A 72,089-nucleotide genomic window follows, 5' to 3' on the forward strand; every position below is an offset into this window, starting at 1 on the left:
GATGATGTGATGATGCCCAGTGATATGGCTTCCTAGTTCCTGGCTGACACCTAGATTTGTAAGGATGTGAGCTATGATTTAGTTAGTGTCAGCTGTAGCTGATAATAGTGAAATAGAGTAAATGCTAGCAGTTCTGAGCAAGATATGGTGCCTTGCCTTAAAAGCTGGTGCCTTGGTATACATTTAAAGTTACGTGGAGCTATCACCAAACTAAAACTTAGTGCTCCTTTCCCTTGCCTGCTGTGCTGTTCTCTTCATCCATGTGATGGACCAGTCTCACCTCACTCTAATGCCTTCTTGTGCTAACAAAAACACCGAGTAAACAAGAATATTTTGATGTCTGAAACTCAAATTCAGAGGCTCAGAGTCTGGTGCAATCAAATCCTCACTCCAGAAGAAGAGCTTCACCTTGCCCTGGGGTTGTGCAGGATGGCATAAGAAGAACTTTCTTTGTCTATAAAACAGTTTAATTGTTCTGAAATATTTGTTGTTGCATTGTTAAATATTTCATTATTGTAGCAAAACGAGGTATTTTGTTGAAATTTTAATGAATTTCTTATTTTGCATGCTCTGGCCAGAAATTCAGAGTTTTTTAAATCCACCATTCATGACATGAAAATGGCTGTTAAAATTTTTATCCAGAATGCTGAATTTTGCCGCTAACAAAATCAAAGATTTTTCAATTTTTCTTTTTTTCAGTCTGTGGTGCAATAATATATTCTAACATTATGAAGACTAAAGGACTCATTAAGTATTATAACCAGGCTTATGTATACAATGTTATACAAATACTTAATTCACTGAATTAGTCCCAGACTTATCCAACATTTCAGCTTCAAGATTCCATGTATGGTACACAAGACATTGCAACTTGAACCCACCTCACATTGTTGTTACTTTGGATTTGTATCCTCCTCCTTATATGCTGCAGAAATTTAATGCAAGATTTCTCAGTTGTGAACAACAGTCTAAACATGAGTCTTTTGAGGTAAAGAATCTACATTTTACTCTCTAGGAGAATTTAGTTGCAAGGATTCACTAATGTTACAGAATGAGACCAAGAGCAGAATTTGTCTTTTTGTCTGAGAACTCTTATAAGCTGAAACTTTTTGCGATTTTAATCAAAGAGTAAAAGTATTAATGAAGATCTTACTCATTTTATTTTTGTAAGGAACTTGGGCTTTAAGTGTCTTAAAGTACAAAAGCTTAATGGAAAATAATGTTAAAAAAACATGATGAAAAGAGCTTTCTTTGGGGTTTGGATGGGTTTTTTCCCTTTTTTCCCCTTGTCCCAAAAAAATGTCTACTGATTAAGAGCCTTCTGAATATTTAACAGCTTAATCTTGGCTTATAAGGGGAAAATTGGTATTAGACTCCAAGAGTAATCTTCCACATTCGGTTGTATCTGTTCGCCCCAATTTAAGTCAGAGATTGTTCATAACCCATCTAAAACTAAAAAGAAGTTAGACTTATATAGGGGGATTCAAAGAATGGGTATAACACACAAAGGACAGAGGACAAGATTTAGGAAACAATGAAAAAAATTTAAAATAATAAACAGCTAAGTGGACTTAATCATTAAGTGAATAAAACTCTATACTGGGAGATGCAAATGTGAATGCTGATGTCACATCATTACATCCTCCTATCTTCTGCACTCAAAATCAGGAATTATCCAGAAACACCTACTCATTCCTTTTTTAAAGGGCTGCATTATTGCAATTATGATAAAATAAAACCACAGATTTAAATCCATCAGGAAAAGTTCATAATTAATTGCTTCCTACAGCGCAGGACCAACAGGGTGATTTTGGGAAGGGATGGGAAGTGAAGAAAAAGAGAAATGGAGGAATTATGTTGGTTTGCCCAATTCGTTAATTCTGTTCCCAAAGCCACTTTGCTACTTTTTAATTGCAATTACAGACACACCTATGCTGGTATGTCCTACAATCATTACTTCCAATGTTTCCAAACGTCCCTTGTCTGTAAATTTCTACTTTTTATGAAGACAGGATGACATAGGAGTTTCAAGCTTGATTGTTCCATAGAGACAAGGGTTTAGACTTCAGACAGAAACCTTGCTTTAATCTTAACTGATGGATACTGTACGGCTTCTTTTGTGAAGAATTACTGTTTAAAACCCAACGGCATCAAATCCTTATTCTCAATAAAATGGCAATGGGCAACTGAGAAGATCTCACAGAGTAGCACCTACATATTTTTCAACATATTTATACTAAATTCATTGTGGTGAAAACCATATCCATACACCAAATAGCAACTTCAGAGGTTTAGAAATATCCTACAATTCCTATTGCTGTAGCCATTAACAAAAAGCCTTGGGGGATGATTGTGAAAAGAAATATTTATACTAGTAAGGACTGATGTCTACATTAGTAGGTAGAAAAGACAAAAAAGATAAAATTCATTTTTTTAAGATTTTTTTTATTGTACCCCCTATCTTTTACCTGATGTTTCCAATGACAACTAACCATTCTGGCCTACCCTGGATAAACTCCATATCATGAAACTGAGAACAACGTCAGAACAAAATGACTTGGTTTGTGAAAACTGACAGTGTTTTAATGTAAAACACAAGTGTGTTACTGTTAGTAGCAAAATATCTTTGCAAATACATCTAACAGTTAATTTGTTTTAAAAATGCCATTGATGAGTAAATTGTTTTATGTCTCTTGTTTCAAAAGTAACCAGTGTCATAGATGCAAAAGGTTCTATTTTTTCTCTCTCATCCTTTCACTTTCGTATTCACTACAATAATGACAGATACACATAGGGATGATTTGTAATTAAATTAAAATCAGCAATAAAAGGTGTGCAAAATGCATTTACTCCAAAACAATAAACAAGCGCATGATTAATTGCTTGCAATATGCCTACCTTTGATGTGTGAAAATAAAGATGATGCAGCACCTGATCACCTTTGAATCAATTCAACATCCACCTGGTAGAAAAGCACATCATTTACTGCCAATTTAGACAGGTCCCATGGAAGAATTTCCAAGACTTCTGGTGGAAAGACACCAGAACAGAAAAAAAATTATATCCATTTAGTTCTTCCCCCTTTACCACAATGACTTAGACCAATTTCCATGGAAGGAAAATATCCCCCAAATGTCTATAATTCAAACAATGTGGTAGAGCAAAATGTAGATTACATAACTACTCATTTTTAGACCCTGATAACAGAGAAATATAATCACCATTGGCACAGTATATGTTTTTTGTCATGATTTGCCATAATTTCCTATGTATTCACAGAATTACTCGCACAAACCACAAAGAAATAAAATATAGAAGAGCCCCTTAGCAGTGGCATCTAATTTCATTGGCATTGTGTTTTGAATCGCTGAGCACTCTCTTGAACTGCACTGCAGCACAGTAAGACTTCTCAAATACACCAAGTATACAATTATGTGCACAATGAAAATAAAAAGGAAAAGATGTGGTAATAACAAATGCCATTCCTCCTGTTTTAAAAATTCTATTACTCTGCTTCTAAGTTCAAAAGTGTAAGAGGGCTCACCCTACTTACTTTCTTTGGGTATCTGTAATATTTACAGAGGAAATTTGGATTACTGTTGATTTTACTTGTTTTATTGCAGAAGCATTTCCATTTCAATGGTGAGTGATGATAATACAGATCATTAGAAAGCTTGTTTAGGTTTAATTGTTTACTGTATTAATCTAAAATATGTTGTCAAAGCAATAGTTTATACTGGACTTCAGCAAGGTGGAAGTCAAAATCTATATTCAATAGATTTGGGAAATTACTTTTTTCCCCACACAAACTTTGAAGTTATGTCTGGAATGCCAGAAACTTGAGATTTTGAGATGTGAACAACTGAATGTGAAGCAATGTAACAGTGCAATTCACAGTAAATTGAAAAAAACTAGATTTTCTAGCAGTGCTAAAATATTTACACCCCATCCCCACACACATCTATACTCTCTCTTTACATCTCCCACACAGATGTCATACTTTTTTATTTAATTGGTTGTAGAGAATAAAAAAGAAAGGGGAAGTCATGTCACTGGCTTCTAATTTTGTTTTCTTCTAGTAGCTGTGGGACATTAGGAGTTTAACAGCGAAAAGATCAGCATGCAAACATTCATAAAATAGTATTTCACCTTCAAGCCTGTCACATGATTCAGGAATTGTCTGTATTTGTAACCTTTCATAAATTCAAGAAAAAAGTACATTTGTGTATAAAGAGATCTAATATTAAAAAAAAACAAACCAAGTAACTAACAACAATAACTATTAAAAAAAAAAAAAGAAACAAACCACATTTTGCTAAATGTGAAAATACTTAAGATATGAAGAGTAGCAAGAGTAGCAATCCTTTCATTCCTAAGCAGAACATGAAAGCTCAGTGAAATGCAGGGAGATAACTTACATTATGACTACAGGCAACTGGTGATGCTGAAATCTGCTTAGCTCCTTGGAGATTGGCTGCATTCTTTTCCTATCAGATGACCACTCGAGTTTCACAGACTGCTCTACAGCTCTTTTTGACAATAGGGAGCATTCTGCCCAAACCCTGGCAAGTTGTCATTGATTGTTTCAAATGTTCTGTATTCAGCTATTCACGGAATGATTCACTGGCTTTTCGAACTGTAAGCCAGCCTAGTGTGTCAAATATGCTTCTGAAGATAAAGGCATTTGTAAATGTAAAGGCATCTGTAAACTCAAAAGGTGTTTAACTATGTATGCAGCCTTTACAAAGCACAGGCAGCAAGCGTGAGACTGCTCCTGGTGAGAAAGAAAATAATTCAGCATCACTTCTTCTCTTTCTGAATTCAGATTGCAAAATAAAGATTTAGTAGTCTCCCACATAATGAAGTTATGAATTTTAACAATACATCAGCACTGGCCTACCACTATTTCTCTATTTTCTGCACCACAGAAATGTTAGCAATGTGTTTCCCAAGGAGCTATGATCCCTTTACAGTGTGAAAAGTGTATAAATACAGAGGCTGGGAGGCCTCATTGGGCAAACCTACTGGCAACAAAACAATAAACAACACTCTGGCATATAGTTACAGACACAAAATCCTGGCTTGCATTTGAATTAATTTACTCAAAAAAAAAAAAAAAAAAAAAAGAACCGAAGGTTCAAGCAGAGGAAAAGAGCAGAGAGATTCTAACATTTCAATACTTAATTACTCCCTAAAATTTCTCTTAAATCATGATTCCATTTTCTTTGCACTTCTTTCTTGTATTTCCAGACTTCTTACCCACAGCTCTATTCCTTTTAGAAAAGGAAGTAGAAAGGGAGAAGAAAAAGCATAAAATTGTGAAGATTGCAAAAGATCTCTAAGGTTTGAGACCAACAGTTAACCCAGAACCATCATGTTCACCAGCAAACCAAGAGCCACATCCAACATTTCCAGGAATGGTGATTCCTCCTCTTACCTGGGCAGCTGTTTCCAATGCCTGACCACTCTTTCAGTGAGGAAGTTTTTTAATATCCAATCTAAGCCTTCCCTGGTGGAACTTGAGGCCATTTCCTCTCTCCTGTCACTTGTTACCCAGAAGACTGATCCCCACCTCACTATAATTACAGAATTATTTAGATTAGAAAATACTTTTAAGACCATGGAGTCCAACCATCAACCCAGCACTGCCAAGTCCACCACTAAACCATGTTCCTCAGTTCCACATCTCCTGCCTTTTAAATACATCCAGATTTGGTGACTCCAACACTGCCCTGGGCAGCCTGTTCTAATGCTTCACAATCCTTTGGTAAAGAATGCTTTTCTTCTAACATCCAATCTAAACCTCTCCTAGGCATAACTTGAGGCTGTTTCTGCTTGTCCTATTGCTGATTACCTGGAAAAAGAGACCAGCCTCCATATGCCTAAATCCTCCTTTCAGAGAGCTGCAAAGAATGATAAGGTCTCCACTGAGCTTCCTTTTCTCCAGTTAAGCCTTCCCAGCTCCCTCAGCCTAATAAAGCTTGTGCTCCAGACCCTTCACCAGCTCTATTCCCCTCTCTGGACTCAGTCCAGCACCTCAGTGTCTTTCCTGCAGTGAGGAGCCCAAAAACTAACACACAGTTTGAGGTGTGGCCTCACCAGTGATGGTCACAAATCCGAGCTGGCTGGGCCTGATGCCCTGACTGTCCTGTACAATCAAGATGTGATGGCACTAGACATGATCTACTCCATGACCTTCCCTGGCACCAGCTGAAGCTGAAAGACCTGTAGTTCTCCATATTCCCCATCCAGCCATTCTTTGGGATGTGCATTACTTTTGCTAACCTCCACTCAACTGGGACACCTCCCACCCAGCCCCCCCATTTGAATGGTTAGAATTTGTTTGGTGACCTGTTCTGGCAATTTCCTTGGCACTCTTGCACCATAGACTCCTGTGTTTTTCAGTGGTGTAGCAGACCTCAGCAGAAAAAGATAACTTCTTTCCACCCAGCTAGTTCAACTGAGAAAAATTAGTTCCTCTTCCTTTAGGATTAATGAAGACAAAGTGAGTGTGCAGTGTGGGAACTCTCCTAGTAAAGAAGGAGAATGAATATGCCCAAACTCTAAGTTTAAATAAAACACGCTGTTAGCATGCTAACTCTTTTTCTCACTGACTTGTGAAGCTGTGTGTTGCATTGCAACTCAGAACACTCCACAGTGATCTTTCACAGTTTTGAGTCTCCCCAAATCTTCTAAGCTATGTGTGAAAAAGCAGATCACATGGAGTTGAGAAAAATGACTGCAACAGGTGAGGGACCAATAGGTATAAAATGCATATTTAAGTTTGGTGATATCTCTTGTTTAAAAAAAAATGTGGTGCTGGGAGGACATAGGAAAAAAAAAAAAATATATATATATATTTGTTTAAGTGCACCCAAAATAGAACACTTACAAAGTAGAAGAACAAGTTAACAAGTTGTGGAATTGTTGCACGCTCCAAGAAAAGACAGAAACACCTTTAAAATAGGAAATCATTAAACTGAAACATCAAGAAATAGCACAAGCACAAAATGCTGCATAGAGGGAACTAGAGGCAAGTAATAGTCAATGTGTACAAATGATGTGGCACAATGGATTCTGCCTACAGTGAAGAACTTTGTTATACCCACACCTACTTTCCAACTTCCCTGGAAAAATCAATGCCTTTCTTCAGCATGTGAATGGATTGAATAGAGATGGCAAGTTCTTGCTGAGCCAAATTGGGAATGCCAATGAGACTCCAGTTTGTTTTGACACATCACCCAGTTACACCCCTGAAGAAACAGGCACAGAATTTGTCATCATAAAAAAACTTTGGGGGATAAAAAAAATGCACTTTACAGTCCTGTTGGCAGTGCTAGCAGATGGCATGAAATTGCCACCATATGTGATTCCGAAGCGTAAAACAATGCCGAAGGAACAGCTGCCTACTGGAATAATTGCTAGGTGTCAAAACCAGGATGGATGTCTAAAGACTTAATGAAGGATTGGCTGAACATTGTTTGCAATAGGTGACCAGGTGTGCTATTAACAGAAAGGAGAAATGCTTGTCCTAGACACATTCAAAGGGAGTTTACCACAAAGAGTAATATCAGAGAAGTTAATTTTATTCTCTGGTCATAATGGGAGGAGAACATTCACAGCTGCAGGTGGCTCTGTGTATTAGCAAACAAACCCCTTGAAGACCATTTGAAATCTATTCAAAATGGCTCTTGAGATGTGACCACGTGATTACTCCTAGAGAAAATAATGTAGTTGAGCACAACAACAGTCAGACAGAATGATACCAGATAAACACAGAAGCTGCAGTTGAAAGTTTTAAGAAACTACATATTTCATTTTCCATGTTGGAATCAAAGGCAATTTTCTTGAGTTCAAAGAATTTGAGAGCAGGGACAGCTCCGAAAATGGAGAAGAAAGTGTATATGAGCAGGAGAGAGAATTGAGGGATGCAGAGGGATGAGACATGTAATAAATATTGTTTTGTTTATAACCTCTTATTTTGGATGGAAGGAGATGCCTTCTATTCGAAGCTGTCATCTTTCCTGGCTGACACAGTAGGTGACTCTGACACTCAGCCTCAGCATCTCAACTGCAACTGCACCAAGAGGGAGGTCAGAGCTGCCCTGCAGAACCCCTGTGCACCACGAACTAGGACCAGCCACATGTCTGGGGAAGGGACAGCAGTGCATCTTCTCCACTTGCTCTAATTTCATTTCAACTAGTGAAATTCAGTTGGAAACAACTGCATTATTGGAACGCTTCTGCCTTTCAGATTAAAGCAATTGCACAGGCCTACCTCTCACACAACAGCTCATATTTTCATGTCCTCAATTATTCCTAAAAACACAAGCCCACACAACCAAAAAACAACAAACCTCAAAACAAAAACCAACCCTGCCCCCTAAAACCCCACACATATCTGCAACCAACCAAACAACAAATTCCAGCCATATAAAGTATCTCTCCACACGAAGAAAAAAATTCAGTCAGAAAATATTTTTATGAATTTGCCATGTATCCGCCTGCATTGTGGTCTATCATTCACATCCTTTTTTTTTTTTCTTTTTCCCTCCCTGAATGTAGGATTGCACTAGGGTGACTTTGAAACGTCTTGGGTTTTAAATCAACAATGCACATAAGAATAAATTTTGTGCTACTTCCGTGTAAATATATCTAGACAGGTAGTTATAAACTCACAGGAATCCTTACAAAACTTCAAAGCTTACCCACACTATTGAGTTGCTTTTTCCTCTTGCAACATTCAGAGGCATATCAGTTTAAACATTCTGTTGTGATAGTAGGCATTTCTGGATGAAAAGTCTTCAGCATGAAGAAGTGTCTAACAAGAATATAATCGAGGCTGCATAAAGAGATCAACTGCTCCCTGCCATGCTTAATGTAGTCTACATTTTGTTAATGACAGTTTCTCCCAGAAGTATCTAAAATTTCTGAATTTAAACACAATTGCATTGGAAATTTTAAGACCTGAGGAGATTGACACAGTTCTTGCTCAGTTCTATATGAGCAGCACTGGGAGCTAGTTCCTCCTTGCTGCTTATAGAGCATCCATTTTTAAGAGTGTGTTTTAAAAGAAGAGCTTTAAATAGATTAAATGGATATTTGCATCTTTACTACTTCAAGCAGCTATACTAATTTAGGACTAAATCTTTCTTGGGCTGATTTACTTCATCCTCAGCTGCATCCTTTGTCAGCACTGAAACTTTTCTTCTTGATAATTAAAGGAGCAGAATCAGCCACCAGACAACCATTTGAGTAGGATGATACAAAAACACCTTAGTGTCACCTTTGTTCACACATGATTTTGGTGTGATTCTTACTTCGTGACAGTGCATCCCAAACTCAGTCTGCATTATTTTAAAATTAGATCTTAGATCTAAAATTTAAAATGAAATTAAATGGCACAATCATTTAGCCTTGTGGCAAATAAATTCAGCATTTGCACATGTTTAAAAATATGGCATTGCTATATTAAAGTTAATTTAAATCTATCTTCAATATGGCTCATATTTATCACTTTTTAAGACAAATCTATGTGAAAGAAGTGTACCTTGGCTTCTTAAATATTGCAAAGGAAAGATGTTTAAATTTATAGCTCCCACAGAAGCTTTAACTCTATTCTCCTATGCACATACTTTTTAACAAGACCTTTTGGTACATGATCACATGCAGCACTTATGGGGGAAACAAGCTGCTAGCTACTGTTAGATTTATTGGGAGTGGGCTGGGAATAAGTGTTGCTTAGGAGGTGGTAAGGACCAGGTTTTTTAACAGGTAAAGCAATAACCCACTTCTGGCTTCCTGAGAAAATATCTCCCCTTTAGGATCAATTTTCTATTAAAATATATAATTCTACTGAAATCAAATTTCAGGCAAGATAAATAGATTCTTGGCTTGCCTGCTCTATCTGTATGGAATATATGGAGAATATAAAATTTATCTCTTCTAAACAAAAGACTCTTCAGCACACTAGCAAGACAAAAAGCAGGGAACTCCAATGTCTAAAGGTTACTTCTGTAAATATTATTAGCCCTAGATCTAGCTCTGTAGCTTTGTTGGCCCAAAAGAGATAATTTATTAATTATAAAGAGTTTAATATTTCCCTGACAGAACTGACAGCACAAATACTTAATAGAAAGATTCCTTAAGTGCAATATGAGATCACTGTGAGATAGAGTGTGATGTGTGAAGAATGAACTTAGTAACTACTGACAGTGGGATATTAATATTTCTCATTTATTTCTTCACACTTCTATGTGCAGCTTGTGTTCTAGGGCCAAAGTTTCATTTTCCTTGTGTTAAAATTACTTAGAGGTGAGAAAAACTTTCATCCCTCCAAAACTGTATTCACCACTAGACTTCCACTTCCCTTGCAGTGGTCTATGCAAAAGGAAATGTGGGTCTCAGTCTTGTTTCCAGTCTATGTAAAATCTATTGCAACTGAATCTCAATGGGCCAGTTAAATAGTCTAAAGTGAATTAGCATGGAAACAAAGGATATCTCTGAACACGAAGTTAGTAACAGATTTTTTCGGAATAAATAAGCATATGGTAGATCAGAATAACAGAGGCTTCAGCATTGTATCACAGCAGACATATGCAACTCAAGGAGATTCCTAACAGACTTAGCAATGAATGAAGACTTATCCTCAGAGAAAATACTATAGCCAAGATCTCAGTGTTCTTGCACAAAGAAATCATTTGTGCCAATTATAAACATGAATCGGAAGATACATGTCTTTGTTGTTTCAAAACTAAACATCAAAACATTTCATCTGAGAATGATGAAACAAAATGCTCCAATTCCTAAAGAAAAAAAATCCATAAATCAGTTTGTAAGACTGAACATTTAAACAGATTCAAGACAAATTATTTTCCTTAATCCATTTTTTTTTGTTAGCAATCATTTACCTCCAAATACTCTTAATTTTAGCCATAAGCACTACAGACACTACTGATCATTCCAGCTTGGTTGGTGAGGAGTATCAAAAACAGGAGCTGTAACTACGGGGGTTTGTCCCGTTTATTCTGAAGCACAGGAACAAAGCCACAAAGCCAGGGTAAAACTCTTCACATGGTGGTTCCTGTCCTACCACTATGGGAACCTAGACTTCACAATTTCCTCCATAACCCAGCTGGGCTGCAGGATCCAGTCCCAGGTGTTGGGAAATAAAAAGTGTGTCCACGTGGAGATGAAGACACTGCTGCAAGTCACAGTGTTGTAGCCCAGATTTGCAGGAATAGGAATGTGTGGATTGAAAGCAGGGAAAATAAATGCTTTGTGATCCCAACTTGTGACTGTGCAGCAGAAGAGAGGAAAAGCTTGAAGGTAAACTGCAGAAGATAGAAACTGTGCAGACTCCATAGCAGCATTGGGAAAGTAGCAGATCCCAAATGAGGCAAGTGGCTGTAGCCTGCAGGGATGGACTGTGGAGCAGTCCAAGCGTTCAGGAGCCAGGCATTGCCCTTGGGAAAGGGAAAGGATTGAAGCAAGCTACCTCCTCTGTGTGACAGGCCTGACACAGACCTGAAGGCTGCTATCAAGAGCAGAAGCCATAAATCTAAATTTGGAAAGCATTGTTCAAACAGGACTGTACCTTGGGTATTTTGCAGAGCTCTAAACTCTGGGAGTCAGTTCTGTATTTTTCAAAATAGAGCTTGGACTTTATGACCTTGAAATCAAGCTATAAGGCTCCCAGAAACATCAGAAGTAGATAAATATATTACTTCTCAGTATTGCAGATGTTTTTCTATCAATTGTCAGTGAGCTGTTTTCTCAGAAAACACTGAAGTGTCAGTGTGGTCTGCAAACCCCAGTGAAAACATCAGTCATTCTAATTAAAGAGCATTCAGAATTTTTTTTTCCTTATATACTGTTGACAGTCAAAGAATATATTGGGAAAGACCATGGCCTGTTGCTTGGATTATGTTAAAAACCTGGAAACTGGCAAATACGGATATCTTATGCTTTTGGCAGAAGTCATTGTTCCAAATTCATCCACATATTAAATATTTATCCATAAAGCTAAAGAAGAAACAAGAATCTTAGGACAGTATCAGCAAGATAACAGGAAGTAAGAGACCAGTTAAAGGCAGCTACTCTTATAGAGAATTTGTTCCAGAGGACATGTTGCCCAAACACCCACAGTAAAAAGAGACAATATTTGCAATACAGTTTAATACTCACCATTCTATGCTTTGCTAGCAATCTCCATCTCCAGATTTTTGATACCTGGTGACAGTGGCACTTGGGCTTTCTCTTCATCACTTACATTGTTGAGGATGCTTCCTCCTTTCCTCCATCTGCTGAGCATGTGTTATCTAACAAAAGTGAGGTGAATATCTGGGAATGACAGCATTGAAATGATATTTATAAGGAAAAGAAAATTTCCAGGTCTTGCATCAAGACAATATAATAATAACAATGACCTTCAATGGCTAATGGCCCAAGCTAAAGTGTCAGGAATTTGAGGAAAGCATGGATATAACATTATCTCATTTGACTGAAGTTTGCAAGTATCAAAATAAAAGCAATGCCATTCCTGTCATAGCAAATCTAAATCCAACTCAGCAAGCTAAATGCCTTTCAAATACCCAAATCCAAATACCAAAATATATGAATGGGATCATTAGATGCTGTTAGCTTTTCTTGATCCACTTGTTTGAAGGATGATTTCTCTAAAATGCTTACATCAGCCTTACATTTACCTTCTCTTTTTCACATATGTCCAGCTAGGTAAATTATGTGATGTAGAACACACACTCAAATAAAAAGTATGAGAGAGGTAAAAGGCCTTGTTTTCCTGAAGCACACAAACAAATTAGTGACAGATTCAACACTGGCAACAGAAGTCATTCCTTACAGTCACCCATAAACTATTGTTTACAGAGTGAAGAGGGGAGATGATGAAAAGAGACATGAATAGGTTAGATCCCAATATTTTAAGAATTCCTAACCTCTCAGTTTGGATTTCAGCCTTAGTTGCCAGTACTACCTCTGGATCAAAAAGTCAAATGGTTTAGATATTGATTCCAAAAAATTTTGCCTGCTTACCCAGAATTGCAAGGAATAATATATAGGTACCTCTACATACCAGTTAATTCTGTAGCTAATAATTTTTTATGTTCATTATGTTTAAAAAAAAATCAGGCTCCAGAATGAGTTACAGTCCTCTACCAGAGAGCAAAACAAAAATGTAATACTTAATGATGCCAAATCATTTCTTCGTTATCCTTTTTTCTTGAGTCATACAGAATCTTGTGCTAGAATCTCTCAGTAGGATTCCATCAAAATTTTTCTGATTAAATTTGCTTATCCTTTCTTTTGCTAGAAATGTTCAGGTAGACAGGAGTATTCACACTACCTTTTAAGCTAAAAGCAGAGAGAAAAAGATACAACTTCTTCAGTATCTGTTCTTTGAATTATTTGAAGCTCCATTGGCTTTTGCTCCTCAAACCTTGACTTTATACACCTTTATAAAAAGGTTCCTCTGGGCATAACTTTAACATTTAAGTCATCTTAAGTGTCATCTTTCAGACAAGACATACAATCAGGTCTACTTTTGCAATTTACCTCCACCACATCCTAGTAAAGAGGGAGACAGACTTGGAATGTCATCATCACATTTATGGGATGGCCATGCTTTTTAATTATGTTCCCTAGCTTCTAGTCATGTTGGAGTTAATCCTAGTGGATCATACTGTGTTATCTCCATTGATTACAATGGGCTTTGGATCCAGCTGACTGAGAAAAAGAAATACTGGTGTTTGTCCAGCATGCGGAATTGTTATGTTTTAGAACATTCCATGCAGGAAAAAATATCCACAAATAAAAAAATCATTGTTTTTGCAACCTGACAGAATAGAGAAGCAGGGGAACCAAAAAAATAGACTAAAAGCAAGAACAAGAGGGGAACAGTAGCAGTGTGAGAGAGAAAACAAACAAAGTGACAGAAGAATTTAAACTCTGCACTGTTTCAGAGTGAAGGGACACAACAGGAAGGTGAATTTGTCTCATTTTTTCATGCAGTTTCCAATTGATGTTCTTGGTGGGGAAGGGAGGCCATTTCTTACTAAATTAATGAGGAAAGATATAAGGCAAAAATAAGCAATAAATACACCTCTTAGGAACTTAAAGAGTCAGTGAAGATGATCTTGACAAAAGACTTAAATTATTAAAACCAGGCAAATTTTCTTAACTTATATACATGTATATATATATATTGGTAAGGATCAGTCCAAATTTAAACTTGAGGAATTTTTTCCATGAACTATTTTTTTTAAATACTAAACTGCTTCAACAAGAGCAATATTTAGAAAACGTTAACATTATCAAGAGATGCAAAATAAAGATTAAAATTAAGCTGGCCTTCCTACTTTGGAATTTACACTATTTTGGAGTTGTATTTCAAGACTTTGCATGTCTATGAGAATCTCAAATACAGCAATGGTTGCATATTCTCCTTCTCCTGAGAATCAGAAATGTTGCAGCAAGCTTAAGAAACTATAACAAGTGTTCAGTGAAATTACCTTGTGTGTACAAAACAATGAATAACTTGTATCTCAAAATGCTGATGGAACTTGGAATGATTACAGCTTTCTCTTTCTATAAATCTAAAGGAGCTGAGTCTGTTCCCATCTTACTGATAATAGTCGAATGGGGGTTTTTCCACTGGGATGAGGAAGGGCAAAGAATGCTAATAAAAATATGCATGATAAAAGAACTACTGAAATACTCTACCTCTGTGCCCTGGTTTAAACCCAACCAATAACCAGACCCCCCTGAGCCACTCATTGGTGGTCTCTACTAGAAGCAGAAAAGGCCTTGGCTCTGTGTAAGCCCTGTTCAGCAATAACAGAAAACATCTCTGTGTGGTCCACCCTGTTTCCAGAAGAAATCCAAAACACAGCCAAACCCTTACCAGCCACTGTGAAGAAAATTAACTCCACCCCAATGAAATCCAGCAAACCACACTAAGAAAATGGTGGCATCTATAATGAGAAGTCGTGGGATCTCCCATTCATGAGATAAATTGACCATGGACTGGATCCACTGAGGAATTTCCAGTGCTTGACAAGAGGGCTGAAAGAAAATGCGTTTTCCACCACAGCGCAAAGGGGTGACCTGCCTTGTCTCCCTGATCACTGCATTGCTGATTTGTATGGCTAATGGCCATCTCTCTCCAACATCAGGGCTGAAGGAACACTGAAAGCTTATTAATTACATACAGCATAAAGTGCCAGCTCATTTGCTGCAGAAGCAGCTCCTTTTGAAGGTCATCACCTTGATTTCTAAGGCTTTGACCTATGACCAGAATTTGCTTTTACTGTTCACAAAGAATGCTTATATTCCACCCTCGCAAAAGAATTCCTCTGAAGCATGGCTATCCAGTCCTATGTACTCTACAGAAATACAGAGTCCAGAAATAATCTCTCAGTACCCAAACTTGACAGCAATCTGCTGAATATTATGTCAGATCTGTCTACACAAACTGTTATCAGGTTACGGGTACATATATTCTTAACTTTTCTTCCTTGTCATGTAAAGTTATCTTTTTGGAGATGTAAGGAAATGCTGACATTCTTTTTTCAAAATTCATTTCCAATAACACAACACTATGAGGTAATCTAATAAAAGACAAACTTCTCTGCCTAGATATGTATACCACACACATAAAAAAACCCCCAAACATTCTGAGTTCAGTGCCTAGACTAATCTGGCTGTTCTGGGCCAAGACACAAGTAAGATTTCAAGCACTCTCCTTAGTACAGCATTGCTTCTTGACAAGAGTTAGCCATCAGTGTGATGGCTATTGTGGCTCAGCCACAGGCATCTAATTTCCCTTGTTCACTGTATCTGCATATGAGCTGCCTGTTCAGGCTTGGTAGCTTTATAATTCTGGGTCCTTGCATTGCTGTGCTTAGTCTAACAATGACCAAGTTTCTTGTTAGTCTGGACGTAAATAATTTCTTTCCCAACACATAAATTGGAATACATTTAGAAGCCATCCACCTTGAATAATGATTTAGTTAAGCAGAGAAGAAAGTATCACTATGTAATTGAGTCAGTGAGGTGAATGAAGGTCCCTCTACAGGAGCAGAGAATAATGAAACTGTATACAAAATGAAAGAAAATTAAACTTTCTGTCCATACACAATAATACCAATGCATATTAGAAATCTATATGATAACTCATGAAAGGATTCTTTGCAGCAGTAAGCAGATTTCCCTAAGTGATGTTGCTTGTGTGTCATTTCAAGCACACAAGTCTGAAGTGCTGGACCTTGAGCTCATCCACCCTGAGCCCCACCCTACTTCCAGGTGCCTAACAGTGGATGTCCCAGAGGTAGAACATGGGAGAATGTAAGAGGAAAAGACAGTAGCATGTGGACATATGGACAAGCACATATCAGTATTTCCTCAGAGTTCTTCAGCCTTCAACAACCCACAAATCTGATACTTAAAGCCCAGTTGTTTAAATCACAGTACCAACCAAATTTAAAAAAACTGCAGTTAGGAATAGTTGTAGCAGACACAGACTTGTAGAAAAAAATGGAGAGTTCCCCCAAGAGGTCCCCATATATACTTTTCTAACAACATCAACTTGACATTCACCTGTGGTCAGGTAGGATGTTAGGAATACTAGGAACATGCAAAAACAGTGGATGTAACTATAATGTTTTATAAACACAGTGTGTATTCACTCTTTTGAGTGTTAAATACTAGTTTAGTCAGCCCACCTCCAAAAGGATACAGCAAAATAAAATGTATAAATAATTTAACAGGTATAAATCTCAAGATATTATAAGTACTTAATGACCTCTTAATAATGACAGTAAACATAAATGGACTTTAGCCCTTCAAGGAGACAACAAATGGAAATAAGACAGAGTTAAAATAGTCAGAGAAAAACCTGCATACCGAAGCATGATCACTGTTCTTCTATTGTTTCTTAAATTTTTGTATAACTTATCTTCATTCCAAAGCATCCAATACTGGTCACAGGCAGAAGGTATAATGTCAGGTGGATTTTATGTATAAATGGCATGGATTTACATTAAAATAAATAAATAAACTGAGGTGAATTTCTGGTTTTCTTCAAAGTAATTTATAAGGGAGGTAGAAATTTCACAGCAGGTTGTAAACTAAATAGGGCAACACTGATACGGCTGTGGAGTTTTTCCCTAATACATTTGTTTCCTTCACATAACAACTTTGGCGGGGGGGGAAAAAAGACAAAAAAGTGAGTTGAGTTTTCCTGCTGAACTCCAGCCTTCCCTTTCCCATCTTGCAAAAACCTGTAACACTATTCAATCAGTCCAAAGCCCAGGATTGCAGAGACCTTCGACCGATGAAGTAGAGGACTGCTGGAGAAAAATTATTTCGATCCACTTTTAGGATAAAAGATGAAATACAGACAAAAAGTACTCAGTAGCATTTTGTGCTTCACAGCCCTTGCAGAAACGTGATCTTCTGAATGACCTGTATTGCTGGGGATTCAATCAAAAGAGGTTTAATGGTTGGGCATGGGAGCAATGGAGTCGTGGTGGAAGGCAGTTGGGTAGGTGGTATTTGGAAGCTCATTACAAGGCAGGTGATGGCCCAGAACATCTGCCTTGCTTAAATAGCAAAAGGAAAGGTATTAAACTGGAGCACCTCTCCTATGAAGACAGGCTGAGAGCTGTGTTGTGCAACCTCAAGAAGTCTCCAGATTTTGCTGCAGTTTTTCAGTATAAATTTCTTAGAAATAAGTAAATTTTCTACAAGTGTCTGTAGTGACAAAACAAAGAGCAACAATTTTATACCCAAAGAAGGCAGGTGTAGGCAGGGCATAAAAATGAATTCGTTTATGATAAGGGTGGCAAGACACCAAAACAGGTTACACAGAGAAGCTGAAGATAGTCCATCATAGGACATGTTCAAGATTAGGTTGGATGAGGCTTTGAGCAACTCAGCTTAGTTGCCCCTACCTATGGGAGGAGGTTAAAATAGATGATCTCTATATGATCTTTATGGCCCCTTCTGACCCAAACCATTCTGTTGTTCTGTGATTCTAAAGGAATATTAGCACACATAAATATACAGTTATTCACAATTGTGAATTGTGGCCACCTGTACAAAATTGTCACTGAAATGAAAGAAAAACCCCAAACCAGCCAACCCTGAAAGACAATAATTATTTTCACTAGTAGTTGCATACTAGGAGACCTCATTTCCTAAGCAGCATTTGGGCATGGGCAAACCTAATGATTCATTGCTTGAAAACAACTAGCCAGCAAAATACCAGCTTTGTTGAGCTTTGTGTATCAGGATATGAATATCAAAGTTCTTAATTTAAACATTGTTTCTCTTTTGATTACAGAAACAACAGCGAAATGAAAAGTAATGTGTGTTTTATCCTGTGGAACGACAAACAAGGGGGGGAAATAACATCTTAGTTTCCAACATAATCTAGTGTGGGGAAGTACAAAGGAAATCTAACAGATGCCTTCCTTCTACTGTAGGTTCTTTTTCAAACACCTATTTCTATAATTTGGTAAGAGGAACATGACAATCTAGCTTACTGAATTAAAAATAAAAAACAGGTTTGCTTGAGAGATTAGTCACTGGGTACTTCTTATTTGTGACACCAGCTTCAAGATGCTGCATTGCAAACAAGTATCATGCAGCAATTAGTTTGAATCCCTCAAGAATTTTAATGAAATCTGACAAAATCCCACAGTAAAAGCATTTTATCCAAAGGAAGACAATGGGGTTGTCAAAGGATATTGTTATGACACTTCAGAGACAGAGGGGTACATGATTCCTCTCAGTATCAATTTTAGCAGCATACATAACCAGGTACATAATGCAGACCACCATCATGGACTCAGAAATAAAAAGACAGATTTAAAAGACTAACATTAGATGGGCAAGATTTCCATTCAGACTTGAGACTTTTCAAACCAAGAAACCAAGATTTCATTAGCTTATTTTAGCCAAATTTCCAATCCTTAAGAAAGAAAATGCACTTTGAGTGCCCAAGTCCATCTGGTTTTAGGTTCTAACACACAAATTTAAGCCTCTCTCCTCCTGTACAGTCAGTGGAGAAAATTTCAGAAGGTATTTAGTACGAGTGGTTGAATATGGCTGTTTCTCTCTCCACTCACTGTAGAAGTGACAGCAGAGAGGTACAAACGATCAGGGGAGTTCATTGAGCTCAGTCTCTCATGGCTGAGGACAGCAGTGCAATGCAATACCTATTTTAAAAACCCCATGAACCTGCACCACCGTACCCAATTCAATGTAACTTATGATTAGCATGATTATGAGCAACTTAACAGCTTGACACACACTTTAAAATTTTAATAAAGGTCACAAGTTCACAACTATAATTTGTCATAAAAGGGCAGCAAAAGTCAACTGCACTGCCAGAGAACACGCTCCTTTCACTAATTGGGGATTTTTTGCATAAAACTTCCAGAAGACCCCGAGCACCCATGCTGCTGAGGAGCACAGCCTTTCCTTGCCTCCATCCCCACCAACCTGATGCAACAGATAAACCCCTACTCCTGAATTAGGCAACTGTGCTCAGGTAATATGAATTTGACCACTGTTCTAGATGTGTCATAGCATTTATAAACAGGACAGCAATTAAAAAAAAAAGGAAAAAAAAAGCCTATTGCAGTACAGTAAAATATGCTTTGAAATAAAGCAGCATCCAGGTTACAGCCTCCAAAAAATTTCTAATAGTTGTCCAGAAAATTGCCCTGTCAAAATCTACTCCCTCTGTGCCTCTTGAACAGCAGGAAGACCTGGATACCTAACAGAAATATTTCTGGCATGGAAAGCCTAGCACCAGCTGACAGAAAGGACATACACATACATAACACCAACACACAGGCTTTGCCAAGGGACAAACAGGGCCTAATCAGAGCACACTGCTCTCCAATAACTCTTGGCTTCAGAGCGTCCCCCTTGCTTCCACCACAGCTTAGCACAATTTAGAGATATGATTGAGCTGTTAGAACTTATCCAGGAACCTTCATCCAGGGATTACCACAGTAAAAAAAAAAAAAAAAAAAAAAAAAAAAAAAAAAAAAAAAAAACCAAAAAAAAGCAACTGTCCTGGAGTCACTCTTCCCATATTTTCCCATCTTTCCTATCTTTCTGGAAATGAGACAGTGCAAGCATGATGTAAAAAACACTGATTTCAAACACAGCCAGTGGAAGGAATTGGTAGGTTAAAGGATTTTGCCTCTGAAAAATTTTTGCACCTTCCAAAGTCACACAATAAGAATGGATTATACTGGAAAGGTAAAAAAAAAAAATTGCAGAAATCATGAGGTGTGTCACATACGTGAATTTAGCTGAGTCACCTTTAATTAAAACTACAATGATTTATTTTAAAAAATAGAATGTTTTTCACTCACACATCCCAGAGCACAGGAATTTACTTGTTTCTCAAGTTACACATGAAAATTCCCTCACCTCACAGTGATAATGTTCCCCATGAATTCAAATAGATTATTACCCTCAGCTGATACATCAGAACAAGCGTTTCAAACCATATCAGACAAGTGTAAAAATTCACAGAGATTAATGAACTTAAGATTCAAAACAAGCAATGTACCTCTGAATAATATATATTTGCAGGTTTTTTTTCTATAAAGACGAGTTAATTTATTAGGCATATGTATGAGCTGATACAGTTCTTGAAAAATTTATTGCCATTTCTAACTAGCAGAACCTTTCCTTTTTAATTAGTTCTTCCCCACTAATATTGAATCAAGGTTGGAAAGAAAACAGCTCCTTAGCAAGGGTGTTTTACCTAATGTCATAGCATACTAGTCCATGAATGTGCTTTGTTCTGGTTAGGCTTGCTGGATGCATATTTCAAATTATTTTCTAATTTTATAGAAGCAGGTGGTTACTGTTAGATTAACACAATATTCTCTTTCTCTGAAGCTTGCTACCTGGCCATAAATATACAGGAGCCAGCAGTAAGCATTTCCATACTCAAACTTTATCACAACTTTTTGGGTTTGACACGGTGTTTTATCCTAATGGGCTTTTATCCCCTGAATAAGTTTTTCATTCAATTATAAATAACCATTAGCTGAACATAGATAATTACTGTAGATACATTAGAAATGAAAACCTCCTGTTATAACTGTCTCCAAGTCAAAGAACATTTGTTATTGAAGTGTAACTTATTGGAGATTTCAATTGTTCACAAATACTTTTAACCAGTGGCAATATAACAATTATTAATGGAACCTCTATGTGTAAGAAATTTACGTCACAAAGACAATTTAGAGACTTTTGGGTACATGAAAATTTACTCTTTTTTTTTAAAATATAAAATCTTCTGGGCTTCTTATTTTGAAACTGTCGTTTCAGAGAGAATGTTTGTGCTTCAAATCCATTTGCCACTGCTGAAGGTAAACCTATCCAATATTCTTTTTACAACACAGCAGAATCATAGGAGCAAAACATCCTCCACCTCCAGGTTCTTCAGAGTCAGAATAGTGTATCCATTTTGCAATTTGTGGACTATTTACTCAACAACACCAAATTTTTTTTTAGTTCTGTTTGGGACTAAACACAGAGGTTGGCACACAGCTGATATTAACCAATGTTTTCTTCCCTCTATAGATATCCTTGGCATTTGACCCTGCCAACCCAGCTCTCCCTGGATCCTCACAGGAAGTGTCCTAAGGCAACTCTTCAGCATGTTGCTCATTTTTTGGAGGGCAGCACTTTGCCATGCTGTCTGAGAAGGCATTTTTTGATGCCATGGAAATGTGGGTCAGAGTTCTTCACTGCTTAGGAAATGTTTCCAACCTAGTTCATTCCACAGAGAGGGGAAAAAATACATATGAGCCACATAGGCAACAAGAAATTCCTAGTCTGTGTGAGCTGTTCTACTGGAAACAGATCTGGTCTTCAAAAAGGTAATGAACATGAACATCACAGTCAATGTCAAAGGTTTTTAAATTCAGCTTTATGTAAAGATCCCAAAATCCCACTAACACTTCCCTAGTAGCAACAGATGGGACACTTCCCTGTCAGAGTTTTTCAAGCATTTTCAGACTAGGTGAGTAACACAACTATGTCTAATGCAGCCCTAAAATCTTGTGTGTTTTGAAAGGCTTTTATTTTGAGAAATTGATTCTCAGTATGGATGTAGAATAATGCATCTTTTTCTGACACCGGTAGAAATTATTTCAAAGGAAAAACAACTATGTAAGAGTTCCAGGAAACACATGACACTTGAGAAAAAAAAAGTTATATAGTCAGAGCTCCAAATTTTCTCTGAATAATAGACTCAAAAGAAAAATTTCAAAGAAATTAAAACACAGGATGCAAAATTTTCTAAAGAATGTCTCATTTATTCCTCTCTGCATAATCCTTTTCCCTTCAGTGCAATATTTTCACCACAAATAGAAGTAACTGCATCTTAGCTCACCTTCATCTATTAAATTCGACTTTTACAGTCCCGGGCATCTCTCCATTCTGTTGAAGTCACTGCACAAATCTTAGGCTAAAGTGGCTAAAAACTCTTTCTTTAAATATTTCTTTTGGTTCTATTCCTTTCAACAACCTCAGCGAGACATAGAATAGAAATGGTGAAACTATATTTCATGTAGTGGAAATTAGGCAATGCATTAAGAACATCACTCTGAGTAGGTGATAATGGATTCCCATCATAGCTCTCAAAATTAGTCATCAAGTCACAATCTGAGGTCAAATAAAGAGCTTTTCAAAGAAAATGAGCATGAACTGGCAGTTAATACATTTAGACTGGAAATCTGAGAGCTTCTAATTATAAGAATGGCGAGAATTTCCTGAGCAATAACAATGAAGTCAACAATCCACTTATTGCTGAGGTAAAATTTGATTTTTGTAATCAGTTTGTCTATAATAAATTTCCTGAATTTGATGATCCAGAGGATCACTCTCTATGTTTATTTTGCTAAAAGATGATTTATTTATTATGATTCTATGTATCCTCCCACAATATATCAGCAAGGGTAATGGGAAGGCAGCTGAATCCCACTTTAAAATATAGAGAAAAAGAAATGAATAAGAAGTCATTTTAAACCTCTTGATAATTGACATTTTTGAGTGCTGCATAAAACTTTATATGAAAAGAGAATGAACCCATGATTTTCCAAAACCAGAAAGCACTGCTCGATATTTTTATGAAAGACTAGATTACCAAATTCTTATGCAGAATTAATTATATCCTCTTATTATTTATAGAATATAATTTCTAAAATAAACATGAGCCTAATGTTGAACACCAAATGGTATTTTTGAAAAGTAGTCCAACTATGCTGCCAGTAACCAGTTGCATGTCTTTTAATTAGTTCTCATGATCAATTTTAATTAAAATGAATAATTCAAATATTATGCATTACGATCTCAAACATTAATCTTCCCAAGAAATGTAAAGAAACTTAAAAGGCTATAATTTAAAATGTAGTCTCCAAATTTGAGTTTATAAACTTGTGTGCAAGACAAAGGATCCACAATTTGGATTGCCCTCTTATTTGACCTTTTCCTGTGCAGAAATTCCTTGGACAAGCAAAAGTCCCAGTAGGGATGAGAAAAAACTCAGAAATTCATCTTTGTATTTCCATAATCATAGTGCAAGACACAAAAAAAAAGTAAAAGATTAGACAAAAAACACTTTGAAAATTTGGTTTAAGCAAATATTTTACATTGTTGTAACCTTCAGGAGTCCTGGAGCTGCTGTGTGCTACAGAAAAAAATCCTCAAATTAGAGATCCATTAGCAAGAATTAGATTACTGTAATTTAGAAAATCCTAAAAAGGGAAAGAAAAAATCACCTAAACCCACTTTATCCAGGAAACTGATAGAAAGCAGCTCACCTAAAACTGATATAAGTTCAGTGTGAAGTTATAGTCATAATGCATAACAACCTTGCATATTAGAAGACTATTGTATTTATTCCCTAAAAATAAAATATGGGGAGTGACTTAAGAATTTTCTTATGGTGTTGGGTTTTTTTCAAAAAAAGGAAGATGTCATATTTTGGGTTTAAAATATACTGTGGCTGTATTCAACAATACAGTATACTTAAATCTACTAAAAACAGTTCAACATATATTTTGCCCTTAGCTTTTCTTCTATTTTCCATTACAATGATTCCTGTCACTTGGGACATTGGCACACAAGAGGTGCAAGGGTAAACACAGATAAACTTAGAAAAATGAATGTATCAGATTGATCTCCAACATCTCTAAACTGGTGAACTTGTATTGACTCAGTGAGATGACTATCAGCCCTGCTCTATAGAAGCTGCTCACAGCAATCTCCCCCAGATTCAGAGATGAAGATGATGTGTTTCAGAGACTTAAGTAGTCATATTCCCTCTGACCCCAAATGCATTCACCTCGTGGCAATCTCCAGCCTGATGTAATAGCTACAGCACTTTCTGCAAGCAGGAATGTACATTATTGGCATACTAGTTTTGCCTCAAGTTATGAAGTCAGTCCTTTCTAGCCTTGCACCACTGAAAAGTGAAAAACTTATTTTACAGAAGGAGAACAATAGGGCTTGAAGTATTTACCTGAACAAAATAAAGAGCCAGAAGACATGCAACTTCTATCCCTAAATATGAAGGAAGAAAATGAGCTATTTCACCCTGGCTGTGTTATTATCAACACTGACATTGAAACAAATGCATGTGAACTGGCCGAGAATAAATCCAGGCTGGATAGTGAAAAAAGGCTTCACACCATCAGGGAAGCAAGAGTCTAAAACTCCTTTCTATTAGAAAACAGTAAAAAGCAAAGGAAATAAAAGATCATTCTTAAGTTTTGGCAGACATGATTAAAATGTGACATGATAGATCTGGGACTGACAGCCCAAGACATCCTTGGCTTATATCCTGCATTCTTATGAAGGAAAAAAAAATTAATGACTCCTACTTTCCAACTGGAATCAATTCTACCTTGGGCAGAAAATTACAAATAACGCTTTTAAGTGTGAGTAATACTTGGTTCATTCTACTCCAGCTGTTTACCACATACGATGCCCTTATCTGCAAGTCAGGAAAAATTTCTGTTGTTTCTTTTTATTACGATGTTAATGAAAACATTTGTTTCCACAAACCAGAGTTTTAGATCAACACACTCAGTCCAGAGCAGTAGTGCATGTGTGTGCATGCATGCACCAGTCAGTAAAAACTCAATGGAGGAAATTATCCAGCGTGTTCTCTGCCAGATCCACAGTGCTGCAGGCACGACAAACTATGGGAATTTAACCTCAGTTTGCCTGGCTTGAGGCTGCTGAAAGCTGCCTTTGCACCAGGTTGGCAAATCATTGTGGCACATACCTTACACACACTCAGAGGATCAGTCAGGTTTGAAAAAACCTCTCAGATTATCGACTCAAACCTTTGAGTGATCACCACCTTGTTGACCAGACCATGTGCCATGTCCAATCTTTCCTTAAACACCCCCTGCCCATTCCAAGGTTGAGCAGCCATTTCAGTGAAGCAATTCCTCCTCGTGTCCAACTTGAACCAGCACCTGCACAATTTGAGGTTTTGTCCTCTTGTCCTGTTGCTGTCTGCCAAGGAGGATCTCCCTCACCTGGCTACAATCTCCTTTTCAGGTGGTTGCAAAGTTTCAGTGGTTGGCTCTGCTCTTTTCTCACCTCCTTTCCTCTGCTTTGTCTGTGTAACTCTCACACTGCAGTCTGGAAAAGAGGGATGACAAAATTACACTAAGTCAGTTTTAAGGGGATTAGAAATTGCAATATCTAGACGGAGTGTGAGCCAAAGTAATTTATCATTTAAAGTTTATCAACGTAAGAGTCTTACCACAGCAGCTATTTTTGTATGCTAGGGCAACATAATATTGTTAATAAGAAAAAATGAGTCAAATGTTTAGCAAATATTAATTAATTGAATAGCAAACAACAAGCATTCTTTTTTGGCTGATAAATACACTTGTTTGCCCAAGAAAATGAAGATCTGTATGAGCACCAGTATTCCTTCAAATTAAAAAGATTGTTCAAATGCTCATTAAAAAAATTAAAAGAAATACTTATGCATAAATCTAATGAGTAATTAAATTTTGAAATTGTGTTCAGAAGTATTTGCCAATTATTCGATCAAACTACAAACTAAATGCTGCACTAAAAATATCATTAGGGCAACAAATTCAAGGATTAAAACATGACAAAACCCCCACACATAAATTGCTCATGTGATCTGATTCTTAACCTCTTGACCATGGCACACTTTGGCAATGTGATCTCATGTTCTGACATCTACAGAACTTTTATCATGTTTATGCAGAGAATGAGTGATATCCAGTGAATGGTATTTTTTATCCCTTCCTTAATTCCTTCACTTTTTTTTTTTGGTGTGGCCTAATTCCTTAGAAACCCCTTTGTGTTGAAGCCTGGTTTCAACAGCATTTTATAGCTCTACATAAAAATTTTTATCACCTTAAAAGGCTTCTCTTACTATTTTCTAAAAATCTACAGCATGTCTTTGAAGTGAGGAAGCGCTCTGTGAATATTTCACAGATGGGAAACTGAGTCATATATAAATATAACATTTAGGAAATCTAATTTGGGGTGTTAGGTTGATGACAAGCTGTATCAAGATGTATATTTTACATATCAGAGATGCTCCCATGTTTGAACAAAATTCTAAGCTGTCAGCATTCCTAACAATTAGGATTCAAGATGGGTTTCTTTCCATTTAAGTACATCTGAGCTAGAGAGGATATAGAGAAAGAAAACAGGCATCTAGAGGTCAGATCTCTCACCCAAAGTTAAGGAGTTGAGATCAGCATAATTTCATGTCTGAAAAGCACCGAGTTCTTTCCATTGGCAAAAAAAAAAAAAAAAAAAAAAAAAAAAGGAGTTAAAATATCAAAACTCACATATAAACATCTAAAATTAAGTGGATGGACCCAGACCAGAATTTCCATATTTTTGACCCCTGACATTAGGCTTCTGAGCACTTTTATTTAATAGTAAAGCATATTTGAGAGAGTGAGTTGTTTTCATAAATCTTTGTACTTTTTCTGAACTTAGGCATCAGTGCCTAGTCATTAGGAGGAACTGGTAAATTTAAAAATATATATTAATGTCCTTCATCATTCAGAAATTGAAACTTATTTATTCAGTGGGAAATGGCAGAAAAGTTAAACACATCTGCAAAAGCATAAATTTGTTCAGTGAGATGTCAAACCCTGTTTCCTTCATGCTGCAATTGATGGGACAGTCAGTTCAGAGAGTTTTTGCTTTTACATCTCCCATCTCCTGAAAGCTCTGAAATGTCTTGTTCTCTTTTTTTTTTTCTTTTTTCCTTATCAAAGACAAAATCATACAAACTTTGCCTGCTGAACTTTTCAGAAGACAGACAGAACACACCCATCCTCCCCCGAGGCTGTGATTCATTTCTAGTGAAAACCTTATGGGGATGGTGGTGAAGGAAAATAAAAGCCTTTTCTGGTTATAAAGAAGAAAAGCAATGTTCCATAAAAATCTCCAGCAACATCCACCTGCCACTGGGAATTTCCCCAGCCAAGTAGATGATTGTTGCATTGGCTGCAAGTGGAGCCCAGAGCTCCCATATGGCAGTGCTAATTCAGCCACCAAATGACCAGTGAGGCAGGGAAAGGTCCTCTACCCCTCAGAAGCACTACCAGAGATGACTTGCCTTTTCACCCAAGGTATTCTGCTTGCAGGATTGCATGTCCTTTGATTCATATTTTGAGTTTGTGTTCCAAATGTACCCAAACACTAATATATATATAAATATATATATATATATATATATTGAAGATTTACTACACAGAGATCCATACAATTAGATAACACAGTATTTTTCCTCCAGAGTTTACAAACTTAAACAAGCAGGTCAGGCATACAACAGTGGAATGTTCAACATGAAGAGACTTTTTGACTGGCTGCCTTCAATAATTTCCTAATATTGCTGTTTTGCCACTTGCATATACAAAGCAGCCCTTTGATTCTTTTGATTTTTAAGCAACCATAAAGGCAGTGACTGCTAAGTACGACTCTCTCATTACAGACATAATGAAAAATGAAGCTCCTTTTTCTGCAACGTAGCAGGAATCAGCTGAAACCATACAGTATAACATCAGGTGAGGCCACCTCAGAAGTGTGAGGTGAGAAGGGCTTGACAACTGCAGAGAGATTAAAGGATTTTTGGGAAAGCTCTGAATGTTTCAGTCACATACTCAGTCAGGGCTGATCCCATTCCTCTATTCTTCTCACAGCTGATTTTAGGTTTTACAGCCTCTCCTGTCACACAGTTTAGCAGCAGTGCATTCTGCTTTCCACAGTGCCTAATGTGTCAATCTTCCTTGCATCTGCATTCTAATTTAATGTCCCTGAATAAGCTCCCTTCTTCTTTCCCCAGCCCTGTCTTTGTCACATCTTCACCAGTCATTACTTTTAAGGAAGCTCAGCTATCAAAGGAAAATTAGAAAAGAAGCAGGAGTCCTTTATAAAACCAAGCTCTCTTCATTTTTCCTTCCTGCTCTGTTTCCTCAGGGATGCAGTAACTTTATGGGCCTTCTCTTGATGGAGGGACCTGGTGGCCTCTTATTCTCACTCTGGGGTGGAGAGAGCTCAATCACTTGTCAGTGGCGTAAATGTTTAACACTCATGCAAGCAGAACTGTCTCATGGTGGCTTGCTAATTACCCACTCCAACAGGCTCTGGGTAGGATGCCCTTAGATTATTCTCCTTTTTGGCTATGCTTTAAAAAATAATTACTCATCATATTTTCAGTAAAAAATACAACAGCATGTTTTCACAGTAAAAGCTCTACTAGCAATGGGGAGGACACTAAAAATAGAATAAAAGAGGCCAGTGATTTCTTTGATTCATTGGAACTGTTTCCAGCTCTGCTGCATGTGACTGGAGTTTGTACAGAGAGCAGAAATCCACTGAAGATGAGATCTTATACCAAGCTGTGTGCATTACTACTGTTGAATGAGCAATTAGTGCAATTTGCAGTAAATTAGCAGATATTTTTAATGAAAAAAGTCATTTGTTTCTAAGATTGCCATTTTACATGCCACAGATTTGGTGGTATAGAATTCCAAAATATAACTCAGCACTTCAATTAAACCACTCATGGAGCTCTGATGTGTGTCCTTAAAACATAGAATTTAAATAAGAATGACTGCATAATTCAATATCAGACAAGCTGAAACAGAAAATTATCCAAAAGTGTAGCAGATAGATTTTTTTCCCAATCTCAAGATTTTGTTTTACCAAAGCTGACTAAACAGCTGGAATTTCAGAAATATCACTTTATCACAAAGTGCACAGAAAACCAGTGAAAAGATACAGTTTTGACTGATTAGTTGTTAAAAATCAGTGAAAATTAAAGCTACAGTCAAACATATCTAGAACATGAGAAAATTTAGTGAGAGTGCAAGAATAGAAAAACAGAAGGGGACTTGGACACTAATCTTACTGTCAATGTGTCTATGCAAGAGGCAATGCAGAGGTCAAAAGCAGAAACTGGAATGTGGCTGACAAACTTGCCCACAGTTTTGAACCTCAAAAATTAAAACCAGCAACTACATAGAAAGAACAGGATAATAAATTCATATATATAATGATAGTAACATGCAACATATGGTTTGAAAATTGACATTATAGAATCACAACTATTAAAGATTAGTATATTAAGGTTTTGCCTTAAAGAAATGCTTTTTGCAGCCATGCCTTCAGCAGCTCTCCATCAAGTGGCTGCAAAAACATAGATTCAGTTCATATTTCTACAAACCCGTTACAGATTATACAAAGAATGCTTGCAAACACTAAGAATATACAGAGTTACTCTAGTCATTAGAATCAGCCATTAAACAAAGGAAATTCCAAAGGTACTATTCTTCCTATTAACAGGTTTCACTGCTTTCACTATAAAACTGAAGCACGTCATTACTTTCAAGTTTATTCTTTTTCAAAATTGTGCAATATCAATGCTGACATTTTCAATGTGTCTTAAAGACAGAAAAAGGAAATTGAATTAATTTTTGTTTTCAAACCATTATCAGCCCAAAACAACATTTAAAGAAAACCCAGTCAATTTCCTGTCTTTCTTGTAGCCAGGCAGAGTGCAGAAAGAAAAAGGGATTCTTGATAATCAATAAGTGAGCAAGTGGAAACAAAACACCTTTCTCCTCATCCCTTATACTCCAAAACCAGATGGAAATAGAAACCCGAGCCTCTGCATTCAGGAGAGTGAAATCTATGAAGCAGTGGCCCACCATAAAAGATTACAGTGAATGTACCTAGGATGAACTAAAAACGAAGAAAATCTTCAATCTTGGCAAAACACTTCTGCTTTATTTTTTATATGACTATTGGTTATATTACACCATAAAGAATGCAAAGACTAAGCATTATTCTGAGAAGTGTGCAACATATTTTTTATTTATAGCAAAAACTCCAAGTCTTTGTTTTAAATGCAGATCCTCTGTGGCAACTAAATTTGCAGCTAAATTTGGGTTACTACTGATATACTGATGAGTTTAATCATGAAAACATGAATCACACAGGCCAAAACACTGTTAGCAGCTTCCACATGGACATAAAGTCCACAGATGTGGAGTAGAAGACATATACAAAAATCTGTATGCTGACATACATGCATATACTTTCTGTGGGGGGAAAAAAAAAATTTACAGAACACTTGGACTTGAGTAAAACTGATTTTTGCTCCCTAGCTGTGGGGTATTTGTAGTATTTTTTCTTGTCTCTTTGGTCACTAAGTCTGGGGACTTTCCAGTGACAGAAAATAGTTTATATAGAACTCCACTATACATTAATATGTTAAGCAGTCATTTGAACATGCCTGTCAGATGAAACCTCCCATAGGTACAAACAGCTTGACAGAAACTGCAACTGCTGTAGCCATGTCTGAAACTGCTCACTGCCCCAAACCAGCAGGGTAAATTGTCCAACAGCTCTGAGGCTTTTTTCTTAGTAAATTAAATTTTTATCCTACCAAAAAATTGTCATCAGCCCCCCAAATTTCTCCCCCTCTGTGGTTCTGTTTCTTTTTTTTGTATTTTCCTCATGCAGGAGCATGTACTGTTCTATCAGAAGTCAAGTACCTTATGACAAGTAATTCATAAACTTTCTTAGTATTTTCAGACTCATTCCCTATTATTTTTTCTGCAGCTTGAATAATCTCTACAGAATAGCAAATTAATATAGAGGATAACTGCTGTACACGCCGGCTGAATTTCTATGAGGAGTTGCTAGTCTGAGTTTTCTGTGGGAAGCAAATGTACTTACACATTCATGGGTAGTTTAGACCAGGAAATTTCACCTGTTTCTCCAAAAGGTCTGCATTTGGAGCCTATGTTGATTATGTGGACCGGTTTATATAGTGGCAAATGCAAGCTTTTGGTGAGCTAGGGTGCTATTACAATCAAACACTGCCCACATTTTAAATTACCACCGTTTCTTATGCAAGGTATAATGCACGTAGAATTACAGCTCGTTTTGAGTTTCAAAACAAGTTACAATGCAATCACCTATTAACCTTTTCATCCCAAGGGTTTTTCTACAAAAACTTAACATCCCTGACAGCTCCTTGTTTATTTTCAGATCCGTGCACTGTTTCCCACTAGTGACCTTGCAAGCAGATTCACACCTTACAAAGTCCCTGACCTTGGAGTCATTAAAATCCAATCACACACTGGGCAGGCTTCCATATTCATTAGGACAGCAAGAAGATAGATTTGAACATGCCTTTGAAGTGACCAATACATTCATCAGCCAATTTCCATCTTCTTCAACAATTTCAGATTGCTCAGGGATATTACTAGATTAATTGATACAGAAAATCTTTTGCAACAAAACAGCAGCAATGTTAAGCAGATGCAATATGTTTCTAATTAAAAAGGCTAAGATCAAACATAAGTCATAAATTATAGGTTGTCCTATGAATACTCATATGAAGTTCCCACAACAGCTCTTTCTGCTTATGCTCTTGATGTAGGGGTCAGAACATTTTTTCAAACACATGATGATGAAACTAGCATCTAAAAATAAGAAAAGCCATGTCTACAGCGAAATGAAACTTCACATAGGATTTTTTTTTTAAATAAATCCATCACTGGAACTTGTTAATTAACCCTATTAAGTTCTTATGTATATATTTCATGAGCCTCTTTGGAAGGTAAACTTCAAATCATAAAGATAGGATAACAACCATTAAATGAATAAGAAAAGCTGAAAAAACAGAGACCTAGAGGAAACATTTTCTCCATCCTATTTTGACATACACTTGCCTTCATCTACACAGATTGTTCTCACAGAAAAGTGAAATTTATGTGAATATGCTTTGCAGAAAAAGAAATATTTTTTCACGTTGGCTATATGTAGGCATGATCTCTTCCAAATTTAAAGTGAGAAATATTTGAAAAAGAATGGGATAAAGGAAGAAGTTTCAAATACATAAATAGCAAACCTCAAATGAATCACTACCTGTCAAACAGGTTGCTCAAAACTCTGTTTGCTCTTCTCACAAATCACATTTACAGCAACACTGTTCAAAAGACTTTTACGTTTACCTGGAAAAGGCCAGAGTTATATCAAAACATTTTCAAGGGGACTGAGCTTCAAAACTTTGGTCAAAGGTCTCTTTGCACAGAAGGCAGCTGAGGGCAGGTTGCTAGCTCCTCTTGAATTTTTAAGCTTGTTGCTTTTTTGTGCATGGAGAACCCATCCATGTGAGTATTCATCAAAGCACAAAGAGGCTTTAAAAACCCAGGTTTCTTACTCCTTGTCTTAAAGTCAAAAATAGCATTGTTAATTGGCAATTTCATGGTGGCAGCCATTTGAGTTTGTTTTTTACTGGGATCTGTCTGACATACATCAGTGACAACAAATCAAACCAAGGACCTGTTGGTAAGAACGTTTAATTCAAAAGGCTTTCATGTGACTAACAGCTTTTAAGTAACATTTGAAACAAATCAAGATTTTTTACAGATCCCTCCAGCTGTCTGACAGCAGAAGCCAAAAATGACACATGTCCTGCAGGGGGCTGACCCACAAAAGTACTGTATTTTGGTCATCACAGTCCAGCATTTAACTTCAATGAATACAAGGTTTTTGTAAAAAAAAATTAAAAAAACACAACCAAAAAAAAAAAAAAAAAAAAAAAAAAAAAAAAAAAAAAAAAAAACAACCAGAAAGGCTAAACAAATCCATGTAAACAAGTTTAAGGACCAAAGATAGTTCTAAAACTGCCTTCTTAAGGACAGAGGAGAGGACAGAAGAATGAAAGAAAAATCAATATTGCTTGAAAAATGCATTCCCCTAGATGGGAAAAGGGCTGTTGTCTTGAGGATATAGTATATAACAGGCAACTGGTTATTTCCCCATGTTTGTTCAAGACCATGTGATGAATGTCCCAACACAGCATCTGTAACTATAAAACTAGTATAATAGACTTTCCATACTATTGCACAGTAAACAACTGGATAGAGCACAATAGTGTCAGTATCCTTTGTGTAATGGTCAGGTATTTTTCATTTATACTGTCCTTTCATAACCTGCATTGTGCTCACATTGAGCCAAAGCTCAAAGGCTTTGGCACCCAGTTACACCATAAATTGAAATAATGAGAATGGTTTTATATAGTTCTACAAAACGTGTCTAGGGTGTTGTGTGTGTAATGTGAGCAATTCTGCAGCCAAGACTCTTTCTGTGGAGAAAACTAAGACCTTGAGCTTTCCTCTGCTTCTGGAGAAAGCAGGGATATTTATGGCAATAAATGCACTGTTTTGAAAGCAACTAATTTTAACAGGCCCATTAGTCTTTATTGAATTAGTATAAATAATTTTTATTGAAGAAAATGAGGTTCAGGAGCATAAAGTCAATTATCTGGCAATACCTTTGCACACATGAGAGATATTTCAAGTCACTACATCATACATGCTACAAACTCAGCAAATTAAATACACGCCTGAAATTTCAGGAACACAGAGAAGGTGTCTAAAGCAGTATATAAACATTTAATAGTAAAGATCAGATTTTAAAGCAATAAAACTGTGTGAACACAAGTCATACTTACTATAGCTTCTTGGATAACTGGTTTTAGGTATAAAATGGAAAAATTCAGCACTCTCTTTTTCATTGTTTATAAAGGAAATTGCTCTTTTTAGAATTTTATTTTGCAAATATAGTTAACAGTAGTTATTACTTGAATGATGAAAGCCAAATACAACTTAAAAAAAAAATAAAGCTGTATAGAGCAACACATTAAAATTTAGCAACTGTACATTCTTGTATTTGACATTTTTTTTGTTTATACATCCTACATTTTTTTCTATTGGCATCAGCATTCTAATTCCATTTTTAAACACAGTTAAGTTCACAAAGGAGTGGAGGATCACTAAGACTTTGATTGTTGAGGGGCCAGGATTCTATACAGCTTGTTGCATTGGAATTACTCTGTGTCCCCCTCTGTACCTTTGAAAAGCTAAAATCAGATTCTAAACCTTTACCCCATGCATAACCAATCCTACAGCCCTGCAGTTTGGATACACGAAAGGGACAAACATCAGGTGAATGTGAGGCCACTGAAAAACTAAAATCAATAAGGATGCATGGAAATAGTCAAAAGGAGCAGGTACTAGGGTTGTGGTGCACTAGGCCAGCACAGAGGGTTTTTCCACTTGAGTGGTGACAACCCTGACCTGTCTCTGGACCATATTCTCCATATTTGTTCTGAATTTATTCTCTTTTAATGTCACCTCTAATATTTAAATGAATGCCCCTAATTATTTTAATGAAATTTCTGCTTTTCACTTCAATTATGTCATTATTTGTCTATGCGATTTAAAACAAATAGTTTTCTATGTCACTCTCACTTTTGTCTTTTTGTAGAACGTTCCTACCGAGCTTCCAGATTTCTTCAACAAAAGATAGGTTTCATCCCACAGCCCTAGTTGTTTAAGATAGCACTGATCTTATGTTTTCAGTGTGTCTTAAGTGGGCATAACAATTACCTGAAAATATTTCACCAAATAAGTTACTTTCATGCTACAATATTATGTTAAGAACCAATTCCCCAAAACTCATTTCCTTTAAACAAGGATGAAAATGCACTTAGGCATGGATTTCCTGTTCATAGCCCTAGCTGTAATTTCAGCTTTAATATAATTATTATTTCTGTGTTTACTAAAGCCTCCAAAGTGCTTAGTACAGAGCCAGTAAGTGCTTGGAAAACTTGGTAATAGAGCACAACTTAGGACGGTAATAATGGTTCCTCTCAAAAGGCAGAGTTTAACCAAGTGCCATTGTTTTCCAAGCCATAGAAGTAGAAGGATGCTCAAAGTAACTATGAACCTAGGATGAAAAAGACTAAGACAATGACCTGACACCAAAAAAAGAAAAGAAGCAAAACATACATCCCAGGAAACAGAGGGACAACTCAAGGGGAAAAACAATTCGCATCAGCAGTAATTCTTTATTATGGATACTTACTAATTTGATTATTTGGTTCTATCCCTGTGTTCTTAAAATTCTTGTTTATAGGGATTGTACACTGTCCTGTTTTGGTTTTGTTCCTCCTTTAGCATTGACAGGAATAGACTTTAAATTCTTCATGGACTGCATTATTTTTTTTCGTCAGACTAAGCTAAGAAATTAAATCTCTGTTCTAGACAAAGAGGCACATTTCTCAGCTACCTCAATATTCAGGTATAGAATTTACCACCCACTGACCAGTAGCCACAAAGTCTGCCATTCCCTTACACTACAGAGAAAATTGTTTAGAGAACCATAGAATCATTTAGGTTGGAAAAGACCTTTCAGGTCATCCAGGGAAACCCATCACTGCCAACTTCATCACTAAACCCTGTCCATAAGTGCCCTACCTACACCCCTTTTAAACATCTCCAGGGATGGTGACTCAACCACTTCCCTGCACAGCCTGTTCCAATGCTTAAAAACCCTTTTGGTGAAGAAATTTTACCTAATAGCCAATCTAAACCTCCCCGGTACAACTTGAGGCCATTTTCTCTTTTCCTATCATCTGTTACATGCAAAAAGAGACAAACCCCCACCTCGATAAAACCTTATTTTAGAAGGAAAAAAAATCATAATCAAATGAGAAAAGACTCTGAAGTAGAAAGAGTATAAAGAAGTTAGCAATTTCAAAGTTAAATTTAACACAAAGTGATCCCAGGAGTTCACAATAGCAGCAGCTAAAATGTAGGTGGTGATTTTTTTGGTGCAGAAGTGGGTAGAGATTTTTAGTGCACTTTATATTTAAATTAGCTCAAAGTATTTGACTGAATTACCTATATGGTTAGATGGTATCTAACCATCTCAAATAATTACACAAAGGTATGTGATCTCCCATCTGACTAATGATCCCAAAACTTTCTTCTAGAGGGAAGCTAGCATGACATTGAGTAGGGGACAAATCACAAAAATGAGGACAATCAGAAAGTTACTTTTGCTTCAGTCATAAATAATGTGAAAAATTTGATGCAGCTTCTCCACAGGGACTCTGTAATGCAAAGACAGGGAATTTTGATATCCTGTTCCCCTACCTCACACTGCAAAAAATGCTTGCCAAGATATATCAAATCAGTATTGACCTTTAGAGATAAGCAGCATATCATGGAAGTTTGAGTTGAAACTTGAGAAAAATAACATACATGAAGCACTTAGAAGATTTAAAATGCCATGTAATGGGGGGTGGGAGAAGAGAGAGAGATTACAGTGAGCAAGATGCCAAGACTAATGATAAGGCAGAGTAGAGCATTGTTTGGGATAAAAAATATGTTGTCACAGCTAGAACCTGATAAAAAATTCCTACAAGATGGAAACTAGATTCTTAGTGTTCATAAGAAATTAAGACAATTCATCCTGTATGTCAAGTTTATAGGCCAGGAAAGCACTTCGACAGAAAGGGAATTTGATCTATACAAGTGTTTCAGAGTGGAATCCTCAAAATCTGATACGGGAAATCCACTGGTTACAGAAACATAATTATGTAGCAAAGGAGGGAATGCAGTTTTTAGATGGCATCCAAATAATTATAACTCCATCTTGCAAAGGATCCACATCACTGGAATTGCAACTGTGCTTCAAGTTTTCAAATTACTACTCAAAATGTTCACAGGACATCTCACTCTAATAATCAAGCATCAATTAAAATCTGCAGATGGCAAAATTTAATGATGCAATTAAATAATTTTGGTTATTTCCCAAGCTGAAATTTATCACACGTACAAATACACTCAAGATAAAGCCAGATTCTGTCTCTTCTCCTTGCCTCTTGCACAGGTTTAGTTACACCTTTTATGAAATGAGGCCACTTTTTCCTCTTTGCTGTTTTCCCTGGAGCAGATGCTGTAGCCCTCTCCCCCTGCCAGCAGGTGAAAACTGTCATCCAGTCTGGCTGCAGCATTTCAGCTCCTGGCCTCTCCTGCCCATTTGCTCCTGGGGTCTCACTTGCTCTTCCTCTGATCCCTGGAGGCTCTACTTTCTTGTCAAGACCAAACAGAAGAAGAAGGATGAGTCATGAAAATGGGTAGATGACCACAAGAGAAAGACAAATTTAATACAGCAAAAAGAAAAAAAAAATTAGCCATCATTCAATGAAGACACATTTACTATGGTCTAGTGGTCTGAAACACATTAAAAATAAAAATAAAAACCACCCTAAAGTAGCCCTGTAGCAAACCCACAATGCTGGAGCTAAGATAAAAGGAATGAGGAGCAATAAATTTATAAAAGCTGACTCACAAAATAAACAGAAAGAAAGATGGCTTTTCAGAGAAGAACTGAGCAACTGAGGGGATATTAGGATAAAACTAAATAAATGTTGAGTTCATAATAAAATTACATTGCACAACAAACTTTTTTTAGTGGCATGTTTACAGTGCTCTATTTAGACTGTACTACTGAATGTCTGGAATGTTGTAAAGGCAGAAAAAGGCAAAGAAAGTTGAAACAGCAAACTAGTAGCGGCTCTTGAACATATGGCTCACAAAACAAAATTAAAAATATTTGTATTCTCCCTGAGGAAATTGAATTTAAAAGTGAGCATAGCTCTGCATAAATACATGGGATCAATGAGTAGGCAAGTTAAGTGTTTAACTGAATACTGTGCAACAGATACAAGCTAACAAATATGGCACAGTTTCTTTTAAAATTGTTAGACTTATGCAGTTTAAAAATTAATCTGGAATTTGCATTCCAAAAGTCTTTTGCCCTCACAGATAATAGTATAATAATGAAATATATGTGTGTGTATATGTATATATAGATTGCATATATGTGCATTTATAAACACATGGACACATATATGTACTCCAATTTACAGAAAATCATTTTGTACAAATGATTTGGACCACAGATTGCAACAGTGGTGAGCTACTAGGGAAACAAAAATCCATATTCATGCTAATTCCCAACAGCCATTTATAAGAGCTTACAAGAAGCAGCATTCAAAAAAAGTATTCATAGCACACTATTGGCATTGGTGTCTTTGTTTGAAATCTTAAAATATCCTACCTGAGCTTTCAGATAACTTTTCTTACTTCTGAAGTTGTCGATATTAGGTTTATAGATGATTCCTAAATTGAGAAGCTCACATACATTTATTAGAAGTAATTTTTACAACAGCACAAGGTATTGTCAAAATATATTAGTCATGATGCAAGATTGTAAATTATTTGGCTAACTTGATCAAACCAAAGAGGGTTGCACCCTGCTGCAGGAAAAGAGTCACTTGAACAACAGCGGAAGTTTTAAGTCCCTGGAGATCTACTTTGTGTGTACTTGAGGGGCTCTTGCAACAAGAAAAGGTACTTTATAACGCCTTTATAACTCCTAATTAATTGGGAAAGATCGGAAAATTCAGTTCTAACTCAGTGCTACTTCCTGCATCTACTTCAAACAAGTTTTAAATTTCCTAGGAGGGTTAAGTTTAAAACAGTTTCATAAAATAAGTTTCAGACACTTTCTCAACGGATGACCAGTCCCAGTTCCTTATTAATTGCACCTGCAGAGATATTAAAGTGTCCAGAAACTTTTCTCCCTCTTCTGCTGGCAATCCTGACCTTAGACATCCAGACTGGCAGCACATAGGCCATAATTCAATAGGAGGAGGAGTTCAATACTAACTCTAGCTAGTAGAATTATATATATATATATACTAAATATACTAATTCTCCTGGCCCTTGTCCCTGCTGCCTCCCTCCTCTCCTCCATGCTGTGCTAACACAGCCGCTGGCACAGCTGTCAGCCCGGGCCAGGGAATGAAATGGGATAAAAGAATAAAGGTGAGGAGAAGGAGGCTTTATTTTTAATCTAAATCAGTTCCCTGATCTGATTTGATGCACTTCACACTCTCGCAAGCAATTTTCAGGGACTTGGCAATAGAAGATATGGTCAGGGAAAGGTACTACTTAAACTGTCATTGTGGTATCAGGGAACTATATTCTCATTTTGTGCTTTAACCAGCTGACAGCTCGGGAAGAGAGTAAGCGAGATAGGAGATACACATGGACAACTCACTCCATCCCAGTATATTGCCACTTTGGCTAAATTCCCCTAAAAATGCCCATTTTTTCTCACTTCTTGCCATGATGAGACACCATAAGCTTTCTAAGTCATCAGCGCCAGATGGATTTAAAGTGAGATTACAACATCCAGCACATTCTTAACAACCCGTTTAGGTAATACAGCTAAAGAACCTTCTCTATACACTTCTACATTAAAATGAAATTAATCTTAGATATCTTCCATTATTAATCTTAAATACATAAAGAGAAACTATTTGTCAACATCTCACCAATTTAATATTATTCTAATGATCTTACAAAACATCTCTCTCCCAATATAATAATTCATGGGGAAAATGCACTCTGCCAGAGTCTGAAAGAAAGGTCTTTTCTCCCGAGTTTGACACATTTTGTTGCTTTTCCATAAACGCTCAAAGCCAGGCAGATTGTAACTGTGTGGATTAGCTCTAATTAAATTTCAAAGTTGCAGCAGTGTGGCCTGGCATGAGGCAGTGAACGACTTGGGCTCACAGGCTGAACACCTGCAACAAGGAGTTCCTTGAGCAAGGCATTGTTATTGTCAGAGCAGATGGGAAAGGAAGGCTTTGAGCACAACCTGAGCTCTCCGTGTGAACAGAAACACTTGCCATCAGTAACTCTCCATTTCAGAAACATCAGGGGCTTAGGTCATCCCTGAAGCTAGGATTTTAGGTCATCCTCAAACTTTTGAATATATATTACTAACAACAACATCTTTATATGTAATAATCCCTTATAGTCCAATCTATTTTTACCCACAGATACAATGGAGTAGAATTTACTTGCACTATATTTTCAGCCAACTTTCATCACTATCAAGTACCACACATCTTTCACTATAAAGCCCCAGAAAATCTTTTATATCAACAAAATATTTTCTTAATGGCTTCTGTGTGAATGCTAAGTCATCAAATTTGTACCTTGTTCTTTTTATTGCTGTTATGGGTGTGCTAATGAAATATAAATTGAAACTGAGGGAATTTTTCTGCTTTGTTTTGACTTGTCAAAGCCAAATAGAGTTCCTAAAGCCTCCTATTTCACCTTTGCTCTTAAGTACTTTCCCATATCCTTACTTACATATCATTTTCTAGTACTATTACTAACAGAAATCATGCAATTTTAGAAATAATTCTGCTACCCACTCTGACCTATGCAGCTATCACAGTTCAGGGAGTAGGGAGCCAGGGATTTCTGGCTGCTTACATGTCAATGTTTAAGTTCTAAGGGCCCAAGTCTAGCCCTCAATACATTTAAATCCAACAACCTAACAGCTGCCACTGAAATTAGAAATTTTAACAGGGGCAGTTCAAATAAACAAAATCATTGTCCATTTTGAAAGTCACATCTCACTTCCACAGGACCTCAAATTATTTCTAGAAGAGAGAAAAAAGAAATATCATATAAATTTTATACTACTTGCCCACCTGTACTTTCGTTTTCTATCACAACAATTAGAGAAGGGAAGTTCCTGTACCCAAGTTTGGAGCAGCAGACATTTAGCCTGTAGTGTGATTGGGTTATTCTATTTGAGTAATGGCCCTTGGAAATGGAATAATGTGTGCTACTGAGGGCCAAATCCTCAGATGGCATAACCTGGCACAACTCCACTGATTCAGTGATATGGAACACAAATCCTCTGAGCAAAAGATGCATCATTTTATGGTTGGAATGCACCACTCACATTTTGTGTGCTATTGTAATTCAGCTGGATAATAACTGCTAACAGCTGAAAACTGAGTCCTTCCAGGAAAACATGAAACCAGCCTCTAAGTAAAGAGTGCAAAAGAGCAACTAATTCAAAAAATTAAACATCTTATAGGCTACTCTGGCAACAATTTCTAGCAAGCTCAGCACTGAGATTGTCCTATGGTCTTTTTTCACTCCATAAGAGTATTAATTAGTAAGAGAACACCCTAAATTCCTTTCCATTAACATGTATGATTTGATGTAAAGCTGTGTTTTCCTGAGATCAGATGTCAATTAGTGTGGATATTTTTATATGACAGAAGATACTCATGAAGAATCATGTGCTGGGACACCAAAAAGTGAATAGGAGTAAATGGGAAATTTATTAATAGTGCATACCATGCACCAAAGATAGATTTTTGACATTCAAAAAAACTAATAAAAAGAGGAGGGAATGGAAAAAGATTAGTCCAGAAAGTCAGAATTGCAAGAAAAAAATCCAGAAGCCCAAGTCTGTTAAGAAAAAAACTGAATAATTGCTCATCTAATTCAAAACTGAGCAAGTTGTAAATGAATCCTGCAATAAGAAACTGATTAAGTGGTTGAAGAAAACAGGAGAGGGAAATTTTTCACAATTACCACTGGATGATTTCTCATTTTCCCATTTGCAGAAAACCTAGACAATTTGAAACTAAACCCATAGGAATAAAAACTATCATTTGCTCCCTAAGCATATTCAGTTCTGACTGCCTGCTCTTATTAACCAGCTTGTCACGAGAAAATGTTCCTTATTAAATTGTACAAGTAATAAATTGTTATTATAATAATGTTTCTCTGTTTCTCTTCATATTAATGTAACCAGACTGGCATTGTATTTGCTATACTTTGCGCTTTAAATGTAAACATTATCAATTAATTTCATTGCAAAACTTATGTTTGTGTTGTTAATTCAATTTTCCCACCATCAGCTTTGCTCTTGCTCATGTAACCCAGGTGATAACACTCTGAGAGACAAAACAATCTCTGCTGCCAGGCTGTGGTCATATTAGACTTAACATAAATTTCACACAGGAAAGCCAAATGGAGAGGCATCAATAGGAGAACATTTGAGAGCAACAGAATTTAGAGCTTACTTCCATCATTTCAGAACATAGAGAGGGAAATGGTCTATCTTGCTAGAGCTAGCAATGCTTATTGTAAAAGTACTGAGATTAGTCATGTTAATGATCTCTAACACATTTTCAGCTCTCTACAAGGAAAGTTGGCAAAGTATGAAAAGACGATGGAGGCAAGGGAGCATCTTACCCAGAGTGAGAACAGAACTGAGGAAACTAAAGAAATTAATCAAATTTAACAATGGTATCGAAACTGAGACAAAATTATAAATACATTCTTTACAACTTGACACTTTGCTCTGACATACTAATGTGGACAAATTTGAAAGAGTCCTTCAGTGTCTATTTCAGAACAATATCTTCATTCATTGTGTTTCTCTTGTGTTTACATCAGAAGCCCAGAAACCTTTTAATGGCTACTGACTCACATCCTTCCACGGTACTTCCATACCAGATAAAATGGTTTAGGATTAAGAGAGGGAATACTGACATAAGAGGAATTCCAGGATGCATTACCTCTATAAAAGACATGATTCCTTAGGGAGAGGAGGAAGGAAACGTGAAGAACATTTCGTTACAATTTCAGGAACCAGCATTCTCTCTGGAAAAAAGCCACTTTTACATGCTTGGAGATAATCCTTCTTTCTGTGACCTGTCCAGAAGTACCTGTTCTCTTCTCCAGTATCTTTTTTTATATAGGGTTCCTGAATAATAAATGGATAGCAACTAAACAGGCTTTAATTTTCCCTTAGACAGCATCTAAAGAAGGAGCACTTGTTCTGTTCAGCCTGGAGGAGACTGAGAGGAGATCTCCTTGCAGTTCCAACTTCCTCATGAGGGGCAGGCACTGATCTCTGCTCTGTGGTGACCAAGGACAGACCCATCTTTCCTAACAACCATCACACAGACACAGAGTAAGATAAGGCACGTTTAAATACCTTAACACATAACACTCACATCTGTTTCCTCAGCTTTCATGTTCAGAAGGTCTTGAATTCGATTTAGTCACAATATTCCTGAAATAATCCACACCATTGATATAATGACATAACAGCAAACAAATCTCTAAACTTGGTTTTTAAAAAGGCATAACTGTAGTTAACTGTAGCCAAAATAATCAACTATATGCAAATTCCCAAAAGCATGTTGCCACATATTATTTCTAATGATTTGAAGATATATAATACCAGGAAAATATACTTTGAAAATTGTAAGATGCAAGGATATTGGGCTGAGTCTTCTTTGGGAAAGAATATATTACAAATAGTACTTCCTGAAAATCTCAAACCAGAGAATTACTTCCCCGATCCTGATAAAAACAGGAATAATAATTAAAGGCTCCAGAAAATCTTACTATATTAGTAACAAAGAACAATAGGGGAAAACATGAAAAGATACTTTTATCTCAAAAATATATGCTATTTTTGTAATTTTATTTTAGAGAATATTCAAAAACATATTTTGACTAACTGCACGAAAAGTAATTTTTTGAAATGGGTTATTTTCTTAAAGAAATAGCTTGTCTAAGCGCTTTTAATTAATGGCTAATAATTTAGACTATAAATAATCAATACTCACTTCATCATTTCTAATAATTTTCAGAAAATTCTAGTACATTTTTCTGATTCTTCTAAAATAATAAGCAGAAGAATCTCAGTTCAAAACTGGGATCTCTGCCCATTCCATATTTTGTAATGTTTGACTTCTACTTTGCACAATGCTGTACAGAACCAAGGCCAGACAAAAGTTTCTAATGCAAGGAACTCAAAATGCTTTACTAGACAAGGGGAGTAAAACCAGCACCATTCACATTCCAGAGAAGAGAAGCCATTTTCAGAGGGAGATTTTAAATCAATTGCCTGAGGTCACAAGTTGAGTCACTCGTACAGACCTTTCTAAAATTAAAACAAGATCCCTCATTATTGCAATTTGAATGAGCAAACACCCTTAGCATACTTTAGTCTTCAAATACTAGAGATGCTATTTGCAGCACACCTGGAAAAAGACTGTAGGTCTTGATGGTGGTTAATAAATTGTGCTTCCAGGAGCAGCACACTAAGATGCAATCTGGATCATTGCTTTTCTTGTGAATTTAAGCAGGAAGACACATTTTAGTGCCAGTGTTCTGATGATGGTGTGACACAGAACCAGAAGTTCACTGAATCACAGCCTGCCTGCTGCAACAACTCTGCTCCAGTTTTCGAGTTTCCATCACAAGTTCTCTCTCACAGACTTATGTGGGTGCAAGGGACTCTCAGCCCTCGTGAAAACAGAACAGCATTTCCTTTCACTGCCTGCATCTTCAGACTTTTGAGCTCTGGGCATTTATTTTACTTTTACAAGTTCTAAAGGGCGTCTGTTGATTCTGAATTGCACTCTTCAAAAAATGGACTTTTAAATGATGGCAACTTTGAGTCTACATCTGTCTCTATGAAAAAAATAACATATATCCCACACTTCTGGGTGAAAGTTTAGTCTGTATGAAGGTAGCAGCCAAGAAACCAGTAATTTTTCATGCATTGCAACAGATCTTCTTAACACTGGTATTTACATACTATTGGTTTGTTATGTTTGGCCATCTGTTTGTGGGTGAAATACTGTAGGCATATTTCATTTTCTTAAAAAGCCTACCAAAAATCTTATATATTTTTTTCTCCCCTCATAAGAACTCTATGTTCTTTTCATCCTGTCGGGGAAATGCTACATAATGATAATTCAAGATATTCATATTACCCTTAGTGAAGTATCAGCTGTGTGTTTCTTAAGGATCTGAATTGCTGAATGCATGATTCTAAGAACTTTTTGTTATTCTAGAGATTTTATTTTTACACTTTTACATTTAAATGGAAAGCATGGTTTCACATAACATAACTCTAGACAACGCCAATGATTTTGAACCAGTTAATACCTTTAAACAGCAGATCAAGATTGCTCAAAAAAATACACATGAGACAAGGACAATGTAAAATCTACATTTCACTTCAAAATCGGCTAGAAGACCTCCTATACTAATACCCTGGAAGCAATATCATGTATAAATCCTTTAACAGCAGCTGCTTTGAACAGAGTAGCTGATCTGAAATGCCCTGTGATTTAAATCCAAGCCGTACACAAAGTAATCCTCAAACAACTGAATCCTATTTAACTTTTCAAAACATCTGAATTTGCATTTAAGAAAAGCAAGCATTTTTAAAACCCTACTTTTAAATACACATTTAACCTTAATCTCTTTTTCTGACTCTTTCTTGGAGCATACCACCTGTACATCCATCTCAATTTTATGTTCATGTAAATACATATATTTGAATGTATAATGTATGCAGCTTGCTAAAGACAGATTTAAATGAGAATTTTCCTCAGTTCTAAGACTAGCACTACAACCCTCAATTTCTGATCACAGTTTGGACAGCAGCATGATGTATCTATGCTCTATGCTTTTTCAGCTGGTAAGCAGGAAATATTTATTTGGTTTCTTTTTTTTTCTTTCCCAATACGAGAAAATTTGAAAAAGTCAAAACCAACCAAACAAAATGAAGCAAATACCTTTTCCCCCCAAGCCCCAAACAGGACATTTCACAATTCATACCAAGAGAACACTGAATGGTCACATAATAAGATATAACTTTTAGCAAGGCATACCAGTGTCATACTAACACTTAGGCCTATTGTTATGGTACTCATTTGCAAACAAGGGTTGGGTTGGTGCAGATTTGTATGTGCAAAGTCCTCATTCAGATTACTCCTCTCTGGACTGATATGAAGGGAAATTTAATCTTTTTATTAGCCTATCATTATTCTAAACATAAGATGGCACAACTCCACTACATGCATTTCTAGAGCTGAATATCAAGAAAGCAGCTCAGGATGCTTTGTTTTATTCCCTGGCCTTATATCAGTGGCTTTATTTTTCCTATTAACTCAAATCCTTGACTGAGGGAGATGACTCTATTTTCTAGCCTGCCACACATCATGTCAGGAGAGGACCAGTGAAGCTGCCAGCTTCAAATCAATTTATTAATTATATCGTTTATGACACTCTAAGGCATTGACTCTTAACCCCAAAGCCCACAGCCACGAGCATTCAAAAATTAGTAGTTCTCCAGCTTCTCAATTTTCATCTGTTTTCTTGACATGCCAGAGTAGGTAAAAAGGACCATTCTTCATTCATTCTTCAGTCTTACCAGTCCAAAGGCCAGTGTCTTTACTGAGCCACTTGGAAAAGCAGCAAAGCAGAGGCAAACATCCACTTCTGCCAGCTTTACTACAGAGAAGGTAACTCCCACAAAGGACAAGGATGAAAAGTTGGAGATGACATCTTCTAGCTTAAAGAAGATTCACCAGCAGCTACCCCTCAGAGATCCCAGTGCCTCAGGAAGTTACCATCCATTCTCAGTGTTTCCATATCTTTAACAGAGCACTTACAAGTTCAAAAAGTGGAAAAAAGTTTTTTAAAAAATAGGTGCAGTACTTGGTCTAACAGTAACGAAGTAAGCTAATTTCAGCTTTGCATCTCCTCAGCTGCTCCTCACTGTCTGATGCTGCTTTGTCTTTCTCCTAAGTAGGGCTAAAAGCAGTAATTCTTCCCCTGTCTGGTTTTAAAAGACTGGAACACTAAAGTCTGGGGTTTTTTTTAAGATTTGTTGGTAGTTATATCTTTGCAGAGTGATGACATACTGCTGTTGTATTGTTTTGTTTGTATCATATTGATGTCTATTCCAGCCCTAAGAAAATATTTTTTGAACCTTGTAAAGTTATTTCTATGGAATAACATTTAAAATAAAATCAATAAATAATGTGACCCGAAGATACAGGGAGCTGCCTATCTTATTTCTAGTACAAGTCTCCCCTAGGCTCATAAACCTCCTGTCACTTGTCCAGTAGACTTCAACCCAAATTTGAATAATTCAGCTGGACACAGTGGGACAAGTGAACTCAAAAGTAAACAGCGAGCAACAGTCCTAGGACGTGATTGGAATTCTGATTTTTTTCAAGTACTGCAGCCACTGGAATAGCCAAAATGAAAGTGACATTCTGAACATAGTGTATTTCTACATGAGATTCTAAAATGTTTCAGAAGTTACCTTTCTTCCCCTCTGACAGCTACTAGTTTTAATTCAGCCATTTACTCCATTTTTGTGATATCAAAGCTTTTTATTCCCTTTTCTTTTGTATACCAGGCTATTAAACCACCCTATGGCACACAGAGGGTCATAGAAATAATAATAAAAATTAAAAGTATTTGAAGAAATGATAGAGAATAAGAGAAACATGACTTTCATTTCTTTTTGCTCTCTGTTTCCTTGCCTTTCACTGCCTATGAAGCAAAGTGCATTTGAACTTTACACAGGGGAAAGAAAACCAGAACAACTCCCCTTTGAAATGGCTGCTGGATGAGGATTCACAATTTCTCATTTGCTCTGAGTGCTATGATTACACCTGGACAAGAATAAATAAAGACACAAAATAAAACACACTCTTAGTCATCTACATTGCATAGCTATGAGAAAGAAGTAAAAAGAGAGAGAGAGAGGAAGGAACAGTTATTCAGTAAATGTAGGACCTTATAATTAATACAGTGATGTCTCATCACCATCAATGAGCTGATCAATATCACAATCAATATTCTCACTTGCAACTTCATAGGTATTTAAGGAGAACAAGTCATCACACATACTTAAACCCCCCACCAGCCTTCCTTATATAAATCATTATTTGCACTGAAGGCAAATAACAAAAGCTCATCTCACCAACTTTTCTAATGTTTACCTAGAGGAAATTAGCTTCCATCACTTAAAGTAATTCAACATCAGAAACAAAAATTTTCTGCTTCTGCTGAATAAGGAAAAAGAAAACTATCTATCAACTTCAACAGCTGTACTTTACTCACCAGAATAACTGTTTCCTGCAATTCTTATTCAAAAGCTCCCTCAAATTCTTTACTTCTATATTCAAGGAACTACTCCGAGGGGTTTTATTCCAAATTATCATTTGACATACCCTACAGACTGACAAGCAAACACTTAAGCAGTATCTGAATATTAACACTCACTTGTTGATGAGCCACAGGTGCCAAGGCAGCAGCAGCAGACACCAAAGTAGTGACTCTCTCTAATTGCTCTCTGAAGTCTGTCACTTATTTCTTTAACAGCCATTATCATCATTCCACTGTCTTGTATTTCTATATGCAAAACTGTTCCAATAAAATCTTGTATTTTGACCTTTTCCTATCCACTGAGAAACTGGTTTTGATGGGAGTCTGTTTTACAAACAGAACAAGTTGGACAATAAAATTGGTTATTTGCATGTCTTAATATTCACTGAAATCATAACATACACTTGGAAAAAGAACAGATATAACAAGCCTTTCCCTGGGGAAATCCAGCTTTCTACCATGTGAAGCAAAACACACTGCTCAGCTATTTTAGCACACGGGGTATGTTGAACAACTCTGATTCAATTGCAGAGACAGTGGCATTTTGTGCTGCTCAATTTGCCACAGTGCTCCATTGCTGTCCTCCCCGACCCACAGACACGTAGGCTCATAAAAAAAGAAACTACATTTGAAAGAAAAACACTGTTTCTTGAAAGGTCAGGAATGTATTACACAGACTCCGAGCAGAGATCATAAAGCAACACTACACCAGCCTTGTTCTTTGAACTGTACTCGAAACCATTCATTTGTTTTCTTGTTACAAAGAAAATATTGCAGACTGATTGGAACAATTTTTATGGTGTACCAAATCTGACACGAGTGGGACATAGCAAAAGGATATGCAGGTATCTCCCATGTATATCTACATGAACATTTAATTAATTTCATCATGAATTAATGATAAAACATGCAAGTTCTGTTAAGCTTCTGCAAAGTTCCTATTTTATTTTTAAGCATACTTACACATGAATATACCCACATTAGGCACTTTACATTAACCTAGAATGACTGATAAAACATACTTTGGTTAATAATTTTCTGAAAAATGAGTAGGTAGTTAAATCCAAACATTTTCAACTTCCACTGGGAAGGGTTAGAATAAGTGATTTAATTCTGTTTCCAAAAAAAATCAAATTTTATAACAAGTGCTGAAGCAATATTCAGGTAACAGCCTTTTCTAGCTTACATCTCTATCATGTTCCTTTTTCTGCCCCTCACTTTATGTAAGTCTGGTGGCTAGGATATTTACATGAATCTTAGTCTTGATCTCCTTTGGCCTTGGCAAAGAAGGTAATCTATAATTGTCCAAAGGTTGTCCCAAACATTGAAGAGAGCAGGCCTTCCTTTGCAGAAAATCAATTTTCTAAAAATTTATTTAAACTATACTAGAACAAAAACTAGAAGGAATAAGTATGGAACCATGCAATTAGATTGTGGATGACAACAATTAAGCCTAATACTTTATACTTTGTGAGAGTCATCTAACACCTTTTACTCATAATTTTATGCTTGTACTAAAATGTCCAGAATAAAATGGTATATTTCTGAAAAAGTCTGGAAAATTATTGGGTTCAGACTGATTTGAATCAATTTACCTTCAGGTGAGCTTCTAAAAAAAGAAAATATTAACTGCTAGACTCTAATGTAAAACCATATGTTAATCCCTAAGACAGAAATATCAAGTTGTCCAACTCAAAAGTCCAAGTCAAAAATTTGGAGTATTAACAAGGTGTGAGAAGAAAAAGCACAAGAAGTTAAAGAGGAGTGAGAGGAATATGAAAAGACACAAAAGACCCCTTAAAATATACAGCAATGCACTTCATTCCCTCCAAGAAAGGAAAAATACATGAATGCATAATAAAAACAAGCATTAATATTGACTAGAACAAAGTGAGAAGACTGGGAGTTTCTGTTCTCCCTGATTTACAATTCAGGAATGCATACTGAGAGAAAGAACATCAGTTTCAAACTTATAATCGAGAGTGGGGGTTTTTGTTGGTTTGTTGGGCTTTTTTTCCCCCAGCTAGAACATATTGCTAAAGGATATTATTAAAACAGGAGAATTTTGCTCATTTAACAACACTGCAAATTAAACAGCAAAAATTCATGATAACAAATCATTCTAGAAATCTTACAAATTCAAATGAGAGCATTAAAACATTAGATCTGCAATTCTGCTCCTTGTTCACTGATTTATATTTCTAGTTGCAAATAGAAATTCAAGGAAAGAAAGGATTGCAATAAACAAGCTTGGAAGCAACAGTATAACACAGATATTATGAAATGTAATAATTAAAGATCAATAAAGATTATAGTGGGAAAGTAAGTGCTAAATACTATAAATTTTCTGGTTCTTCTTTGATGTTTCTAAAGATTGTTATATCCAGAGACAGATTATTAAACCATTATGAGGACTCAAAGAATGTCTCAAAACACTGTCAAAGAAGGAAGTTCCCATAAATCAAGCCACCATAACACGGGCAGATGGCAAATAGGAAGGCATTAATTCCAGGGTTAAATGAAGGTGAAGGTGTGGAATGAGCACCTTGGACAAAATTCCACTGAGGGAACTTGTGATAAGCATAGGATTTATATAAAAGGTCTGTATAAAAGTGGTACCTCCAGAAGACCATTTGGAGACCCCCAGCACCAAGAATACCTGAAGAAGAGCCAGCAAGACACCATAGGGATCCATATGGTGGTGACTGTCTTTCTACTTAATCTCTTTCTCTGTTAAATAAATCCTGTACTATTGACTTTGGCATATGGTCTCATTTCCACCTTAATCTGGGAAGACATCTTTTAATAATCAGATCCTCACAATCAAGAAGATCAAAGTGTGAAGCCACATCATTTTGCAATAAGTTTAGAGATTAATCATTCAACCACCTGCCCAACTCGCTCTGTATTCTGTACTGGCTCTGTGAGTGCACATCTAGAGAAACAATCCCTACACACAGATAACTGTAGCTTGGGATCGTGGACACACAAGAGTAGCTCTTAATGGCTCTTCTAATAGCTTGTAAACAATGGCTGTTCTAAAGAGTGATGAGTTAAGTACATTGCATAAGAAATATTACTGAATATTAATCATGAGGCACGGGATGAGACAAATACTTAGGATGATGTTCCAGATCTGCTGACTCTGAATGCCAAGATGTATCCATAATCAGTACAACTTACACATAAACACATATATATGTTAAAAGTAGTATTATTAGTATGTTCTTACAGAATTAATACACTGGGATGTTACCTCTTTGTTTGTTTCCTGTGTGTTTATTGGAACAGAACAGCAAGCTTCATCCTACTCAGAATTTTGGGCTTTGTTTCTCCTGAAATAACAAAGAAAATCAGTGCTCATTTTTTTCAGCTGCCAAATTTTATGTCATCTTCTCTATGACAACCAAGAAGTCACTCCCTGCAGGTATTGTCCCTCTGTGTTGTAACCAGCCATCTTTTTGCTTCTAGCTGCTGCTGAATTAGAGCCCAGCAGTGACATACATTCTTAGGTGTCATTGTTTGGTAGCCAGAGGAATGCAGCATGGAAATGAATGGGTCATTAGAATACACAAAGGTTGCAGTTTTCAGGTTTTACTGCTGAAGCCTAACAAAGTACATCACTCACCAGGCAGTTCATGCTTTCATGTTATTCTTTGCATTCTTATCAAACAGAAAGTTACTTTCCCAATAAATGAACGCTAAGACTCTGGTGCACAAATCATCTGACTTAAAGAAATAATTCTTTCCTTCCTGCTGTATATTCCATCCTGTTCATGCCCTGCTGGCATTTTTCAAGAGCTTTTATTCCACTGTTTTGTCAATTTTGCTTTTAACATTGCTGGTATAACAACTCTTTTTTCCATTTGCTAGGAAAGCCAGTTAACTTTCCATATTGGCACCAATCATCCCTGGTTCGACAGAGACTACAGCCCTGTTCTTTTGAACTGAAGAGTCTGTTTATCCTGTGCTCAGACCCTTTGCTGACCCTTGGAAGGCACAGTGGGATAAAGCAGGTGGAAGGGAGCTATCTCTGCACTATCAACTGCACAGGCAGCATGCTCTAAGGCCTTCTCTCTGCTAGAAAACCACCTCACTTAAACCAGGCTGGTGCAGTCAGCACAACATCACCTGCCCCGTTTGCTCATCTCTCACACCTAGAATTCGGACAGAATTCTGCTTCACTCATTGTTGCACCTGAAGAACTGCACCAAACACGAGCTTCTGTAAAGCATAGGACTCTCCAGGTGTAGATGCAAACAGGGTCATCTTATATGATAAGTCATTCCTGTAAAAGAGGACATAAAATATTCTTGTACCTTGATAGAGAGGGTCCCCCATGCTCCCAGAAGTGGGGTATGCCACTGTGGGTATCATCCATAAAGGACAATCTCTCCTATTCTGGTATCTCTTGACAAATTCAAGAAAGACACTGCAAAGGAACAACTAAAGTTGCACCCACTCTTGCTTGTGAAAATGCACAGTTCCTGCTCCTTTTTAATTCAACTGCCTCATTGACACTGTCCATTAATTACCAAATTTAAATCACACTTGTTTTTTATCTTTGAAAACAGCTTTGAGATTTCATTTATAATTTACTTGTTGTCACCTGCCAATTGACCCCAAAATAGGTTTTCCTCTGACCTTATTGAAAATCTTTAAAGCCACGTATCATGTTACGTATTACAATATTTATAAAACATCTGTCCCACATTTGACTGAAAGACTTTGCAAATTGAAGTTTTGTTCATTCAACATGAATCTTCTAACTCAAAGCCTGTCAGTACAGTACATTGCCTGATAGCTTTGTTTGTATGCTGTTTGCCAAAACGATCATAACACTTTTTGACGCCAAACAAAGGCAACATTTTGAATATCATGTCTTCAAGTGTCTAGTAAAACAAAAGCCATCCTTTCAGTCTCTGAAGAATATTAATAAATATTCATCTGCGCTATAGCTAAATGCCATCTATGTTACACTGGACATATTTTTGATAGCTCAAAATCAGTCGAGAGAGCTAATGCTATTTATTTTTTGTCTTCCTGACAGAACATCTTATTTGATTTTCCTGCTCAGCATACAGTACTCAAACCTTGTCTTTGCAATAAAAGCAAATTCTACTTATTCACTTTTTCTCTGCAATATTACATGGACATTCATACATAGAAAATTAAATATTTTTGTCTTCTCTCAGTCTGAGAATTTGTTCTCTTATGAATTAGAATATTTATTGCATTTTCACTCAAAATACATAGGGTAACACTTTATTCGCTCTTCCACTATTCTATGTTTAATATGAGAAGAGGTCAACCTTCTTATTTTTATCACTTTCTCCAGCTATTTTAGCTCCAGTGAACAGAAGCAGAATATTTATGTACATTTGAGATGTTTCATTAGTTTCATAAAATGTAGTAAAATATACTAATTTTTAATCTGGTTCAGTACTTCAGAAAGCTGATCTATACACTGCTGTTTTTCCTTCTTCTTGGTCCATTCCATCAGATGAACATCAGCACATTCACAGGTTTCTGCAGAGGTGAAGGCAGGTGGCAACAGCTGCAGAGAAAGGAAAAAGAAAAAATGGGAGGCTGATACCAAGATTTGCCTGTTTTTTAGTGCTGAGTGCCTCTGCTGCCTGATTGCTATAGAGACTAAGAAGGAGCTGTTATTAGTAACTGTGGGCAGGCAGAAACAGAAAGGAGAAAGCATCCCCAGCTAAAATGAAGATTTCTCTTTGAACAGGAGGAAGGATGAAAGGGCTGGGGGTGGCAGGGCAAGACAGAAAAAAAAATAATTAAAAAAAAAAAAAGGACAAAAAACTTAGTGAGAAGAGTGAATTTGACAAAAGTGATGTATCATGGAGAGCCATATGGTAAATCCTGACACTACCTCAGGCTTAAAGGGATGGGGGAATGCCATGGTCTGTGTATTAGGACTTTGTAGTGCAGCACATGCTCTCTGCCACACGAAGATGCCTCACAGACATGCAGTCTGATCGATGCCAAATCCTTATTCCCTCGTGTTCTCAATACACGAGGAACCCACCAAGCCGCTGATCAGTAAATAACTAAAGGTTATTTTGCAAAAACATAACAAGGGTTCAAAATTCAGAACCAGCAAAAGTAAATTTTCAATAATTATGGACAAGATTTTCTAAAAATCTGTACAACTACTGTTCTGCAAACAGTTTGGAATTTCAACTGTTTTTAATCATTGCTATTTTACACTGTCTATTGTGCATTACAAACTGTATAGGGACAATAGAAAATAACAACCTGTTATAACAGGATTCATGACTGGATCTCCTAGATGATAGCATATGACAGCTAAAACCAACACTAAATTATACTTTTTTAATGGAAAAAAACAAACAAACAAACAAAAAAAAAAAAAAAAAAAACAAAAAAAACCCCAACTAACCAACCTAAAACCTCCACGAAATCTGAAGCTGGGTTTCCTGTGTTTCTTGGTTGCATATACAGTCACAGGCACTTCAGTGGTACACACAAAGCAAAAACACTTGGGAAATAATAAAGGAATATTCCAGGAAAAGCTCAAAGATACATAAAAGTATGGTTGCTATAAGTCATAAAGTCCACATATTCGTAGATTTTCATTCATTAATATGAAGGGGGAGGTATTGCAATTTTTTCTCTTTCTCTAGTTTTTATCTGAGATCAAATGCATGGAATTTTGAGGATGATCTTTTTTACATGTGTTTGTACTTTTTCAGACACCCCAGGAGAACTTCCACGCTGCAGAAAATAATTAGATTTCTGTGGCTACCAAAAGCTGTGTCACTGCCTATAACGTGAGGCATTCAGGGAAAGAAAACAATACAGACCTGGTTATACTTCCCTACTTTCTGGTACAACCTAAAGTAACAAGCAAGTTGTTCTGTAACTGTAATTTGAGATTTCTGTTGATTAAAATTTAGAGCATCAATAGGGGTTTATGACTTGGAGTTTTGTGTTTATGTGTAGTATTTTCCATTATGACCAACCTAAAGATTTTGTTTTTATGTTTTCAATTCAGCAGTGGTCAGGAGCACCCATCTGGTGAGGAATTCACATATAGGCAGTACTGTAAAGAGGGAAAGAGAAATATTTTTTCACCATCTCTCAAAGGTTCTCAAAGGGTCAGTAAAACATGAAATCAGACACATGCTTTTCTGTACAGATAATGCTAACACACAACACAGATAAAGTTAACACAAAACAATACAGGCGACTCTTTCCAGTCTGGCTTTGATGAAGAATAGTTCTGAATGAGTGATTTTATCCACTTGCACGTCTCTTAAATGATAAAATCAAACCCTAATAAGATATCCAAAACATTATAGAAAGTGTTATTGAAGAATAAGGAACAATTCCTGTAATAAGGAACAATTCAAGCTGCCCACTTTTACCGTGTTTCCTTTCCTAAAACTGATTAATTTCAAATGTCTTCTTTTTGTTCTTTTTAGACAACATGCTGCTTTATAAGTTTACTTTAACAGCATTAGAGAATTTCTAATTTTCATGGTCATCACTAAGTTTGAATGATTCCCATGCAAAGATAGCAAGTTCTGTGTTGATAGCAATCAAGGCCACTAGAAAATACACTTTTTTAGGTTAGAGAGTAAAAGTATGATCAAATGCAGTGTATGACATTCTAGATTTTTACTCACAGATACCTGAGGTTTTCTCAACAGAGACTCTCTGTCACCTTTTATATCTAATGACATTTGATTTGTGAAAAGCACCACATATTCAATTTAAGAGGAGTTGAAGTTGTGGTGGAATACTTAAATGTTAATGACACTCTAGGTCTTATCACTAGAAATTTCAAACCTTTGTAAAGTTGCAATCTTTAATACTTCCAGTATATATGCCATACATGAGACATATCTATCAGAAGGCACTGTATTTAAACATTTCTATTCCTATTATTTTTTTTTTTTTAAGATAAAGAGCTCCATCATCTCACCTACACTTTACAAGCCAAAGAATCTTGCCCCAAAAGTTTTATAAAAACTTCCTGCTTTAGCTCACACAAAAACTTTGCAAAGATGTCCATGGTGGAAATGTTAAATTCATTAATGTTACACTTCTATCAAAGGCAACATATGGAAGTAAAGCAAACAGTTAAAGCTCAATTTCTCAATATTTAGGAAATAAATTATCAGAACTGTTCCATTACTAACGCATCAGATCTATCATCACTTTGCTGTTTTCAAATAAAATTGATAAAGAGAATGGAGACAAGGACTAAAATAGCATATCTGATTTCTGGGATTCTAAATGAAAAAAAGTAGAAACTTACAGCCTGTCTTAGCACAAAATATATACTTATTGTACTTGAGGAAGAGCAACAGACAGACATAAATACCTCATTTATGGTATTTCCTCCACTAGAATTTCTTCTTCTAGAAAAGGATAATCTTTGCATTAGAAACCAAGAGTAAGAAATTTTAACTTATGTAGCACCAACAAACAACATTTTTCAGATCTTTTGACATGAAATCTGCATGAAAAAGTGTTCCCACACCAGCCTATATTCTGACATTGTGCAGTATCTTCTAAAGAACTGGAATTTTTTTTGTGTGAAATCTGCAACAACACAAACTTTTCCTTTTTACAGCAACGGGGAAAAATGAAAATATTTTGAACTTAAGTTGAAGAAAAGTTGATATTTTTATTATTTCTCACAACTATTCGTTTTACTTATGTAATATTTTTATCCTAGACTATGTACATTATTTTAATATACATACAACTTAAATCAGGAATAACTATTATTGAGCTAGTAACAGAGAAGTAAAATATAATTAGACTACATCCAGCACAAAGTGACGCAGATTTTTACCAACTGATTATTGTAATTATAGATTATGTCCTAAAAACTCAGAAATGGTTCTTGTTATTGGAGGTCTACACTTTCATATTTCCTAATTTTGAGAGATACCTAAGCGACTTGAATCTTGCAACAGAGGGTTTTATTACAAAATTTTATATAAGCCAGTTTTTCTATCCCGATTATAATTGGGAATAACAGCTAGACACGGCAGCTAGAGATGAGTTCCAGTGGCACTGGTGTTCTTAATTTTCTACTAAATTATTATGTGAATTTTAGCAGTCAGGGAAATGAAAAACTACCTCCATTGGCTAAAGCCAAGAACAGTTCAGATGTGCTAAATCAGGTTCTCCAAACAGCTGTGCCAACGTTGCTCTGTCCAAAACTGCTCGCTGAGTCTCAGGTCTTTACTGAGCACTCTGCCAGCTGCATGAAGTTATGCCAGATTGTATGCAACATAAACAAACATCTACTTGGGCTTATACTCAGACCAGCAAACATGATGCATTTGTGTCCCAGGGTCAGGTTTAAGCCTAACCCTCCAAAAATGTATCATACTGTATTGACCAACTGTGCCATCTAGCTCTCCTTTAAGGTAATCCTATTATGTAATGAATTATTATGATGGATTTCAGCATCGGTGAATTTGAATTAAATAATCCCTCTAAGCAGTTGGATTGTAAAAGAAAATATTTCTGCTGTACCTGGGCCAAGTCTTTAAACAGCAGAGTATTTTTTTTTTAACACAGATTAATTCAACATCATTATGTATTTTTTATTAGGTAAGTATTCAAACAATACTAAAGGCTAAATAAAAACCAGACGCTAAATCTTATACATTTTCAGTAAAGTCCTCCAAATAAATCAACTCCAAAAAAGTTAGTAATACTGAAAGGTATATATGTGTTAATTTTGGAGGTTAAGTAGAAACAGGCTTATCGAAATCTTATAAACTGGGAAGCTTTTCCTTTAGATTTTTATCACTTAACAGTCATTTAAACACCAAGCTTCCCCTAACAACCCATTGAGTGTGACACAACGAAGATTTATCACCAAAGCTTGTTCAGCTGTCCTGATATTAGCACTTGGAGAGGGGAAAAAAAACCAGCAACCAAACGAATAATAAAAAAAAAAATAATACAACAAACCCACTCCCAGCTTATTTAACAGGAAACACTTCAAAAGGCATTGAAACCAATTCAGCAAACCAACGAAAAAAGAAAGGAGAAAATTACAACATTAGCATGAAAATACTGCAACTGCAAGATGCACAATCATGGTAATTGAAGGAATGAAAGAGTTTGAGGTTCCTCCTGAGACAAGGACTCAGAGGTGAATCCTTCACACAGCCAGAAAGCTTGTACTTGATAAGCAGTAACTACTAAATGTACTAGATTAGGAGTTCTCTCAACAACTGCTTATTGATTGAAAAAGAAAAAAAAAATAAATATTAATGGCAAAAAGAGCATTAGTTTATTAAACAAGGTAAGGAATGACTCCATGTGGAATGACCAGTATCTGGGAGATGGATTCTGGGCAAGATTACCTTTTCAGCCAAAGCAGGACAAGTGCTAAGACAAAGCAATGATGACAAGTCAAATAATCCACTGAATGAGAGCCCTTACCTAAGAGGTGGTAACACCTGGCTGGTCAGGAGGTCCAGGTCATCCAGTTGTCCCAGGAAAACTGAGCTCAATGGGGTTGGGAGATTTTCCTGTGGGCAGAAATACTGATGCATGCTTGTGCCCACCTGTGAAGGCGTGTGTGAAAACACACATGAAAAACAGAATGAGGAATTACATAAACTCAAAAACTACACATAAATCACACTATTTCTCTCTGGTTTACTTCTGTCTTTAAGGCTTTCAGATGGACAAGAGACCAATCAAGCATTAATCCTACTGTTTGAGAAGTGCTCTTTCCCAGACAGCAAATCTTGATGTGTAGTCAGGCTAAAACACCTGATGACAGGCTCTAACCACGAGTGACATCAGGAAAAATTATGGCTCAGGGCTGCAGGACTTTAACAGCCTCTCATTAATAAATCCAAGAAAATTAAAAAAAAAAAAAAAAAAAAAGAAAAAGAAAAAAAAAAAAAAAAAAAAAGGAGGAACTCAAGTGAATGCACAGTTCTGGAAGGTGAATGAGGAAAAATAAGCTACAGTGAGCTTTTGGCCACTCACCAATCCTGTCTATGTACTGTGGTCTCGCTGCAAGTGTGCTAATTAGGAGCCACCAACATGCCATGGTGCTCCTGCCATGCACTTTTTCACCTGCCTTAAATAAGCTGAGAAAAGCTTCAGTGGTTTTCATGTCACTCAGGGGTTTCCCTAACAATATGAGTATCTCAGAGAAGTAGAATATTTCGGATGTTCTTGAAGCACACTCCTGTATCTAATACGTACAGGGGGAGACCAGCCCAGTTTCTAAAATAAAATAAAATATTCTAAGAGGAGGAGCCAGAAAATTAAGAAGTAAATAAAGCCTCATTGGAAACGTAAATTAGAAATGCAAGTTAAATGCTATTCATCTTCTGCACTGACTGAATTTTTACCTCAAATAGCCCCAAGTGAGAATGTGGAACCCTCCAAAGTTGCAATCCAACAAGGTTTTTCTCTGTCAGAGAAAAATGGCGATTTCCTTTTACTGATATGTGAAATGAGAGTAATTCACACTTAAAGGCAGTTAGAGGAGAAGACCATCACTCCGCTTTTCTCTGGCAAGTTGCAACCCTATTGAACAATTAGTATGTGTATTAAATAAGAGAGAGGAATATTTTTCTCATGTTAGAATACTACCAAAAGCATAGTAGAAATATGTATGTGACAAACAATCCAGAGGTTCTGTGAAGGAAATATATAATGAACACGTGATAATTACCAATTCTTTTTAATCATTTCACATAACTGATTCCCTAAAACTTTTTCTTCCACGAAGTTGAAGTTAAGAGATAATTAGGAATATTTTAACTTATAGGAAGCAGAAAGCTTTGTTTTGGGTTTCAGGACATTGCAATTCCAAAAATCAGAACTTGTTTAGCATACATTTTGTTCTGGGCCAAACCCAGTAAAAAACTGCATGAATATAGGTACATTTCTGTCTAACATTGCTTCACCCTATGTGGAAATGGAATAAATATCTTGTTTCTGCACCAATTTGAAACTGATGATAAAAATATATGTGATCATAAAATGCTACGCTTTGTTCAAAGGAAAAAAAATACATCAAAACAATTCTAAAACGTATTTTAGAAGCAGAGTCATAAAAAGAATTTAAATATACATAGAAGTGTAACAAATAGATTTTGCCTCCTGGGATCATTACTTTATATCTTAGAGGGGGGAAAAACAAAGGCAACTTAAGAGACTTAAAAGAATGATCTAATGACAAAAACATGACAAAAGTTGTCAATGCATATTTGTGAAAATTTAGTTACAGACAGTTTGCTATGGGCTTGACCGAAAGTGTAAAGACAACAGCCTTTATTACATTGCACTTGATCCAATAACTCATTAATCTCTTACACAAAAGAGACAGAAAATCTGTTATATATTGTGGTTATCTAAACACAAATAGACTCTAGAGAAAGAACGTTCAGAGGGAACAGTAACTTTTTCACACGATAATGTATTCAATTCACGATATAGATAAGCATTACAAACAGTGCTAATTGTCCAACCAATACCACATTCCTCTAAAACAAGAGTAAATTGGACTAGGCTGATGTGGAATTCCAGCTTTCTGACATGTACTGTCCTAGTCGGCACAACCCCCATGTCCTCCCCTCCTGAACACTCTGTAAACGTGTGCCACCAGTGATTTTTGTTTTCCAGCCGGAAATTATTAGGGTTGAAAGATATTTTCATCAAAATAATTCTAGACAGAAATTTAATAGGAAATCACCTTGCTATGTTTCACAAACTCCGTAGAACTGAGAAGAGTGATAAAAGTAAAACATCCTGGTTGTCCCCCCGAAAAAAGCACATATGTGCACACTCATTCGAAAAGAAATATTTCTTTGAAAATTTTAATTTAGTCATATAAATTATTTGATGGAGTCAAATTTGGCAAAGAAAAAAAAAATCACCGTGTAGCAAAAAAGTTAAGTACAAATGGGAAACGGATTGTATTTGAACAATGCAAGTGATAGGAGAAGAAGAAAAATTATTTGCATCCTCTCTTTTCCTTTAAATAATGTAGAGAGGAAATAAATGCAAATTTTTAAAGACTGTTAGCATAGGTCAGACAATGTAGGAAATAAATTAAATTGAACAACAAAAAAATTTTTTCATCAGTTCCGTCCATACAGAAATTAATTTATGAACCATGTGCTCCTGGTATTGACTTATAAATCAGTGCCAAAGAATAAAATTAATTTCATTGCATACACTTTGCTGCTTTACCTTAAGTCTTTCAAAATTTTCTTTTTCAAAACCAATAATTGGAAAGCAAATGACTCAGAGAGGCAAGAATTAGTAAAATTAGAAAACAAACAAAAGAGCAACCATAATGGCCAGACTGCCTGAAAAACACTCACTTTTCCCTCCACTTCGAAATTTACACTGGCCTGAAGCCCAGAAATGGCAATATGCTATCCTGCACCTGTGACAAGTCAAAGACTGGCATCTTTTGACCTGTTAGAATAGAAATGGAAGATATAAAAGGAAGACCAAGATCTTTCTACTAGAAATCAGTCCCATTTGATCTGTTCAAAATAGTAACTTTTAATGTAATAAAATATTCAAGTATGAAAACAGGATCTTATCGTTTTAAACGTTTTTTTTAAATACCATTATAACCTATTTCTTGGCGGTTTGCACATCCCGACTGAGAACAAGTCTACAAACAGAGGGATTGAAAGAATACATCCATAACTTCTCAAAAAATTTTCCTAGAGCTCTAGACCTGCACTTTTAATAAACTCATTCACTGCCAGATCAGATCCTACAGCGCTTCTGCACTAACCGGAGGGTGGTTTAGTTATTTAATTGCCTCTCACAAATGTGCTGCAGAAAGGTGTGGTGGCAAAGGGTTTTTTGGCTCCCGTTGTAATGGCACACACAGCTCACTTGGAGCTGAGCACTCCGGGGATTCTGCTCCTTGCTGAGAGCCTACACTGACAAACACAAAGCTCAATTCCAAGTGGGACTCCGAGGAAAAGAACACGCCATAAGTGTGCACAAAAAGGAACAAAAGCAGGGCTTAGGAGCACTGAATGTTAAGCGATCCATGGAGTGGATCAGTGTTTGCATCTACCCTCGTACTTTGTCTCTCTGACCATTCACTGCAATAAAGATAAGTGTTATCTTGTTCCCACTTTTACATCAGAAGCAGCTAATAGCCAGGAGAAACAACACTGGTGTTGATTGAAATGCAAGTAAAATACTTTAAAAGTGCTGCCTCCCTCTCCTTTTGCAATACCAAAGTCTCAGAAGAGAGTAGCAAAGGCGGTGCCTGAATTGTCAGAATCTCCTGTTTCAGAAAAATCCAAGGCCTCATGTATTACTCATTGAACGGACATATTTCATTATACTGATTTGTTTTCAAGAGTCCTTTTTCAAGGACTCTTGAAATAACTTAAATGAAAAAATCCAACTGTTTTAGATAAATCCCTCTAACATAAATTAAAAAACAAAACAAAGCACTACAGAGGTTTATTTCATCAAAAACAGGAACAATAAGAATATGTCATCATTTATGAATAATTATTGTATCCATAATGAAACCACAGAACTGTCCATAAACATTTCAAATACTTTCATAATTAAATAGCAGTTAATGATGCCCCACAGTATTAAGAATAAACAAATTAGAAACAAATAGTCAAGTTATTTAAAAATTCTTTAATATTCAAACATGTTACCTTCCTGTTCATAAAAAACTCAAAAGAAAAGTTGTGGATTTGCTCTTTTAAAAAATAGATCCACTGTTTTCACACAAATCATAAGCTGCATTTTTAGCTCTCTCTTCGGAAGAGTAAGATTAGGAACATAAAAGAAATAAATAAAATATTTGTTCTCTCCCAAGCACATGCCTGATACACACAGACACACAGGCTTTAGTAGCTAATGATCAACTTGATCATGACAGAAGAGCAGAGCATTTAAGAATTTAAAAGCATGTTCAAATATTCTTTTCCACATACATTTACAGACCAAGACATGAGTTGGGTTGTGAATATGTAAATAGCTAATGTTATTAAGTGTTTTTTTGGGGGAGGAAGGGGAGTTAATGCTACTTATTTGATTTCTGAAAGATATTTAAAGAAAACTAATTGTTGTCATATGGTCATGGCAAATGTCATCAAATTACTAATTTTTCCACTCTATCTCTTTAAGCAGTAACTCCAGTGTTCTCTCCCTTTGTCTCACTTTGCTTCCTAGCAAATGGGCTGCAATACTATGTATACAAGATAGAACTTTCTGTAAAGCTTAATTCATTATGCATAAGGTGCTTTGAGGTGTACAAGTCCTTTGAAGGCCTGCAGCCTTTTAAGGGATTGCAAAGGACTCTTAATACATGACATTCCATTTCTGAAGATATAGTCCATGTTCTGACCTAGAAATGTTTGTGATCTGGATGTAGTCGTGTTTCCTGATTCCTTGGCATCTGTTTAACTCCAATTTTACTAAACATGCAAGGCTCAGAGCTTCAGACCAGAATCTTAAAAAGAAAGCATTCATCATACAGCATTTGCATGCCCAATATCAGCTCTTTATCATTGCAGAAGAAAGTCATGTCACAACTTTTCACCCCCATTTTCTCTCTGCAAAAACAAGTATTTAAAATTTCTAACATTTCACCCCCATTTCTTACAGAGCATTATTTGCTTTCTTTGATTTAGTGATGTTTCTCAATTTCTAAACCACATTTTGTCATTATATAAAGCAGACAAAACTGAGATACTAAGCAATCCATAAAAATAAAAGGAATTCCTCGATCCATTCCAAAAAACATTCAACAGTAAAAAGAAGCTGTAAGAAGAAACTGGGAGAAGAACAGAGATTAATAAGAGACAAACAACCAAGATGGAAACATTTTAATTACTTTTTCAATATCTACCATTAAAATGTATAAAGTTGCATGAATTTTTCTTGTAAGTTGTTTTTAAAACAGAACCTAGACAAACTTGACCTTTCTTATGTAAATATTTTCAATTTCTCCCTCTTTCTCTGATATTACCTTCAAACAATAATTACTACACATATACAAACAAAAAAAAAAAAAAAAAAAAGAAACAAACAACCCACCATACACAAGGTTTTCACAGTGGTACATTTCCAATCTTATTTCTAAACTAATTTAGACTGCCACTAACTTGCTAGAAAAGGAGACATAGCTTTGTGATCTATGCAGTTAATTTCCAGTTCCTATCTACAATTCCTAAGACACTGCAATGCTGTATCTTTAAAAGCAAACAAAACACAAAGTTAAGATTTTTCTTCTTTTCAGATGGCAACAATTTGCAGCAATCAATTGCCAATATCTCGATTGTGTCAGCATATCCTTTTGCAAGTAAAAACGTTTTTAATAAAATTTGAGGAAGTAACCACAAGTGATTTTGCACCAATCAGTTGCCCAGAACTTGGCATATTTTTTCATTATTTACATATAAAATTAACTTCAAAGTTATTGAGACATAAAGGAAAAAAATATTTCTTACAGCAATCGCCTATCAATATTTTCAATTTTTACAGCTCTACAAGGCTTCCTTATTTTCTTTATTTTGCAGCTCAAAATTTAAAGGAAAACCTTTTACTTGGGAGCTGGCTAGTGCCTGAATGTTGAGTGTAACATAGGAAGAGGCAATCCTTTGCCTTCACTCTTTGTTCCCACAGCAAGCGAGCCAGAGGTTTTGTTTGCCTCTGGCATTATGTTACTTTGTTGTTTGGATAAAAACGAGAGGCTGAAAGCATGGAGGTAAATCGTTACAAGAAGGTGAAAGCCCTTGGAGGAAGCAGGATTTTATTCCCTTACTTGGAGCCCGCTGATCGTGCAGAAGTGGAAAAAAAACTTCTGGAGAGCCCAAGAAAGGTTCCAAAGCAAGGAGAGATGGTGGCAGAGATGGAGAATAGAGGCTACCCATGAGAGAGACATCAGAGCTGAGGGAAGAAAAATACTTTCTCTGAAGGGTCTGGAGGAGGATGCCTTAGCTGTGAGATGTGGAAAATTACTGCTGGTCTGAGAGTAAAATACCTCAGTCCTACAGGGACACAGAGGGCAGGCACAGATAAAAATACAGCGGCTTCCAAACAGGTTCACCTCACTCTGAATTTTCTCCGTGCAAAACATTGCCACATCACACTATTTTCTACTGAAAGCAGGTACAAACCCCTCGGAATGTTTTGGGGATTCTCACCACAAGCAGAAAGGGTAGGGTCTGGTCGCTGAGTTATGCCTCCAGAAGGAAATGTAAAATACTCCAGGAAGATTATCCACATCCTCAGCTCCAGCAATGCCCCCTCCAGTTTGCTGGGTTTTGGAGTTTGAAAGTCTGAAAAGAAAACTCAGACAGAAACACTTTGAAAGACAAAAGACACTGAAAAATGCAAGAGCTGAAAACAGTGCATTCCTTTCCAAAACATAAACCATATCTCCAAACTTCTGGTGCTTCCACGTCTGCTGAAACAGAAAAAGAGCAAAAACCCTTGGTAAATTGAAAAGACATGAAGGTAGTTGGTTTTTGTTTTGCTTTTAAACGAACTTGCTACCTTAAGTTCAGCTCACATCTTATTTCCTTTATTTTCATTTGCCTTTTATACTGCATATGAAAAAGCTGTATACAGTCACTCACTTCAAGAGTCTGTAGAAGTAATGCAGTAAAAAAAAAAATCAACTCTAACGGTATTGCAAACCATCAAACACCTCATTAAAAAACCCCAACAAAAGAAAACTGAAAACATCTCCCTAGCTCTAGCAGCATTTTCGATGTATGAACATAATAACAATAAGAATCTCAGCCCAAATTCGTAATTGAAAAAGTTCTCAATGCACTTGTAGTCCTTAGCAGGAGGCTTAGAAATATGAAACTAAAGCAAGACCCATTTCTGTTAATGTCTGTATCCGTGTCTGATTTTGCATGTTCCAAAACAGTTAATTTTTAGTGAGCTACATATTTTCCTTTGCTTTGTTCAGTGCAAATTATCTTTGGAGAAATACAACTGTAACACAGCATACCCAAAGTATACACTTGTACCCTCTGAAAAATAGTAGAAATCAATGGGCCAGACAATTTTCTGCATACAGAAATGTTGAATATCACATTAACTTGCAAACACCTTTTCTACTTTCCCCATCAACCCTGTGACAAAATTTTAGCCAATAATTTACACGTATCCCCAAATAACATGTCTACTCCTGTAGAATTTTAAGTAAGACTTGGTAGTAGCATTTTCTTTCTTATTTGTTTCAAATCAACCACAATTTCCTCCATGGTTCAACTGCTGTATTTATCTCACTGCAGTAATCATTGGTTCATTACTGATTACCACATAGACCTACTTCTGGATATTAATTTGAAATATCCACACTAACTACCTTTAAAACTAACAGAAAAGTCAATAAATAATAGTCTTGGCCTCTAATGGCAATCTTCATTCAGTGTTCTTGAGCACAAGATGATACTGTCCTAAAAATCTCTGTAATTCCCTTACTTTATGGAGATCCTCAGAAATCTCTGTATTTCCACCAGTAACTTTCAGTATCTCTTTACACTGCCCCAAAGTTATTGAAATGCCAGGTCACTGTATCAGAACTTCTGTTTTGCAGTCATTACAGTCACCTGAAACTCCAGTAGGTAACTAATACAAATGATTTTAATGAATTTAAGGGAGAAGACAAACAGGGAATTATGGACCATATTACTCAAGGGACATGCATAGCAGACCCTGTATTTTCTGACCCAGTTGCCTCACCATGGTGAATACAAAACAGAAATATGGAGAACGGAAAATGAAAAATTATCTCATGGAATATATTCAGGATGCATCAGTTTAATGTTCTGACACAGGACACTATAGCAATGACTAAAATTTCCCTTTTCATTTTCTACCCCATCACTCTCACCTGTGGCAGAATATACTTTCACTGAAGGATGCTGCAAAAGATATGACATTTAAGAACATTACCTGTATCAGATCATACCCTCAAGAGAAAAAGTGGCACTAAATGATAAGCAAGATGCTTTACAGCCAGCTGTTTACTACTACTGTGATCATGAAGATGTTTTGTGGATAACAGAGCTTGCATGGTTTTCTGAAAGAAGTCTGTCTTTGAACTGGCTGTATTGTTTAGTCATCCCTCCCCCAAAGGCAGATATTTACCACCAGCAGATCTCCAGTAATGGCAACCAGAAGTCACACCAATCTCTTCAATGGCTCATTGTCCTCTCCTCACAGAACTGAAAGAACTGTGGAGCATCATACACTTCACATTGAGCAAAAAGACATTTTCAAAGTCTCTAGAGATGAAGAGTAACTTAAATAATTGAATGAACTTTTTTAAAGCTTGATTTCCTAAGGAAACAAGATATATTTACTGAAGATGGGTTGGGTTTTTTTGCGTTTTCTTTTTCTCACCTCCGGGTGATACAAAAGTCTGGTAATCCTTTGATTCCTCGCTTTTAACTTTGAGTTTCTTGGCTAACTTTAACCAAGTTTGAGACAGCAGGGCAGACCTCACAGATCTGATGTTTCCACTAAAATAGTGAAGAAAAAAGACCTAATTAGTGCCTCTTGATAAGCAAAATACTGCAGAATATATTTGGCTTTATCCTGGTATAGAGAATCAACATCCAAATGAAACATTAAGAATGCCTTTGCTCACACAAAAAAAACAAACTCCAGTTGGAATTCTCACATTTCCAGGCAGAATACAACCCAACCAAGAGACAAAAAATGCAGGAAGTCATTAATACAATTAATTCTATTTGTTTTCTGTGGATAACACCATAGCATCACAAGTAGGTTTCCTGCAAAAAAAAAAAAAGGCAAGTTATTGCCAAAATGATAAGTGATGTAAATGAAGAAACTATTTTTCCCACTGTCCTTTACACGGATAACCTTCACAATGGTATAAAAAAATCTGGTCTGAAATTTGAAAACAATATTTGTATCCATATACATATTCGATTGCATGGTATTTTGCTCCATGGCAATCACATGGAAGAAAGGCCAGCAGACAGATTACAGAGGGAGCAGAACTTGACATATTCTTAGTCAGTGGGACAAAATGTAGTACAAGAGGATGAGTGGCTGGAGGAACTGTCCCTGGAGTGTGATCCACTGGTCTCAGTTTGTTAACTTGGGTGAGGCATAGGTGCTGTGATAGACCACAGCAGGTCTGTGACCAGGATACGGAGTGTTGCAGCAATCTATCTAAAAATCACACAAGAAAGACTCTGCAGCCACTATGCAGCATTCAGTGCCCAGATGATGCTCCACTTACAGAAAATAATCACGGTGATTTAAGGAATAATTTTCTATCTTAATCTGTTGACATTTTTTTGTAAAGAAAAGACCAAACACACAACATTCACATAAAATTAAAGATTTTGTCCAACTGCTGTCCATTCGTCCCAGGCACAAATCCTGATTTCAAAACCTGAAACTTTATTGCAGTAACCTTCTAAGAAAAAGCTTAATAATGTTACACTGCACAGTTTTGCTTCTTTCTGTTCATATCCATATAAACTCTCAGAGTTTTGCTGTGTTGTTGTTGGACAATTTCTGAGATATTTTCTTAATTGCTTCCAGTTCTCAAATATGACCAGCTCCACATCCAATACATCTGCTCTTCCTGCTTACATCCCTCAGCAGTCAGTTCTTAATCATCTAATAATTTTAATTCCTGTTTGCAAATTGCTACATGACTGTTTGCCATGGTGTACAGGTTTTCTGTCATGACAAGGACAGATATTGAGAAGTTTACAATATCTTCTTATCTCTCCCCCCATCTTAGAAATATTTGTTTCTATACACAATTCAGTAGCTATACAAAAATTAACAAGTTGATATACAGATTATCTATTTGTACACAGGGGACACCACTGGATTGCAGTTTCCCCACATTTCATATTCCTAAATTCTTGTATATTCTCTTCCTCACGTGTTTATCATTCATTCATTGAGAAACTTTTTGAATTGTGATTAAAAATTCTGATGCACAAATCCTGAAGTTCACTGTAACAACTCCAACTATAAAAAGATGAATGCAAAACTTGGACTCTAAAACAATGAAAAGACATTTTCAAAGACAAATTAAAATCTATGTGCCTCCAGGGCTAATAACTTCAGAATGGCAATCATTTTTTTCCAAATTATGTGCTGTTTACTGATTTATGATTGCTGGATACTTTTCAGTGATGACTAAATTATTTTCTCTTTAGCTTGACAGAAGTCAGTATTGAAGTATAGACAATTTTAATTCATTTATGTCTATATACAGACAGTTCATCCTGAGAGTTCCTCAGTATAAGTGTGAACTATTTATTCACTAGTAATTAAATATATTTTCTTTTATCCTGAAAAGAATGTTCCTATATACGTATATAAATATATATATATATATGGAATCATAATACAAACTGCATCAACATAGAAGTATATTCTCAGTATGGGTAAGAAGAACATGCATAGAAGTACTGTGAAACAAATACTTTGAAGAACAACTTTGGGATGCATTTCTCTCAATATTAATTTGATTTCATGACAAGTTATTTTTTCTTATAGAGAAAATTATGGAGGATTTGCACCTTTATCTGAATTTTGCAGAGTGCTGTTTAATATATGTCCACTGAACAATTCTAAAATAACACTTTCTAAACCCATTTTGATTTCATTTGGTGTTTTACTGACTGGCTTCAATCTCATTTTTCTACTGCCCACACAGCAACTCCATCTGGGACTCACTTAATCCTATCTGTTCCATTTTTACACACCTTATTTTCCTTTTGCCCTTTTCATTTCCCATTTCCTTACTCACTTTTCTGCCCTACAAATTCCTCCACTATGTGAAGTGTGCTATGTCTGTTTCTATTATAAAAGTTCCAGGACAGATACTACCTATACCTGATCAGTTCCTATGTCTAAATATAACTAAAGCTGATTTAAAACAAAAACAAACGCCCTCAAAAAACAGCTACAAAAAACAAACACCAAAAAACAACAACAAAAAAAAACCCCACAGAAAAGCATGCCAGAATATGGCCTATTAACAAGTATGTCTCTTTAGCTGGCACACAAGCAGCAGGCAAAGAGAGATTTTAAACTTTTTTATCTCATCTCACGAAAATTTTATCATATTTGATGCATGAGTAAAATGAAAATTTATTTGGTTGAACGAGGCAAGGCCATGAGGAGAACAGATGCTGCATGCACCAGTTCCTGTAATCCTTAGTTATCCATGTGTAGCTGACCATGGGCTGGGAGCAGGGAATGGATGACAGCATCATGTGAGATGTGTACCAGCTATGTCCTCTGATTTTAGGTACAGGGCTTATTTAATTACAGGCAATATTCTCATCTGTTGTGAAGGAAGAATAAGACTTTAAAATCAAAATTATCTCAAGGAAAAGTTATAAATGAATATATTTCAAATAAGGTTTTCATTGTTGTTCACAGCTTTGGCGTTTAGAGAAATAGTAATATGTTATTTTGTTTGTTTGGTCTTTAATCCCCTTCTCCTGAATAAGTTTGTATCTCCCAGGTGACTTGGTCCCTCTGCTCATAACCCCAGTCTAGGAAAAAGTTTGTAGATCTAACCTGGTTCCAAATGCACTGTAAATCAACACCTTAAAACTACTAAAATGATAGCAAATGGACACATTAAGTTGTACAGCATCTCAGTTCTTTGCTTTTTAGTAGCTTGCTGATGCATGTCATAAACACTATATGAGAACCATGTGTTTTCCCTTTTACAGGAAAAATATGCAGAATGGTCTAAAACCTTCAACAATGCATTACAAAATTGTGCTGCCTAAGTAAATTCACATTATATTATCTGGCTATAAGAAAAAATGCTAGGCTAAATAAGTCATTGAAATTACTAGAAATATCTGCTGAAAAGAACAATGTTAACTTTGGCTGCATTATTGGGGAAAGATAGAACATTAATATACATCAAAGTTAACTATGAAGCAATAGCATTTTTCCATTTCTGATTTTAAATGGTGCTGCATTTTAGTAAAATTGACAATTCAAACAATTGTATATGGAAAAAAGAATCACATTCTCACCTCAAAAAGGAATGTAACAACATGTAAGAAATGTTGCAACAATGAAAATTGGCAGTGAAAACAAATATGCAAAGCCTTGTGACTTAGATAAATCTCTCTGATAGGTATGGACCAGTAATCACACCAGTTTCTGGTTATGAATTGCTGTGTGAAGGGGAAGTCAAGGATGGGGGTCTCTAAATTCCTCCTGCCGTGGAAACCCCCTTGTCATCAGATGCTGATCTTCCTACTGCCCATTCAGTCTCCTCAAAACCAGCATTATACGTTTTTTTTCTTCCTGCTGGATCCCTTCACTGACCACCTCAAAGCCTAGCACATATACTCATATCTCCTCACCCACCTGAAGAACACACCCTGTATGTTCACCTTCTTCCCCTGATTTGTTCCAATTTTTTCCTAAAGCAGAAGGGAAGGTAAGATGTTGGGTTTCACCTGGTGGTAGACAGAACCTACCACCATCACCACAGCTCAAGAGAGGCACGAAATTTTATATTTGCTCATATGTCAGTAGTGGATATGACAGTTTGGAGGCCTGAAGTCTTGGTGAAGTCTGGACTGGTATTGGTGGTGTGGGCAGGGAGACAAACAGCCACACAGCAGCATGGATTAACTGTAAAAAACTAATTTGCAAATAAGAGAGCAATGCTCCATGAGCACTGAAAATGTAGAACAAAAAATACTTCCAGTA

General features: G+C 36.3%; 1 long non-coding RNA gene across 1 annotated transcript; it reads right to left on the reverse strand.

The window, feature by feature from the left end:
- Positions 1–24,942: 24,942 nt before the first annotated feature.
- LOC148224629 (uncharacterized) lies at positions 24,943–55,510 on the reverse strand. The gene is made up of 4 exons (XR_015801928.1): positions 55,337–55,510; positions 53,779–53,889; positions 51,589–51,667; positions 24,943–25,713 (listed from the first exon to the last, which is right to left on the reverse strand). It is a non-coding gene; the product is annotated as an uncharacterized LOC148224629 (long non-coding RNA).
- Between the last annotated feature and the right edge of the window lie 16,579 nt (positions 55,511–72,089).

The sequence above is a fragment of the Sturnus vulgaris genome, chromosome 2 (assembly GCF_052056855.1).
Source record: "Sturnus vulgaris isolate bStuVul1 chromosome 2, bStuVul1.hap1, whole genome shotgun sequence".
Classification (NCBI taxonomy): Eukaryota; Metazoa; Chordata; class Aves; order Passeriformes; family Sturnidae; genus Sturnus; species Sturnus vulgaris.